At 43.6% G+C, this 56,741-nt stretch overlaps 1 protein-coding gene across 1 annotated transcript; it reads left to right on the top strand.

Annotated features, from left to right (window-relative positions):
• Window positions 1-2,082: 2,082 nt before the first annotated feature.
• On the top strand, window positions 2,083-56,359 carry tcea1 (transcription elongation factor A (SII), 1). The gene is made up of 10 exons (XM_067979991.1): window positions 2,083-2,277; window positions 24,679-24,741; window positions 30,102-30,207; window positions 43,311-43,398; window positions 44,116-44,261; window positions 48,698-48,754; window positions 50,546-50,700; window positions 52,179-52,325; window positions 53,521-53,592; window positions 56,050-56,359. The coding sequence occupies exons 1-10, from the start codon at window positions 2,125-2,127 to the stop codon at window positions 56,056-56,058; spliced, it is 996 nt and encodes a 331-aa protein (XP_067836092.1). The 5' UTR covers window positions 2,083-2,124; the 3' UTR covers window positions 56,059-56,359.
• Window positions 56,360-56,741: the final 382 nt, after the last annotated feature.

Below are 56,741 nucleotides of genomic sequence, written 5' to 3'. Positions count from 1 at the left end.
AAATGTCACACAAGTGCATGTTTACAAACATATGAAAATAATCGGAAAAAAACAGCTGGTCCATCATGCCAGCCCCATAGTGTGATGGTGAAACTTATGCACACCATGACTCCATCTACAATTCCCCTACAGCTCCCTCATGGGAGAGGCAAAAAAAATTAGGGAAAAGAAAATTGTCAAATTCCTCTCTGACCCCTAAAAGTAACCAAACAAATTCCAGAAGACCACAGTGACTTGAAGATGCATCTGACAATATCCCATCTACCTTTTATACACTATGATGTCAGCCACAGTTGGGAACTTGTCCAACTCCCTTTAGAACGTTTGCAGCAAATCTGCATTTTTCTGATAGAGGCTTAAACACACAATTAAAGCTGGGTAAGTGGACCTTTACCTTACATTTTATCTTGTGTAATTAGGAATGCCCAATGTTGATAATGTTAGCGTAAAATTTGGACTGTTGAATTAAAGGCAACGATGAAGTGACTATTGGGTACATGGCGGTGGTCTTTACCCTAAAACCACACTGAAATGCGCTTTGTGTAGATTAGACTAACCCTAATTAAAAGCTTAAGTATAACACTTGACTACTAACAAAATGGACACTACTAAACAAAATGGATTCTGTGACTGTGGGAAAGACAGTTAAAAGTGTTGAGTTTGTACATTCCAAAACTGGCTTACAGTCTGGGATTTGGTTCTAGGTTGTATGATCAGACAATACACATCGTAAATTAACTTATGCTTTAACTTATGCTCTAATCTCTGCGTTTGTTCGCCACTACAGAGTTTGGTACCGGATGGTTCTGGTTACTCGTGCTTCACAATTAGTCGATCAGCACAAGCAACCAGCTCTTAGTTATACCCAACAGTCCCATAAATTCTCTTAACTTACCCCGCCGTGTTAACTGCACTGTTGGCTTAGTCTGACTCCCACAGTTCAATGATCTCTACTCCAGTTCGCTGATCGAGGCCAACCGATCAGCTCACCAGTAGTGAGATCCTGCCGACTACGCCAATTTGTTGTGGGAAAAAATCATGTGTGTAATCAAGATTAATGATGTAAAAGCTACTGAAAATCTGTATTTCAAAAGGTATAAAAAAGCATGACAACCATTTTAAAGTTGAGAAGGTAGCTGCGTACACTACGGAGTGTCCAGTCCTTCTCCCAAAGCTTTGTCCAATAAACTGCATGTTGAATCTTTAAGTCTGACTCCGAGTGGTGATTTTTTCCCACAACAATAATGATTGTCAAAAATGGGAAAGCATCACATTCCCTAGTATTGGCATTCATGTCATTGTATAAGCAAACAAATTCTCCTCATACCCAAATGTTGCCTCTTTTCCAATAAGTGGTATTGAACTAGCAGGATAGGAACAATCCAGTGCACTCAGATTTGTCATGTTTCATTTATTTCCAATGGCAGATTTATTTTCCTCTGAGCAATACATTAGCCTATACCTGTGTCTTCCAATTCTCACATAATGCTGGGTATTTACTACTATTCTTAAAGAACACTAACGAAAGTTTTTAAGCGCAATTCACGAAGGCCTGACAGGTTTCAAGACGCCATTGTTTTTTTTAAATCACGACTCTTGCAAAGCTTTGCTTCACGCTACCCGTTATCCCAATATTCAACTTGCGATAAGCGAATTGTAAGTACTATATAAAAAAAAGTTCTATTAATAAGTTTACAGTTCGGCATGATTATCCCATAAGATCTCAGTTGTAACCTACATTCTGTGCATAAAAGGTTATTTTGTGTGGGCATGTTAGAACCATGACATTGCAGTGATGAATTCCTTTCCGTCTTGTTATATTACAGTAATCCGTCAAATGACATAAGGGAAGGCGTTAATGGAGTCCTTATTTACAAATAAATAAATATCTAGATAGTGTCTTGAAACTTACAACAGCTTTGTAAATTGCACTTTAAAAAAACGTTCGTTAACTGAGTTTTTTTTAAGGGGGAGGGAGTATTTGCAAATACCCAACATTAAACGAGCACAGGCGCTTGTGCATTGATTAGTTGGGTCTGTTCAGGCCGCTTCCTCTATTTACATGATGGCTTTTCCATTACTTTGGGCTTTCTCTATGCGAGTGGTTGGTGCCCGCGGCTGCGGATGAGAGAAGGTGGAGGGATTTTGTTACGTTTAAAAAAAAACACACTAAGTCTGGTTAGTTGCAAACGAATAAGCGTGATGAGCAAAAAGGAGGAAGAAGACATTGTCCGAATTGCGAAGAAGATGGATAAGATGGTGTCCAAGAAGAGCACGGTGAGCTGCTTGAGGCTGTTAACTGGTAACTGTCACAGAAAGCCGGGCCCCGCGCACGTCCCGCTCAACACACAAACCAGCCGAACGTCCCGGGTATCGCGCGCGCCTCCCTCACACAAACCAGCCGAACGTCCCGGGTATCGCGCGCGCCTCCCTCACACAATCAGCCGAACGTCCCGGGTATCGCGCGCGCCTCCCCTCACACAATCAGCCGAACGTCCCGGGTATCGCGCGCGCCTCCCTCACACAATCAGCCGAACGTCCCGGGTATCGCGCGCGCCTCCCCTCACACAATCAGCCGAACGTCCCGGGTATCGCGCGCGCCTCCCTCACACAAACCAGCCGAACGTCCCGGGTATCGCGCGCGCCTCCCTCACACAATCAGCCGAACGTCCCGGGTATCGCGCGCGCCTCCCCTCACACAATCAGCCGAACGTCCCGGGTATCGCGCGCGCCTCCCTCACACAATCAGCCGAACGTCCCGGGTATCGCGCGCGCCTCCCTCACACAATCAGCCGAACGTCCCGGGTATCGCGCGCGCCTCCCCTCACACAAACCAGCCGAACGTCCCGGGTATCGCGCGCGCCTCCCCTCACACAATCAGCCGAACGTCCCGGGTATCGCGCGCGCCTCCCCTCACACAAACCAGCCGAACGTCCCGGGTATCGCGCGCGCCTCCCCTCACACAATCAGCCGAACGTCCCGGGTATCGCGCGCGCCTCCCCTCACACAATCAGCCGAACGTCCCGGGTATCGCGCGCGCCTCCCCTCACACAATCAATCAGCCGAATGTTCAGGGCGCCACGCGACAATCGACCGAACATAAAGGGCCCGGTGCGCGGTTCATTCGTTGACTGGAGAAACTGAGCTGATTATTGGAGCTTTGTTTATTTTCCAACCCGACTGGCTCCCGCCTTATTTGCATCTCCTTACTGACTAAAGAATTGAATACAACCTGTTGAGGGGGGGGGGGGGGGGAGGTGTGGTGTGGCTTACAATCGCACGGGTTCCACGTGTCCCTCACATACGCAAAACCGATCAAAAACTAAAACAAAAGCAAAATACTGCGGATGCTGAAAATCTGAAATAAAAAAAATGCTGGAAATACTCAGCAGTTCAGGCAGTATCGGTGGAGAGAGAAACAGAGTTAACGTTTGAGGTCGGTGACCTAACTGGGCCCCAATCAGTTACAGTAAATCATAGCTACAAAAATATTAAACAGGGGTGGAGAGTCTCGCCGGTCTGCAATACTAATTCGGAAACATAGTGTACCTGGGGTGCACGGGCATTTCTATTAAAATGGTATGTATTTTCAAAAAAGTAAAACTAACCAGTAGTTGTGAACGTTTGCAGGACCATTAAATCAGACGCATTCCTTTTCTCGGTCCGTTGCAAAATTATAGGGTTCCTTCTCGCGTTAATTTCAACTCTTTGCTTTTGCATTGTCTCCTGTTTACCAAGCAGTTGGGGGAAGGATGGACAGCTACGTTAACAAATATAAAAAAAGCTGTCTGTGCACCCATAATCATACTAGTAAGCCTGGGGGGGTCAAGAAACGAATAAGAGAAATGACACTTTCTGTTGCTAGCAAGGTGCTAGAGGTAGGGTATCCTGTTTTGTAAGGGCTGGTGTAAGTGGGAATCCCACCAGTATATCTACTGGTCCCTTTATAAAGGAAGGCTCCAGTAGTGAACAGTAACAAGTGGTTCTGTCGGAACTAAATTCAGCATAGGTAATTCCAGATCATAATTTGTGTAATCGATAATACATTTAGTATCCTGCAGTACCCATTGGTCGTGGAAAGCTTCCAGCGAATCGCGAGCGCCATCATCACCTGGGTGCTTAACTTCGATAAGTGCCCTAATTTGTGCAGGCTGGTAAGTGGTCACAAATACCATCTGAAAAACTACAAGCAGCATCTTGAAAGAAGGGCACCATAAATAACGGACAGATTGTCCAAGTTAAAGGAGATGAAAGGACATAGAGACATAGAAATAGGAGCAGGAGTAGGCCATTTGGCCCTTCGAGCCTGCTCCGCCATTCAATATGATCATGGCTGATCTTCTATCTCAATACCATATTCCCGCTCTCTCCCCATACCCCTTGATGCCTTCTGTGTCTAGAAATCTGTCTATCTCCTTAAATATATTCATTAACTTGGCCTCCACAGCCTTCTGTGGTAGAAAATTCCACAGGTTCATCACCCTCTGAGTGAAGAAATTTCTCCTCATCTCAGTCCTAAACGTCCTACCCCGTATCCTGAGACTGTGACCCCTCGTTCTGGACCCCCCAGCCAGGGGAAACATCCTCCCTGCATCCAGACTGTCTAGCCCTGTCAGAATTTTATACGTTTCAGTGAGATCCCCTCTCATTCTTCTAAACTCGAGTGAATACAGGCCTAGTCGACCCAATCTCTCCTCATACGACAATCCTACCATCCCAGGAATCTGGTGAACCTTCGCTGCACTCCTTCCATGGCAAGTGTATCCTTTCTTAGGTAAGGAGACCAAAACTGCACACAATACTCCAGGTGTGGTCTCACCAAGGCCCTGTATAACTGCAGTAAGACATCCTTGCTCCCGTACTCAAATCCTCTTGCAATGAAGGCCAACATACCATTTGCCTTGCTGCACCTGCATGTTTGCTTTCAGTGACTGGTGTACAAGGTCACCCAGGTCCCTTTGTACATCAACATTTCCCCAATCTATCATCATTTAAATAATACTCTGCCTTTCTGTTTTTCCTTCCAAAGTGGATAACTTCACATTTATCCACGTTATACTGCATCTGCCATGTATTTGCCCACTCACTCAACTTGTCTAAATCGCCTTTAAACCTCTTTGCATCCTCCTCACAACTCACGATCCCACCTAGTTGTGTCGTCAGCAAACTTGGAAATATTACATTTAGTTCCCTCATCCAAATCATTGATATATATTGTGAATAGCTAGGGCCCAAGCACTGAACCCTGCGGTACCCCACTGGTCACTGCCTGCCACCCCGAAAAAGACCTATTTATTCCTACTCTGTTTCCTGTCTGTTAACCAATTTTCAATCCATGCCAGTATATTACCCCCAATCCCATGCGCTTTAATTTTGCACACTAACCTCTTATGTGGGACTTTACCAAAGGCCTTCTAAAAATCCAAATACATCACATCCACTGGTTCCCCCTTATCTATTCTACCAGTTACATCCTCAAAAATCTCCAGTAAGTTTGTCAAACATGATTTCCCTTTCATAAATCCATGTTGACTTTATCTAATCCCATTGATGTTTTCTGCGTGTCCTGTTATCACATCCTTTATAATGGACTCTAGCATTTTCCCTACTACTGATGTTAGGCTAACTGGTCTGTAGTTCCCTGTTTTCTCTCTCCCTCCTTTTTTAAATAGTGGGGTTACATTTGCCACCCTCCAATCTGCAGGAACTGTTCAATAATCTATAGAATTTTGGAAGATGACAACTAATGCATCCACTATTTCCATGGCTACCTCTTTTAGTACTCTGGGATGCAGATTATCAGGCCCTGGGGATTTATCGGCTTTCAGTCCCATTAATTTCTCCAGCACTTTTTTTTTACTAATACTAATTTCCTTTAATTCCTCCTTCTCACCAGACCCTTGGTTGCCTAGCATTTCTGGGAAGTTATTTGTGTCCTCTTCTGTGAAGACAGAACCAAAGTATTTGTTTAATTGCTCTGCTATTTCCCTGTTCCCCATTATAAATTCTCCTGTTTCTGACTGTAAGGGACCTACATTTGTCTTCACTAATCTTTTTCTTTTTACATACTTGTAGAAGCTTTTACAGTCCGCTTTTATGTTCCTTGCAAGTTTACTCTCATACTCTATTTTTCCCCTCTTAATCAATCTCTTGGTCCTTTTTTGCTGAATTCTAAACTGCTCCCAATCCTCAGACTTGCTACTTTTTCTGGCAACTTTATATGACTCCTCTTTGGATCTAATACTATCCTTAATTTCTTATGTTAGCCATGGTTGGGCTGCTTTTCCTTTTGTGTTTTTGCGCCAGAAAGGAATGTATAACTGTTGCAATTCATGCATTCATTCCTTAAATGTTAGCCATTGCCTATCCGCCGTCATGCCTTTTAATGAAGCTCCCCAATCTATCATAGCCAACTCACTCCTCATATCTTCGTAGTTTCCTTTGTTTAGATTTAGGATCCTAGTTTCAGATTGGACTACTTCACTTTCCATCTTAATGAAGAATTCTACCATGTATTGGTCACTCTTCCCTAAAAGAACTTACATTTATATAGTGCCTTTCATGACCTCAGGACGTCCCAAAGCCAATCAGTTATTTTTGAAATATTGAAACTGTTGTTATGTATGTAAATGCAGCAACCAATTTGCACACTGCAAGCTCCTATAAACAGCATTAAGATCAATGACCAGGTAATCTGTTTTAATGGTATTGGTTGAGGGGTAAATATTGGCCAGCATATTGGTAAAACTTGCCTGCTCTTCTGCGAATAGTGCCATGGGATCTTTTACATCCACCTGCATAAGCAGGCAGGGGGGTAAATTTTAACTTCGAGCCGGGTAGGTAGTAGTGGTGGTGGGGAGGGGGGTGCGGAGATGTTCGAGTGCGAAACCCGGAAGGTAAGTGAGCGAGTCGCGATCTGAGATCACGACTTAATGAGGCCAATCAATTTCATCTCTGGGTTTCGTGCCCAGCAGCCAGCCTGATTGACAGGCTGGCTGGCTGTCAGGCAGGAAGGCCTGCTGTAGCAGGCCGCAGTCAGTGATCGGAGGGACGGATCATGGGCTGGGGATAAGATCGGGGGGTCAGGGGAGGAGTTCTGAAGGCTAGGAAGAAGATCGGAGGTCAAGTGAAGAGTCGGAGGTAGGTGGGGGTCCACCATCGGTGGTGGGGGGGGGGGGTGGCGATCACGGGGTTCCTGTCGGCCAGGTGAGCTTGTTGATCCGGAAGAAACACTCCTGCTCCTCTGGTCCAGCAAGCAGTGCAATAAAGGCACTCACCTCATGGATCCGGCCCTTTCTGCCTGCTTTCACCTGACGTGAATCGGAAGCAATGGGAAACCTGAACAGGTAAGGATAAATTCATTTTAGTTATCCAATACACAAAATATTAAGTACCTCAAGTATCTCAATGAGGTACATTACCCTGACTTCCTGGTGTCTGCTGTCCGCACACATACAAACCTGTCTGGGTTAAACCCAGAATTGGGCGAGCCGGGATGTGGTCCTGCTTCAAAAAGCTGTTATTTTAACCTCCCACCTGCCCCCAACCCATCCATTCTTAGGAGTTAAAATTTACCCCAGGGAGTCTGTACCACGTCCCACCTGAGAGACGGCAAATCCAACAGTGCAGCACTCCCTCAGTTTTGCACTGAAGTGTCACCCCAGATTACGTGCTCAAAGCCTAGAGTGGGATTTGAATCAACGACCTTTTGACTCAGAAAGGTTGCTACCACTGAACCAAGCTGATAAAATCAGTAAAGGTAAATTATTAAAGGACATTTGTAAACTTAGGGTCAATAAGATATTCAGTAGCTTCCAATGAAACACTGGACATGGCAAGGTTGTATTTCTGGGTGTGTCATAAGCAGTCAAAGAGATCCTCCCCGGCAATCTTAAGCAATTGTTTATGGAGTCTTTCACCAGGCCCAGGTAAACCCACTAGGGGGTCCTCCAACTTGCTTGCCCTGTGACCTATGATAAATATTGTTGGAGAGAAGCCAAACATTGAGGAGCAGCTCTTCAGATAGCAAAAAGAGGCTGCAGCCTCTGGCAATACAAGTATATATGAAAAGTTGTCTCATCCTGGCTGCAAAAAGGACACATAGCCGAAACATCAATAAAGTGGCGCATGTGCATCATGTTCTTCAGCACGCTTCATTCCACGTCTCCAGATATAATGGGAAGGGTCAGAATCTACATAGTGATTAATTCCCTGTTCGGAAGCTAAGCAGCAACCAATTTACAGTAAATACTTTGGACAGATGATGAAGAAGTTTTTTCATTGTCTTACATAATGAGAAGACCATGTCAACAACTTCATCAAGGATTGACCATGTTAACTACCCACCAATTCTATCGAGAACAAGCTACCCTGTCAGTGTCTGGCTCCTTGTTTGGTTTGGGCTGGGCATAAGGTGGCAACCTTTGAAAATGGCAGCATATTGGTGCACCCAACACCTGTTGGCACAATGGTGGGACATAGATCACTGATCCACTGGCATCAGTAAATGTGGATACCAATGCAGAAATTCACTGGCAAAGGATGCTATGTATTTTTTCAAGTTTAGAAGAAGTAAACAGAGCAGTGAGGTGGTCTGTGGTTAAGTATTTATCAGTGATGTATCAAAGTAACTCAGTTATTACCACTGTTTATCTTTGAGTCAGAAGGTTGTGGGTTCAAGCCCTAATCCAGGAGTTGAGTGCATAATCTAGGCTGACAATGCGGAGGGAGTGCTGCATTGTCAAAGGAGCCATTTTTTGGATGAGATTTTAAACCGAGACCCCATTTTCTGGTTCGGGTGGACATTTTAAGATCCAATAACCTTAATCGAAGAAGAGTATGGTGTTGGGGCCAATGTTCCTCCCTCAACTAACATCGCTAAAAAGACTTTAACTGGGCATTTGTCTCATTTGCTGTTTGTGGGACATTGCTGTGTCCAAATTGACTGTCATGTTTTCCCTGTTTAACAACAGTGACTGCTTCAAAAAATAATTAATTTAGGATATCCTGAGGATGTGACAAGGCACTCTATAAATGCAAGTTTTCTCTTTGATGCTCTTAATTGCAGCGTTACCTTGGCTTTAACATCAGTTGAACAGAAAATAGTGTTAATTTGTTTTTCCACGTGTAGTGATTTGTTAATAAAGGGTTGGTTCAGTATCTATCGTTGAATGCATCTGTAATCACATAATTAACCACATCAGCGTCGGCTTGAATCCAGAACCACAGAAGTGTGAGGGGTTCCCCAAGCAGATGTAGTCCAAGAAATGTGTAGCAGCTATAAACTGGAAGTTGGACCACTCAGCCACACTAGGTCCCGGGTCCAGCCTCTCCCTATTTGCGATTCTGGCTATGTTCCACTTCCACCCGCTGTGTTCCACCTTGCCATGCTGCTTCTCAGCTCCAGCGATGCACATATGATCTGCTCAAGCTTCACCAACTTCCTGCCTTCTATAGATCTAAAGTTAATGTGGCACTCAACCAAGTACCTAATGTGAAGGTCTTACAGTCTGAATGTGGATCACTGTCCACTATTTGAGTAGCCCAGGCCAATGATAATGATGTGTATTGTAGCTTTTTGGGGAGAAGGGGAGTAGAGATTGTTGGAAATCTTCATTCTTACTCTGGGCTGGGGATTGTGTTTTAATTATATAAGTGAATTACCATGCTATGACTCTGTGATTATGAAGTGAGAGTACTGTTGGAGAAGACACAACCATCAGGGGCTTGGACAGGATGAGGTGGGGGAGGTGGGGTTGGCAAGCAAGAGTTCTGAATTTTTATTTGAAAGTGTGTCTGATGGCCCACTAGGTAAAGGCAGCAGTGTACCACTGAGACAGAATAGAAGGTTCCTCGTTCAACTCCTGCTTTGTGCTTAGTTAGCAGATCTTGGCTGGGATAGGCAGTCAATTGGCTTTGGTACTCCTGGGCTGGGAGATGAGGAAAAAATATGGATTCCTAGATAGCTAGTGATTCCTGCTGGAAAGTACATGAATGTGGATGTCAGTTAAGAATGGAGTAGGCTGCAATTGTGATACCCCCATACTTGAATAGCCTATTGACACTAAGCTTTCCTGTAAGATATAAACTTTGAGAAGGATTTGTGCTGAATTATTTTACAGTAATGATTCAATTTATATAGCACCTTATGTCCAAGCACTTCACAAAATAAGTCACCTTTGGAGTGGGCCGATGAATGGCAGATGGAGTTTAATTTAGATAAATGTGAGGTGATGCATTTTGGTAGATCGAATCGGGCCAGTACCTACTCCGTTAATTGTAAACAATTTTACAACACCAAGTTATAGTCCAGCAATTTTATTTTAAATTCACAAGCTTTCGGAGGCATCCTCCTTCCTCAGGTGAACGTTGTTGGAAATGAAATCCTCGAAATGAAATCGCATTTATAAATCACAGAACAATGCTTGGTGATTACAGACAGTTTTTTCAACTGCCCATTGCCAAGGCAATCAGTGTGCAGACAGACAGGTGTTACCTGCAAGGTCTCCGAATATACAAATCACCAAAAAAAAAACAGAGATAGAGAGGTAGAAACATAGAAAAGACAGCAACTGACCCGTTATATTAAAAACAGATAACATTTGTTCGCTGGTGGGGTAACGTGTAGCGTGACATGAACCCAAGATCCCGGTTGAGGCCGTCCTCATGGGTGCGGAACTTGGCTATCAATTTCTGCTCGACGATTTTGCGTTGTCGTGTGTCTCGAAGGCCGCCTTGGAGTACGCTTACCCGAAGGTCGGTGGCTGAATGTCCTTGACTGCTGAAGTGTTCCCCGACTGGGAGGGAACCCTCCTGTTTGGTGATTGTTGCGCGGTGTCCGTTCATCCGTTGTCGCAGCGTCTGCATGGTCTCGCCAATGTACCATGCTCTGGGGCATCCTTTCCTGCAACGTATGAGGTAGACAACGTTGGCCGAGTCACAGGAGTATGAACCATGCACCTGGTGGGTGGTGTCCTCTCGTGTGATGGTGGTATCTGTGTCGATGATCTGGCATGTCTTGCAGAGGTTACCGTGGCAGGGTTGTGTGGTGTCGTGGACGCTGTTCTCTTGAAAGCTAGGTAATTTGCTGCGAACGATGGTCTGTTTGAGGTTGGGTGGCTGTTTAAAGGCGAGTAGTGGAGGTGTGGGGATGGCCATAGCGAGGTGTTCGTCGTCATTGATGACATGTTGAAGGCTGCGGAGAACATGGCGTAGTTTCTCCGCTCCGGGGAAGTACTGGACGACAAAGGGTACTCTGTTGGTTGCGTCCCGTGTTAGTCTCCTGAGGAGGTCTATGCGATTTTTTGCTGTGGCCCGTCGGAACTGTCGATCGATGAGTCGAGCGTCATATCCCGTTCTTACTAGGGCGTCTTTCAGCGTCTGTAGGTGTCCATCGCGTTCCTCCTCGTCTGAGCAGACCCTGTGTATTCGTAGGGCCTGTCCATAGGGGATGGCCTCTTTGACGTGGTTAGGGTGGAAGCTGGAAAAGTGGAGCATCGTGAGGTTGTCCGTGGGCTTGCGGTAGAGTGAGGTGCTGAGGTGCCCGTCTTTGATGGAGATTCGGGTGTCCAAGAAAGAAACAACGCAAAATCTCCGGAAGCCATCCTACAACTCATCCGCTTCATCCTGGATCACAATGTCTTCACCTTCGATAACCAGTTCTTTACCCAAACACACGGAACAGCCATGGGGACTAAATTCGCACCCCAATACGCCAACATTTTCATGCACAAGTTCGAGCAGGACTTCTTCACTGCACAGGACCTCCAACCAACACTATACACCAGATACATCGACGACATTTTCTTTCTATGGACCCACGGTGAGGAATCACTAAAGAGACTACACGATAACATCAACAAGTTCCATCCCACCATCAAGCTCACCATGGACTACTCCTCAGAATCAGTTTCTTTCTTGGACACACGAATCTCCATCAAAGACGGGCACCTCAGCACCTCACTCTACCGCAAGCCCACGGACAACCTCACGATGCTCCACTTTTCCAGCTTCCACCCTAACCACGTCAAAGAGGCCATCCCCTATGGACAGGCCCTGCGAATACACAGGGTCTGCTCAGACGAGGAGGAACGCGATGGACACCTACAGATGCTGAAAGACGCCCTAGTAAGAACGGGATATGACGCTCGACTCATCGATCGACAGTTCCGACGGGCCACAGCAAAAAATCGCATAGACCTCCTCAGGAGACTAACACGGGACGCAACCAACAGAGTACCCTTTGTCGTCAAGTACTTCCCCGGAGCGGAGAAACTACGCCATGTTCTCCGCAGCCTTCAACATGTCATCAATGACGACGAACACCTCGCTATGGCCATCCCCACACCTCCACTACTCGCCTTTAAACAGCCACCCAACCTCAAACAGACCATCGTTCGCAGCAAATTACCTAGCTTTCAAGAGAACAGCGTCCACGACACCACACAACCCTGCCACGGTAACCTCTGCAAGACATGCCAGATCATCGACACAGATACCACCATCACACGAGAGGACACCACCCACCAGGTGCATGGTTCATACTCCTGTGACTCGGCCAACGTTGTCTACCTCATACGTTGCAGGAAAGGATGCCCCAGAGCATGGTACATTGGCGAGACCATGCAGACGCTGCGACAACGGATGAACGGACACCGCGCAACAATCACCAAACAGGAGGGTTCCCTCCCAGTCGGGGAACACTTCAGCAGTCAAGGACATTCAGCCACCGACCTTCGGGTAAGCGTACTCCAAGGCGGCCTTCGAGACACACGACAACGCAAAATCGTCGAGCAGAAATTGATAGCCAAGTTCCGCACCCATGAGGACGGCCTCAACCGGGATCTTGGGTTCATGTCACGCTACACGTTACCCCACCAGCGAACAAATGTTATCTGTTTTTAATATAACGGGTCAGTTGCTGTCTTTTCTATGTTTCTACCTCTCTATCTCTGTTTTTTTTTTGGTGATTTGTATATTCGGAGACCTTGCAGGTAACACCTGTCTGTCTGCACACTGATTGCCTTGGCAATGGGCAGTTGAAAAAACTGTCTGTAATCACCAAGCATTGTTCTGTGATTTATAAATGCGATTTCATTTCGAGGATTTCATTTCCAACAACGTTCACCTGAGGAAGGAGGATGCCTCCGAAAGCTTGTGAATTTAAAATAAAATTGCTGGACTATAACTTGGTGTTGTAAAATTGTTTACAATTGTCAACCCCAGTCCATCACCGGCATCTCCACATCATGGCTACTCCGTTAATGGTAGGGCGTTGGGGAGAGTTATAGAACAAAGAGATCTAGGAGTGCAGGTTCATAGCTCCTTGAAAGTGGAGTCACAGGTGGATAGGGTGGTGAAGAAGGCATTCGGCATGCTTGGTTTCATTGGTCAGAACATTGAATACAGGAGTTGGGATGTCTTGATGAAGTTGTACAAGACATTAGTAAGGCCACACTTGGAATACTGTGTACAGTTCTGGTCACCCTATTATAGAAAGGATATTATTAAACTAGAAAGAGTGCAGAAAAGATTTACTAGGATGCTACCGGGACTTGATGGTTTGACTTATAGGGAGAGGTTAGATAGACTGGGACTTTTTTCCCTGGAGAGTAGGAGGTTAAGGGGTGATCTTATAGAAGTCTATAAAATAATGAGGGGCATAGATAAGGTAGATAGTCAAAATCTTTTCCCAAAGGTAGGGGAGTCTATAACGAGGGGACATAGATTTAAGGTGAGAGGGGAGAGATACAAAAGGGTCCAGAGGGGCAATTTTTTCACTCAAAGGGTGGTGAGTGTCTGGAATGAGCTGCCAGAGGCAGTAGTAGAGGCGGGTGCAATTTTGTCTGTTAAAAAGCATTTGGACAGTTACATGGGTAAGATGGGTATAGAGGGATATGGGCCAAGTGCAGGCAATTGGGACTAGCTTAGTGGTATAAATTGGGCGACATGGACATGTTGGGCCGAAGGGCCTGTTTCCATGTTGTAACTTCTATGATTCTATAACAGCCATGATGCACAGCAGTGTCACACAAACTGTAACAATCATCCATTTCTTTGGTGACTTTGATTGAGGGACGAATGTTGGCCAAGATTACCTGCAGTTCTTTCAATAGTGCCATGGGATCTTCAGTGTTCACCTGAACGTAGAGACAGGGCCTCAGTTTAACTTCTCACAGAATGGCACCTACTACAGTGCAGCATTCCCTCAGTACTACTGTGGAATGTAATCTTCGAATATATAATGCTCAAGTCTTGGTTTGGTATTTGAACCCACAACCTTGACTCGGTGGAGAAGGTGCTACCACTGGAGATGATTAAATTCACTGGGGGCTAAACTGGGCCCCGTAGTGCCCGTACCGTAGGCGCTACACAGACACCTAAGCCCTGAAAATGGCGTCCAAGATGCGGGCGCATATTTCTAGCGTGACGTGTGCAGGATGCCATCTTGGTAAAGGTGGTTGCGCATGCGAACCTAATGAGCGCCTACAGCATGTGGGGTGAGGAGATTATGACGTAAATTAGTGTGCAACGCTGATTTAAAGGGACCGCTGCTATTTTGGAACTCCGTGCTCCAACCAACGCACGGTCTTAACCTCACACAGCTGAACAGGTCTTAAACAGAATAGTGGGTCCCCCACTAGCTCTATTTAATGGAATCATGCATGGCATATAGGTTAGTTGCTGGATTATTGCTTGTGGCTGCTGATGCATTTGTATCTGTTTTTGGAGGTCTCCTGTACTTGAATACTAGGACTATGGGACATAGCCTAAAAATTAGAGCCAGCACTTTCAGGAGTGAAGTTAGGAAATGCTTCTACACGCAAAGGGTGGTAGAAGTTTGGAACTCCCTTCCGCAAACGGCAGTTGATGCTAGCTCAGTTGTTAATTTTAAATCTGAGATTGATAGATTTTTGTTTGCCCCATATCCCATAATACAATTGGTTAAGGCGGGTATATGGAGTTAAGTCACAGATCAGCCATGATCTCACTGAATGGCAGAACAGGCTCAAGGTGCTAAATGGCCTACTCCTGTTCCTATGTTCCGAGAATAAAGTTTCAATACTCCAGAGAGTGGGCTGGCTAGCTGACAGGCAATGGCAGGGGCACTGGCGGAATGGCAGGGGTGGGACAGGAATGTTGTCATCCTGAGAGAGGACAGCAGGTTCATGTTCTGTGGAGCCACTACCACTTGCTGCCTCCTGTTATGCGCCACCTTCTGCAAGAAAGCAGGACGTGTGTCGGTGAGTGTCCTGCAAGATGTTTGGGGGATGTGGCTGTCATGGTTGAATTGCTGCCAGTGTGTGTGACCTGTGAGTTGTGGGTGTGCGCCTTACAAAAGTGGTAATGTGTGAGGGTGAGATGAAGCATCTGATTGGAGGAGTTGAATACTGATTGAAAGAGTTTGTTGGAGGTGTAGTGTGTGGAGCAGTGGATGCGGCTAGTGGTGCAGTTGGTAGGATATGCCACTTGACCTTGACGCACCTTGACCACTCATTTCAAACACTTCTTCCTGCACTGTATCCATGTTCGTGGTGCTATGCTCCTGGCATTGACCTCGCCCCCTACTGCCTCCCACTGCCTCGGGAGCATATGTCTAGAGGGCCTCTTGCTCCCTTGCAGATATAGGATCCCCCTCCTTCTGTCCACCTCTTGCACCAAGGTCTCTAGAGCATCATCAGAGAACCTTGGTGTACGCTGTTTCGCAGGCCCGGTATAAACTCAGATCGGCAGATTGGTGGGGTTGGACGTGCAGATTGGAGGATGTGGATCTAGTTTTGAGCAAGCTATATTCAATGTTTTAAAATAAAGCAACAGTTTTTAAACATAAAGACGAGACCTGCATCTGTGTTTTACGTGTGCGATTTATGACCTCCGTCCAGACCCGTATCTTATATTTTGAAAATATAAGAGTCCCACAAACTTTGAGCAGCCAAGTTGTTGCTCATTTAAAAATTCCAGAGTTCCCATCATCACCATGGTTTACTATATTGCAGCACAGATTCACTTCACCATTGACTTCCACCACTTCCTGCAGCCACAGTGCATCTCTCCTTTAAGGGGTGCAGGCTGCCTTTAAATGGTGCTAGCCGCTCCCGATATCGGGGCCCCCTGCTAGTGTGTGCAGCTACCCAAAAGCGCAGGTAACGCAGGCTGCACGCAGCAATCATTGAAATCACCAGGCAGCTCGAATGTTACGTGCTGTCTGCATCGCAAGGAACAGGCGCAGGTTAATCGCGATCCCAGCGCTCGTTTTCAGAGGTTAACCCCGTAGATTTTATCTATATAAAAAAACTCTTGTTTACACTCTGTCTTGTAGGAATAAACTTGGATCTATTTATTGTTTATAAACATTTCTGGTTTGGTAATGATTTAACTAAAGCTATGCAACCTGTCAGCAATACAAAACCTTGTGGTTGATTGGGAATGGTCACAGGTTCAGCCTAAGTTGCAACTCATTTACATATAAGTTGGCTTGATTAGCTCCTCTAGATGTTTATTGAAGATAGATGCATTTGTTTAAAAAACTTAATAGTAGATGATAGTGATATTTTGTAAATAAAAGTGCTTATAGTTCAGTGATTTTTAAAAAAACTATCTGGTCTAATTCTGGGAATAGGATAAGGAATTACAGTTGGACTTTGAAGTAAATAAATGTACGGTTGTATAGATTAGAACAAGGAATCTGTTTAAGATGAATGGATTTCCATTGAGAAAGATGAGAAGTTTTTTTAGTTTATACAGATGTTTGATGAGTTTACATTTAGAATATTGTTGGCAGTCTTGGGCACCCTAATTTCAAAAGACATTGGTGCATTGGGTTCAAAAAAAGGTGACAAAGGCTATTCTAGGCCTTGGAGTTTCAAGTTACAAAGAAACTTAAAATCTTGTAAAAGCTTGTTTTGTTGAAGACAAAGGAGATGCGATCCAGATTTTTTAAACGTTGAGACCATTGGATGATGTAGATTCAAGTTGTTTGCTAACTTTAATTGTGAATGCAGAGCTAGAGAACATGTGTAGAAACTTAACGAGGCTCAAGCAGAACTAGAAATTAGAAAGAATCCCTGCTGTCCCCCTTCCACAGAGCTGCAGAAAGGTAGAAAAGACTCGCAAAGAAAGCAGTTAATGCTTTCCACAGATGTGCCACGTTTGTGGGACGTCGGGAGCATTGAAACATTGTGTCAAAGAATGCAATTAAACTGTGATGTACAGTAAAGTTACATAATTCTAGAGTTTTGCTTCATTTACTTTCGGGAAGAAAGAAGAAACCTTGCTGAATCTTCAGGAGATGAAACAGGGTGAATTATACATGCTCTGCAGAAGGGACAGACTTGACGGGCCAAACTCTTTTTTTCTCGTTCCATGTTTTGTTACATGCTTTTACCAAGTATTGTCTACCTGTTCAAGATTTCGTGCTTTAGTTCTGCAATGCTCTAATGGATCATTGTTTCCCACCCTTCAGTATTTCTGCTGCTATGCTATAATCCATTTGTTTGTGATTGTAAAAATGAGTACGGTTGTTTGCTGCAGGTATCGGGGGCGATTTCCAACAGCAGGCCGCCTTACGTGCAAGACAGGCAGCCAGCAGTTGGAAGTGGGGGGGGATCATGGCTGTTGTTTGGATGCCCAAGGACCGCCCGTTTTTGGAAATCTGTGTAAAGCCTATATAAAAGAGCATTTACTTCCAAATAGTTTTTTTTTGTTATGTGTAATAATTCTTGAGATCATTCCTAATTATCATTGGATCCCATATGTTCCATGCATCCATTATCCAGAGCTCCTTCCAGAGTTGGCAATTCCTTATGACATCCATTGGTGAAGATGTGTATCCCATTGGTCATCCAACTATTCCACTTTATCCGCAGAGCATCCTTCATTGATTTGTTCCCAACTACATTCAACAGCACCATTGTCCTCTGACTCATCACTAAGTGAGTTCTGTTTTTGTAGCTCTTTCTTGACCAAAGAATTCAGTGGCATCTGAATGAATCCAGGATAAGTAGAACATATGGGGCTCGATTTTAGGATCGTGTTTCCGGCGGGTTCCCAGCGGGGTGGCCCCGAAAATCCCGATATCCGGTCACGTGACCGGATCGCGACAAAATCCCGGCCACTTCCGGGTACCGCGCTGACGTGCGGGGCTGCGCGCGCAAGCCCCGCTGGTGGGAATCCCGCAAGCAATTAAAGCCAGCGGGGTTCCACTTGAGTGTACTTACCTTGCTCGTTGTGGTCAGTTAATGAGCTGAAGCAGCTGTCAAAAGAGGAAGTGTGGGATTTTCAGTTCAAGGCAGTGAGTTTCCCACACTGGGGGAAACAGTCTCCCTCCAACCAGGCGTGTTGCAGCCAGCAGCCTGTGGCAGGTGCCAAGGTGCGCTCCACGGGGGAGAGCCCTCACCCACGCAGGAGGCCACCGCGTCACATAGGGCAACCCCTGCCCTCCACCACCCCCCGCCAAGCCAGAGGACAGACCGACACGAAACCGCAGCCCCAGTCCGAGGAACCACACACCTACCCTGCACAACCCCTCAGACCAACACCTGCCAGTTGGGTGGTGTGTGGAGACCCTCGGAGGACGAAGAGCATGACCAGCACCAGCAGCCTCGCAGTCCACGCCGTCCGCCGCAGAGACGTGGATCCCCCCAACACGGTGTTGTTGCACGCCCACCTGCACAGCAGGAGGGAGGGCTACCGCAAAGAGAGACGCGTCGCAGAGGGCACTACCCTCGCCACAGGGTCCACAGACCGAGGCGCAGCTCCCCGGACCTCTCCGAGCAGCAGTGCACAGGGAGGCGCAGATTCGCTCGACATGTAGTCGTGGAGATCTGCAGCCTCTTTCATGCCGAGCTGCTCCTGGCTGGCCCCAGCACCAACTGCTTACCTGTCGCTGGCAAAGTCACCACTGCCCACCACACCTTCTCCTCCGCATCCTTCCAGGGTGCAGCCGGCTACACCGCCGATGTCTCTCAGTCGTCTGCGCGGACGAGCCCTGCAAATACACCTGCACCTACTCTGCAGTAACACGATGGGTGGCATCAGTGGTGGGTCCTCATAGTGATACCCAGGAGCGGGCATTATTGGACACAACGGACAGGATTCGCGGAGACATGGCAGTGGTGGTGTCAATATAATGTGTGCTGTTTGTTGCTCTGAAATTCAATATAGGTAACACCCATGACAAACCCTCAGACACCCTTGTGCACCCCCTTCATGCTGATGAGACGTTTGCCTTACGCTGCCTACTGCACATATGTGATGCATGCCCTGTGGCTGCAGCACATGTGGTGGCAGGTTGAGTGAGGCTGGCCGTGAGGGAGATGCACGAGAGGGTGAGAATGGGATGGAGCAATGAGATTGTATGAGGATTGGGTTGCGTGTTAGTGGCAGGGTGAGTACTGGCGAGGTGAGCAGGTGGAGGTAAGATGAGGATGGGGTTTGAGTGGGTATGAAGGGTGATGTGACAGAATAGTGTTGGCGGTGCCGAAGGAGATGTGGGGTGGGGGCAGTGTTGTGGCAGACGGAGTGTAGGGGAAAGACTTCGTGTTCTCACTGCGGCTGACCTACTGCGGTCATTGCAGCGCCTCCTGCACTGTATGCAGGTGGGCGATATGTTGGTGGCGCAGGTGACCCCCTCTGCCACCTCGAGCCAGGCCTTCCTGGTGGCAGAGGCTGACCGCTTCCTCCCGCCCGCCGGGGGGAAGATCTGTGTCCTCCCCCTCCTCCTCACCCCATCTGATGATACCTGGGGTGAGGCATCATTAAACTGGGAGCAGCCTTCCCCCTGGGCTGCTCCATGCTGCAATTTGTCCCATTGGTTGCAGCATCTGTCAGTGGAGGACTGCCCCTTTAACTAGAGAGCCTCCAGCTGACAGATCGTACTGCGCATGCGCAGCCCGCCCGACGCGCAGGCCAGCGCCGTGGACCCCGGAGGAGCAGGTAATTGATTCCTATTAGTGGGTTGCCTGCTACGATCGCGTGGGCAACCCACTAATTTCGCCGAGCGTGTTGACCACGCTCCCGGAGGACCACCCGCTGGGAACCCGCAGGCCTGCTAAATTTGAGCCCGTAGTGTTAAATAGAGCATCAGGTCTAAAAGGTCACACAATCCTGATCCAGCCCACCCATTCCTTCTTCCCACCTTTAGGATGCACTCTGACATGAGCTTCCCATAGAAATTTTAATGTAAAATCAGATTTCTGCCTTTTGCACTTGTGGTTTGTTCATACAGCATATTGAACGTGACTCATGCTTCCAGTCGAGGCCAATTTGAAATTATGTTTTTTTTTGCACCACTTCAATATGAAATATTGAAGCTGGGTTAATTTATTTTCAAAGTCAGTAATGAGTTTCTGTGCAATGCTATTGCTCCATCTAATAGATAGGCCATGCCACTTCAGGAATCTTTTACCCTCAACCCTCGGATGCCTTAAACAATATACTCTTTGTTTTAGCCAGAGACATAGGTCCTGATTTTAACTTACCCCGGCCTGGTGGAAAACGGGTGGGGAGGCCAGTCACTTACCCCCTCCGATTCGGCTACCTTCTCGCCGTGTCCCGATCTTAACCTGTTCTTTTGAGCAGGCGAGCGGGGAACCTGGAGGAAGGAAGCGGGGTCCTTCTTCAAATATGCAGATCGGGTCCCAGAATAATAATGTGTGTAATTGCTCTAAATATATTGTTTCTACTGAATGCTGTTCGTTTGTCTGTTGGTTTATAGCTTGAGCCACAGTTTGACAGAGTGTGTATATTCTTCTGCCTACAGAAGACAAGGAAATCATGTGGCGGCATTCCAGTAAGACAGAGTAATGGCAAGGTTTCTCTGTTTGACCCTAGGTCTCACTGCATTAACCTAGATATTGGGCAGGTAAAGCAAGTACTGATTTGTGGAGCACTCAAGATCCAGTCACACGAGTGACCGGTGACACTGAACCCAAAGAGAATATCTCACACAAAAACCCCTAAAACATTAGTGTTTAAAACTGTATCAAATCTGTGGAGCTTGAGGCAATTGATTTGTGCTGGTTGTACACCTTTGGGAATTGATAGATGGGGCACGATTTCAGCTTGGAGCTGGGAACCCAGTGCGTCCGTAGATATTTGCGTGGAAAACCCAGAAGCCAAATGAGTGTGTCGCAATCTGCGATCACAGTTCAATTGAAGGTGTGTATTTGGGCTTCCGGGTTTCCCGTGCGCCAAGCAGTCAGATTGACTGGCTGGCTGCCTGTCGGGAGGGAATGGAGCCACGAATCAGAGAGGTGGGAGGGAGGAAGGGAGAGATCATGGGCCGTGGAAGAAATCGGATGGGTAAGGGGAGGTGGACGACATCGGGTGGGCCTTGGAGAAAATTGGGGGGTGGGGAGGGGAGATCCAGCATCGGTGGGAGGTGGGGGGGGGGGGGGCGTTGCGGTCGGCCGATCGCGGAGGTCCAATCATACTAGTTGAGCTTGTTGGGGTCCTCCAGGCCTATAAGCAGTGAAATAAAGGCACTCACCTCATGGATCTGGCCCTTCTCACCTGCTTTCACCGAACGTGAATCAGAAGCTTGAGGCAATTGATTTGTGCTGGTTGTACACCTTTGGGAATTGATAGATGGGAAACCCGAACAGGTAAGGTTTGACATTTGTAATACACAAAAAATTAAGTACTTCAGCTGTTGCAATGAGGTACATTGCCTCTTTAAATATTAGCCCACCAGCTTTAAGTGGGGGGCGGGACTTCCGAGTTTCTGCTGCGTGCGTGCATCCAGTTTAAACCCATGTTAAACCCAGAAGTGGGCGCGTTGAAGCCGGGATGCTGTCCCGCTCCAAAAATCAACAATTTTTACTGCCCGCTCACCCTCAACCCACTTGTTCTTGGGGGTTAAAATTACCCCCATGATGTCCCCGAACACCCAAATAATGAGAATTCCCTTTTACTTCCTGTGTACAGATGTCATTTAAGACTTCCATTTCAGTTATTGCAATACACCTAGAGAAACCATCAAAGATCTGCATAGCTCCACAAATGTGGCTAATAAATTTGACTAATGCATATTCAGATTCAATTAAGCCCATTATGTCTCATTTGTACAGCTGTCAGCAAGCTAGTGAAATTTGGAGTAATGCTATTTTTTTCTTATATTGTTGTATGTACATTCACCCTTCAGTCATTCCAGTGTGAATCTGCAGATATTACTTAAGTGTTTGTTGAAGCATGTGATGGAGAGTTTTATTTGAAGATCTTTGATCTCTAGTTTTCTTTATACTTCTCAATGTTGAATCAAACTGCTACAGATCCAGTACAGTAAAGTAGGGGCTACTTCCTGCGGCTTTCCAGTTGTGGATTTTGCAAAAGAGTTTGTGTGAATTGGCAGCGGTTAATTTTATTTGATATGGATTTGAACCTGTAGTGTAAACAAGCTAGTTCTGAATTTGAAAAAGTAAGAGCATGTGACCTTTTTTTGGCTGATACAGTTTAAGGGCAAAGCTTTCCTAAAATAAATATTTGGAATCAATTTGTGTACCTTAACCAGTAACTTACCAGTTACATAATACAGTGAAAACATACGTCTAGGTTTTCCGATTGCAATGCAGGTTACCATTAGCATTAAAATTAGAAAATCTAGACTATAATGTACTAGTTGATCTGTGGCATTACTCACACATACACTATTTGAAGGGGCTGCTGCTCAGGTTCTGGCTGCACTTCAGTCCCACGTGCCTGATCTTTGGTCACCCTGTGAGGAGGGGTGGGGGCGGGCTAGTCGGAGGATCTCCTTGTGCTCCTAGGCCTGGCCAAGAAGAGCATCTACAGGTCCAGGCTAGACGCAGCCCATGGGGGCGGTCGCTCGACTATCTGCTTCTCTTCCGTGGCTTTCTCTGTGCCTGGGTGGCCCTGGAGAAGGAGCATGCGGTGTCTGCTGGTGTGTTTGAAGCTTTCTGCAACCGGTGGGCACCGCAGGCTCTGAAGTGCATAATCGACACTAATAATAAAATTATTATTTATTTGGCTTTTTATAATTGATCTATCAAGATGACTGGTTGCCCTAGTGTCATCAATAGAGGATCACATTTCTAATTCCCCCCCCCCCCAACCACCTTTTAAGAGGCATAACTTTTTTTTTAAATTACTCTCACGTACTTTTGATTTTGAACATGTGTGTTGTTTAGTTGCTAATCTGGGCTATCTATTTAAGGCAGTTCAGGTAATACTTTTGGGGAAATGGTCTGACTATGTCCATGGATCAATTAGTGACCATTATTGTTCAAAGTTTCTCTAGATTGGCAGCAGCCTGGCTTCTCTCCTTGGCCAGTTGTCTCAAGGTCAGGAGAACCAGCAGGAATTGACTGGGTTTTGCTCTCTATACTTCAAGATTGTTCAGTTACGATCTGCTGGTGTTTATATAAAGTTTGATGTTGGGAGTCTGTTGGACACTTGACACTTTTATGCAAAATATGTACCCATTAAATTAAAAAAAAACTCAAAGTAATGCCTTGGATTTGCATTTTTCCAGGTAACAACCCTGAATCAAAAATGACAATGCTTGTTTCAGACAGCGTTGCACTAACCAGTGGTCAGCAGCATCAGCTGCCAATCCAGTGGGTGCTGAATGTGAAGCTGCTCCACAAATTTGTGTTTGGTGATTCATACGATCCAATGTGCAACACAAAGAGATGGTAAAAATGGTACAGGAGTACAGAAGTTTACAGCCAACATAAGTATGCCTCCTATGCAGTCCTGGCATGTTTGGTGTCCCACAGTTTTGTTTTCCACTTACGTTGATTATACATCAATTAAGTACAAATTATTCAGAACCATATTCCATCTAAGAGACATCTGAAATGAAAGCTGAACGATTACACCTTTTTGTTTCACAGATTATTTCAATAAAATCTAAAATCTGCACTTAAAAATCCTCTAAAATGGGACAAAAATATTTTATGACACCAGTAGCTGACGGTTCAAACTGTATTGTATGCTATCTTTAATCCTATCATGTTCATGTGATAGATGAGACTTGAGCAACTTGTCAATTTATCTGTATCCCTAATCATCCTGGTAATTTAGCTAATCTTCTAGAAATTTTTCCTCACCTCCAATCCTAACTCTGATTTACTGCAGTGTATTGTGAAGGAGGTATAAGACAATGGAAAAAAGAGCCCAGTACCAAGAGGACAGGCAGTGTAAGAGTTAATATTGGAGATGAGGAGATATGTCTGGGAGATTAGCTGAATTACTGGGACTATCAAAGATATATGGACAGCAAAGGACTCTTTTAGTGCTGGCCTGATGAGAAGAAGAGCCATTTGAAGTCACCTGGAATTGTGATCCTGGTCAATTCTTCCAGTTGTCCTGATTTGGGCAATCATGACATAGCAAAGCACAACCAGCACTCTTAACGAGTACTGGAAAACAATCTCTTGTTTGTTTGGTTCAAATTCATCCTAAAATAAGTCTCATGCAGAAATAAGTAGAAGAATTTCACAGTATGACAAACTGGAGCCTTAATTCATAGTGGAACCCAACAGTGTGAAAATACTTGTTAATGTTTCTTTCTGTAGTCATTTATCAACTAAGATCATTCCACAAACTTTGATTTGCACTGTCAGTATACTTATTACCTGACTTGGGACAGCAAAATGGGTGGCTATTCAGTCCCTCTGTATTTTTAAATTTTAAAAAGTGCCCTCTGTTGTTTTGCAGGTTGGAGCTTTGGACTTGCTGAAGGAGCTAAAGAACATTCCTATGACTTTGGAGCTATTGCAGGTATGCTGACTTGGGAACAAAGTTTCAACTAAAACATTAAATGTGGGAAGGCAATAACAACAGATTCCAGTAACTGGATAAGAGTGCCAGTGCCTGCTGTGCACAGTAATGGATCTAACCTTTGCATCCCATCTCCTGCTCAATCTGTGGTGCTGTATCCTTTAGCTGCATACCCTGGAACTTTCTCCCTGAATCCCTCTGCCTTGTTCTCTTACTCCCAGTCATAAAATTCTCTGCTTAACCTACCTCTTTTTCTATGCCTACGCTCACCTCCCTTAACTCCGCTACTATCAATCAACATTTTTGCCTCTGTGACTACCTTTAAAGGGGATAATTTTGACTTTGTGCAATAGTGTAAAATGGGTGATAGCAAATCGGCAGCCAGTTTTGCACCTCTCCCGATTTTTTTTAAATTTTAATTGAAGTGAATAGGAATAAAAATCGGGAGAAATGTAAAACGGGCTGTTGTTTCGCTATCACTCGTTTTATACTATCGTATAAAGTAAAAATCTACCCCATGATGCTTAACAAGTGCAAGTTGTTATTGAGTGCAACCTACATTTACTATCGGTCTAATTTTTTTTAATTAGTTGGTTCATAATTGGAGTTGCCATTTTACCAAGGACCACTATATACATAAGAAATGCATCAAAGTCTTTATGATATTGTCCCACCAGAATCTACTGAATTCTACTGTGAGGGCATTAAGAGTCAACCATGTAGCGTGGGACTGGAGTCACTTGTAGGCCAGACCAGGTAGGGATGGCAGGCTCTGCTTTGTGAGCCAGTTGGGTTTTTATGACAACCTGGAAACTTGCATGATTATATTCCTGGTGCTAGCCCACAATTGACCAGATTTATCGAATTCAATTTTACAACTTGCGCTGGTGCGATTTGAACGCACGACCTCTAGGTTGTTAGTTCAGGACCATAACCACTAGGCTGCTGTACTTGTTTATCAAAATGGCCCTTTCTTGATTTATGACTATTGGAATGCTGATGTTGGTCATTGTTTTTTCTTTAAATGAGTCTTCGTAGATTGTTATGATATACCAAACTGTTTTGTACATACTGTGATAACTAGTAAAATAATTGTACATTTTCCCTTTTCAATGCGAAAAATGCAATGTGAAACCGATAGTTGGTTAATATATAAGGAGTCAATAAATACTTGAATGATAAAAATGTTACTTTTCTTTATTCAGGGCTGCCTGATGTTTAGTTAGGATTATGTGCGTCTGAGATTATAACTGGGTATCTTGAAAACTTTAAAGTTGTCGTCTTACCCCCTTATAGCTTGTTTATATTCGATAAAAGTTGTTTATGAAAAGCCTCACATTTACTTGTATGTCTTACTTAAAAAAAAATCTCCATTTTAACTTCATTTGTGCGACTTACCATTGTATGAATGAGGCAGCATTCAGGTAATCTGCTAGAAGATATGCAAGAACAGGTTGAAGGGCAGAAGGGGTTAAGGTGAAAAACTTTCCCTCTCCTGACACCATTGCCAAGAACCATTGGTGTTTACAGCACAGACGGAGGTGATTTAGCCCATCGTGTCTGCCTGCTAGAGAAATCCAAAACTAATTCCACTTCCCTGCTCTCTCCCCCTGTTTCTTCCACTGCTTCAAATACTTATCCAATTTGCCATTAAAAGATATAATGGTCTCTGTCTCAACCACTCCCTGTGACAAAGCATTCCGTGCTCCAGCAACCCATGAGCAATGCCTTGGGAAATCTTCTAGTACACCAAATCTGATTTTGCTTCAGTGATGCAGGATACTGGCGAATTATTATGATCCTTGCAAGTGTTAATGACATGTTAAAAGTGACATTGTCCTGCATTTAACAATGACGGCAGTTATCTTGGGTCATTATGGAATGGAGTAAAACCCAAATGTAGAAAATAATACCTAATAAATGACAAAAAAGGCAACATTTTGCCATAGCATAATGACATAGTTGAATGTCACAGTGGGAAATTGCTTTTTTGGTATCTGAATTCTGTTGGGTATTTTGTGATGGTGTGAATTTGATCCACTATATCCTCTTTTTAGGTGGAACTTTGAACTTTCTAAGTTCAGTTTGTTAGATTGTGGTAATGAAACTCATCATTCTGTTTTGCACAAATTCCTCTGTAATTGTTTTCATATAATTTGTGATTCTATTCAATCGCCCTTGGTGTGATAGTAGAGGATGTTCTACTGAATGGTAAATTATAACTTTTCTCACAATTTAACACTGGATTCAGAAGTTAAAATGATGAAAACATTTTTGTTCTCATTAAAGCATTGTGAAATGTTTTCTGAACTCACTTTTATTTAAGGTTACAGGTCCTTAGTTACATGCATTATTATTTAGGGTTAGGGCCTTTAATAAAACATTCAGTTCATTCCATCCAATTCCTTTAAAACAGTTGAAGCTGATTTTTAACAACTGAAAGGCAAATCATTTAAAAAAATAAGAATTATTTGATATTTTGGCAGTGAGAAAATTTAATTGTAAAAGTACTGTAAGATTGTTGTGTAAAGTGTGTGGGTAAGTTTTATGTACTTTATCCTGATCATGATAGATCACTATAAATAAATGTAATTAACAGAAAGGTCATCTTAAAAATGAAGGGCAATTTTCCACATTTTAGTGTAATCAGACTTTACAGATTTTGATCTGTGTTAAATATGATCAGTTTAAATTAAAGCAACAGTTAATTTTAATTGCAGTATATTACTGCAAATAGAAATTTCCACCATTAATACTCAGCAGGCGGTACAACGTCAGTGTTGACATGGAAGGCACGTATTTAGACTACTTCTTAAAAAAAAACAAAGATCAATGTTGATTCAGAATTTTGGTTAGTTGCAACTCAAGTCTGCCTGCTGGATAGCCTTTCATTTGTACAGCATTTAGTTTAGTTCTAAACTTGAACAGAAGATGGCAGAACACTGATTCTGTATAAACTGATGCATATTTTCTGTTTGAGGCTGGGAGAGGGAGGGTGTGAAACACAATGTTGCCTTTCTAATACTCAATCCTTCAGATAATTCTGACACTTTATTTTTTCCTCTGGTAGTACAATAATACAACTACCAAGACTGTAAACACTTGTATCAGACAGTCCCATTGAGAAATAAATAGTATTCTAATTACTACACTCAACCATATGTTGACAGAACAGTTTTTACGGTTACTAAGTTTTAATATAGTTAATACATTATTTTTAATCTTAAATAAATATTTTAACTAGTAGAAATTGGGTATCTATTTTCTTAATTACTCTTTCGACCCCATTCCCACTAAATTGCTTAACACCCAACTTCCCTTCCTGGCCCCCAATGCTAGCTGATATTGTAAATGGTTCCCTCTCATCAGGCACTGTTTTCCTCCCTTTCAAAACCACCGTCATTGCCCCTTTCCTCAAAAAAAACACACTATTGACCCCTCTGTCCTTGCAAATTACCACCCTATGTCCAACCTTGCTTCTTCTGCAAAGTCTTTGAATGTGTTGTAGCCTCCCAAATCTTTAGTGCCACTCCATATTTAAGTCTCTCCAATCAGATATCCATCCTGCCACAGCACTGAAACAGCCCTAATCAAAGTCACAAATGACATCCACTGTGACTGACCACAGCGTACTTTTCCCCCTCATCCTTTCTGACCTTTCTGTAGCCTTTAACATAGTTGACCACACGGTTCTTCTTCTCTGTTGTCTAGCTGAGTGGGACTGCCGTCACTTGGTTCTACTCTTACCTGTCCAATCATAGCTAGACCATCTCCAGCAATGGCATCTCTTTCTGCCTCCGCACCGTTACTTCTGAAGTCCGCCAAGGATCTATTTTTTGCCCCCTCCTATTCCTCATCTACATGCTGCCCCTCGGCGACATCATCCGAAAACACAATGTCAGGTTCCACATGTATGCTGACGACCCCATATCCTTTTCATCACAAAGACCGCTTACATCCACCTCCGTAACATCGTTCATCTCCGCCCCTACCTGAGTCCATCTGCTGCTAAAGCCCTCATCTATTCCAATGCTCTCCTGGCTGGCGTCTCATCGACCAACACCTCCAATTTAAAATTCTTGTCCTCATGTTCAAATACTTCATGGCCTCGCCCTCCCTATCTCTGTAACCTCCACCAGCCCTACAGCCCTCTAAGAAACTGTGTGTGCCTCCAACTTTGGTCTCTTGTCCTTCTCCCACCATTGGCAGCCAGGCCTTCAGTTGACCAGGCCCTGAGCTCTGGAATTCCTTCCTAAATCTCTGCCTCTCCACCTTTCTTTTCTTAAAGAACCTCCTTAAAACCTACATCCTTGACCAAGCTTTTAGTCACCTCTCCTAATATCTCTTTCTTTGGCTCGGTGTCAATTTTTGTCTGATTAAGCTTTATATAAGGTGCCCTAGAATGTTTTTCTACGTTAAATGTGCTATATAAATACAAGTTGTTGTTTGCCAACTATAAATGGATATCAGCCTGATTGCTCCTTCGAGATACAAAATGAGGGATGTAAGTTGCAAATAAGCATATGTAATTCTTGTAGTCTTGTGTCTGCTTTGGATAAAGGTGTGCAAAAGACACAGGAGGATAATGGGTACTGTGAGCCTTACCTGGTTGGGAATCTGATTTTTTTTTTGTGGTCCATACTAAAGATAATATGATGGGAAACAGAAAATGCTGGCAGTGTACAACAAGTTGATGTTTTGGGTGTGACCCTTCAGAGTATTTGCATTTTTTCTTTTTAAACAATGCAGTGCGCCACAGTTTATCCAAGCACCTGTATTTGAACTGAACTCCCCAATCTTCCAGCACACCCTGTCTTTTCATATATGTTAATATAAGCTCTGAAAAGTTATTTCATTTTATGACTTTTTATGCTGATGTAAAGCAGTATGACATTTGCGACAGGTTAACCAAACTCCTAATTTGCTGAACAGCTGTGTTCCCCCAGCTGTTTAAGATAAACCTTTTTCTACTCTACATACATGTTCAATGTCCACAGAAATTAGGATTTGAAAACTAGCATACAAACAGAAGTAAACCGCAATAAATTGGAGGATGGTACCTCCAATATTGGAGGATAGAGTTGCTAGAAATTGCTTTTTTTCTTTAAAACTACATCATGTGGGTCAATGTAAAGACACAACTCACATTAATCAGTTCCTACAAAACTGAATGTTTCTCATCTCTAGGCATCCAATTTGTTTTACAATGTTCAGTTTCATTGTTGGTTTGCTTATTCTTTGTAATAGGCAAATAGCATTTACAGTTAAACTTGTTGTTGTAAAACTTTGGACTTATTTTATGTTTGCCACATTGGAAAACTAATCATTTGGTAAGTAATGTATCTTCGTTTGTTTTGTAGTCTACCAGAATTGGGATGTCTGTAAATGCCATCAGGAAGCAGAGTAAAGAAGAAGACGTCATATCTTTGGCAAAATCCCTCATTAAATCCTGGAAGAAACTCTTGGGTAAGGGACTATACACTAGAGTCCTGTTGTTGCCCCATTTCATTTCCTAGTTACAAAGCACACTCATTTATGGGCCTTCATTATAATCCAGATACCACTCACATAAGATGGATATTCTAAAAAAGTCTTTGCCAAACAATATAACTGAAACAAAGGTAAAGAATCATTTATTTCTCCTTTCCACACACTGTAGGGGCTGTTGGAAATGTTTTTTTATATGTTTCTTAAATGGAAAATATGTGACGGGAGTAGTGAAGATCCAACGTCACAAGTGGGTTGCATATTTTGTGCTTCCCTGCAACTTATTCTATTTATGCTTTAAAAATGTTTAGAACCTGGAGGTAATGAGGGTGTGAATTGGACCATGTAGTGCTTGATGTGCAGGTGCTACACGGACTCCTAAGGACCCAAAATGGCGTGTGCAATGCGAGTGCGTGCTTCTGGCATGAAGTGCACCGGACTTCATATTGGTAAAGGCGTTTGCGCATGTGCACTTAACGAACCCCCACCAGGGCTATTTAAAGGGATCATGCATGAGTTACAGGTTAGCTGCTGGATTATTGCTTCTAGCTGCTGATGCATTTGTACCTGTTTTTGGATGGCTTTTGTACTTAATCACTAGGACTAGGGGGACATAGCCTAAAAATTATAGGAACATAGGAACAGGAGTAGGCCGTTCAGCCCCTCGTGCCTGCTCCGCCATTTGATAAGATCATGGCTGATCTGTGATTAGAGCCAGGACTTGCAGGAGTGAAGTTAGGAAACACTTCCACACGTAAAGGGTGGTAGAAGTTTGGAACTCTCTTCCGCAAAAGGCAGTTGATGCTAGCTCAATTTTTAATTTTAAATCTGAGATTGATAGATTTTTGTTAACCAAAGATATTAAGGGCTGTGGGGCTAAGGCGGGTATATGGAGTTAGGTCACAGATCAGCCATGATCTCATTGCATGGCGGAACAGACTCTTGGGGCTAAATGGCCAACTCCTGTTCCTATGTTCCTATAATAAGGTTTCAGTACTCTATAGGGAGTGGGCTGGCAAGCTGACAGGCAACGGCAATGGCACTGGCAGAGTGGTAGGGATGGGACAGGAATGCTGGCATCCTGAGAGAGGACAGCAGATTCATGTTCCATGGAGCGACTGCCACTTGCTGCCTCCTGTTATGCACCACCTTCTCCTGCAAGAAAGAGGGACGTGTGTCGGTGAGTGTCCTGCAAGATGTTTGGGGATGTAGCTATCATGGTTGAATAGCTGCCAGTTTGTGTGACCTGTGAGTTGTGGGTGTGCGGCTTGCAGAAGTGGTAATGTGTGAGGGTGAGAGGAAGCATCTGATTGGAAGAGTTGAGTACTGATTGAAAGAGTTTATTGGTATGTGGGTGATGGGGGTGGGGGCCGGGGAGTATAGTGCTGAGCAATCTTTATTCAATGTTTTGAAGGAACTCAAAGTTTGTAAACATAAGGACGAGACTTGCTACTGTGTTTTACTTGAGTGATTTCTGATCTCCGTTCAGACCCGTATCTTATATTTTGAAAATATAAGAGTCCCACATACTTTGAGCGGTTAAGTTGTTGCTCATTAAAAATTCCAGAGTTCCCATCATCACCATGGTTCACTACATTGCAGCACAGATTCACTTCACCATTAACTTCCACCACTTCCTGCAGCCACAGCCTACCTTCCCTTTAAGAGGTGCATTCTGCCTTTGTGGTGCTAGCCACTCAAGATGTCTGGTGCCCTGCTGGTGAGCAGCCACTGAACAGCACAGGTAGGCCTGGCTGCACACAGCAATCATTGGAATTACCAGGCAGCACGAATATTACATGCTGCCTGTATCGCAGCGACCGGGTGCCGGTTAATCGTGCACCGCGATCCCAGTGGCGGTTTTCGGGGGTTAACTAATTCAACCCCCATGTTGTTTTGAAATCTCCTACATTCTTCATCTATTATTCCTTTTGTCGAAGATAGGTTATTATCCAAGTTTCTGTGTGATATGATCATACACTGTGCTGCGTCATTAAAACCCAAATATGTTATGTTTAGTGGTTCAGGTAGTCACCTTCAAGGCAACAACATAAAATGCATGGTCATTATGAACAAATTTACAGGTGTCCTCAGTTGGTTTGGAATTTTTAAAAAATTCTTTCATGGGATGTGGGTGTCGCTGGCGAGGCCAGCAAATATTGCCTATCCCTAATTGCCCTTGAGAAGGTGGTGGTGAGCCACCTTCTTGAACCGCTGCAGTGCATGTAGTGAAGGTTCTCCCACAGTGCTGTTAGGTAGGGAGTTCCAGGATTTTGACCCAGCGACGATGAAGGAACGGCAATATATTTCCAAGTCGGGATGGTGTGTGACTTTGGGGGGGATCATGCAGGTGGTGTTGTTCCCATGTGCCTGCTGCTCTTGTCCTTCTAGGTGGTAGAGGGCGTGGGTTTGGGAGGTGCTGTCGAGGAAGCCTTGGCGAGTTGCTGCAGTACATCCTGTGGATGGTACACACTGCAGCCACAGTGCGCCGGTGGTGAAGGGAGTGAATGTTTAGGATGCTGGATGGGGTGCCAATCAAGCGGGCTGCTTTGTCCTGGATGATGTCGAGCTTCTTGAGTGTTGATGGAGCTGCACTCATCCAGGCAAGTGGAGAGTATTCCATCACACTCCTGACTTGTGCCTTGTAGCTGGTGGAAAGGCTTTGGGGAGTCAGGAGGTGAGTCACTCGCCGCAGAATACCCAGCCTCTGACCTCTTGTAGCCACAGGATTTTGTATGGCTGGTCCAGTTAAGTTTCTGGTCAATGGTGACCCCCAGGATGTTGATGGTGGGGGATTCGGCGAAGGTAATGCCGTTGAATGTCAAGGGGAGGTGGTTAGACTCTCTCTTGTTGGAGATGGCACTTGTCTGGCGTGTGGCATTACCTCACCTATATATAGTCCACACCTCAAATCAACTGCGGACTGCATACTTGAAATAATTCCCTGACTGTTATTTTGTGTAATACTGTATGTGTAAGTTTCTTATTTTTCTTGAGGCTTGTTCCATAGTTAGCTCATGCTGGAGATTTGCTGGCTGCATCTGTCAAGAGGGCAAGGATAATAAAGTTTCATCATTACAATCCATTTCAAATGTAGGAGTGCAAAGTTACAAGAAAATCTTGTATATTCTGAAGCAAAACATGTAAATAACAAAGATAATGTGTAGGTGATATGAAACTTTGAATATATAAGCCAGGATTTTCCAAAGTTCTGCTGCCTGTGCGAAGCCTCGTTGATGGTGGGCACAGATTAGAAAATTGTGCTAATTTGCAGCTCACTCAACTTTCCGGTGGGCGATATCTGGTGCAATAAATTGATCTCATTGCATGGTCAACCAATATTATTCAATGGTCATTATAGAAATCAGGTTCCATGCCAAATTTACCAACTTCAGGGAAGACAGCGCACACATTGTCCACGTACAATGAGCAGATCTAGGATCTTGTGGCCTGCCCTATTCAGGTAGTCTTCTTAAAGAAAGGTTAATGTGCAATTTTGAAGAAGTTTTTTGTGTTTTCTGTTAAATTTTGTTACATTTTGCTCCATAGATGAGTTGGTTTGTGTCCACCATTTTTGAAAGTTTCTTTTGATTTCTGTTGCCAATTAAAAAACAGCATACAAAGTAGTGATGATGGGAATTTCTTTATATTTTCAATAGTGCTGCATGATTCAGATGATGAAGCTGAATTCATGAAGGGCAAACAAATTCAGGTGCAGCAGCACCCGAGGCAATTTGTCTGCCCCTGTTACTACTTGGAATCCATATTTATAAAACCAGCCACACACATACATGTCAGAGGAGACCAGTCTTTGCTACCTCCACTTAACAAGCATGTCTGCCATGGAGTTGATCCATCTGCAGCAGGATAATGTGCAGACATTATATGGAATGGGGATGGCTCCTCCCATAGAAGAGACAATTACCACAGTATGAAGCTATCATGCTACCAGATTCTTCCAGTCCACCATGGGACATCAGGCAATCTGGAGTGCACAGCTGTATCAAGGAAAGAAAGCATGAGCTGGACAAGGTGCAGAACTTTCACCGTGACAGTTCTTTCAAGTGTGGGGCTTTGTAGATGACACACATATGGGCTCTTAAACATATGGGCTCTTAATATCAAACCTGTTGGCCTACATGAACATAAAAGATTGGCACTCATTTACTGATCAGGTGGTACCTGACCACAGAAGCATCATTCTGCATGTTTGTGGTCATCATCCAGGGAGCAACCAAGATGCCTTTATTGTATGGCAGTCCACAGCGTCTGCATTTTTGGTTGGATGGCTCTTAAGAGAACAGGACTATCTTCTGCATCCATGACTGCTGACTGGAGTGAGAATCCGTTTTAAAAACAGTGGAGAATTTCAGCTTGGACTTCTCAACATCTGTGTGCTGTTCTTCAGCTGCTACCTCCATCTTTAAGAAAAGTGTGCTGTACAGCTTTGGCACAATGCAAGAGTGTGAAAGGGCAGTGGTTCTGTACAGTAATTCAAATGGTACACGTCACAGAGGGTGCAGCAGTTTTCGATTTAGGATAGTGCCATGGTTGATAGGTTCCACAAGTCAGGTGAACAAAATGGAGAATTACAGTTACCTTTGCCTTTCTCGTGATACCAACAAACATCTTACTCATTTGCTGCCAGGTACGAGGGACCTGGGTGAGTGCATTGATTCCATTGGCGATCTCCCTCAATTCATTTGGCGCTTGTGCTTTTGCTGAGAGTGGCCTTCAGCTCCAAATAAAGACATCTTTTGGTGTACCTCCTGCAGCAGGAACTCTTAACTCTTCAGCATCAAAAGTAGCAAAGCTGCCCACGTGTCTCCGCTGTACCATTGTGAACAATTAGTTAACTTCTTTCTATCACTACCTCAACTTCCCCTTTATTGGTGAGTTGCAGCCCTGGCCATATTTTACACTCTCCAGACAAATGAGCTAGAGACCAAGTTCTGTGGGAAAGCTTTACATATGCCAGTAGCCTATTCAAATAAGAGGGAGAGACTCCTGTGAAAATTTGGCACAGCCCACCTTTTGATTGCAGACACAAACAAGCTTATGCCATGGCCCAGCTCAACTTCATTTACAGTATATAACTTTAATAGAAACTAAGAGCAACAGTGTAAGTGGGGCCTAAGTTCCTGATCTCAACTGTGCTGCTGTGGGGAACAAATGTTTATATACTGAAAGACTAATGTGCTAAAGTGTCAGACTGCATAGAAAGTCTTTTCTGTTTTACATCTTTTTTTGGGGAATATTGGAATTGGATGCAGATTTTTTTCAGATGTTTGATTGCCTTGGAGATGTGGAAATTATATTGACCAGAAAAAATCAAAACTTGTTTTTCAAATAGCCAAGTGAATTTGAAGTTGTGAAAACTACTTATAATAAATTGTAGCAGTGGAGTTGTTCACTTGGGATTAATCAGATAAAATCATCATCTGTATTTATAAGGGTACAAAACTCCGAGCACACGATTGTTCCAATACATTTTAATGCCCAGCAGTGGATTTATCAAATTGAAGGTGCCAATCCTGAAGTTACCTGATCTGGAAATGCTCAATTATGTTTTTTAATGCATATATTTCCATATGAGGAATCGTAGTTCTGTATTTTTCTTAAATAATATCATTATATTAGAACTTCACAGAATAATTGTTGGAGATGTAATAGAAAATATGCCTAGAAAATTGCAAACGCTAAAGGGGTTCTTAAAAGATTACAAACTGAATACACAGTGTCAGATGTGGTATTTCAGCATGCAGCTGTGTTTTTTTATTCACTATTTCTGAATGCTGGATATTAGTTATTTTGTAAAAATACAAATTTTGAGGATCTGATTGAAAAACAATGTACCTATTGGGCTCGATGTTACCAGGGCTGCGGGTTCGCGGCGGGGGGGCTATCGGGCGCGTGGGTAACGCGCCCGGTGAAATTAGTCAGTCCCCCGCGCAATCGCAGCCCAATTGGATCCACTTACCTGGTCTTCCGGGTTCCCCACTGCTGATCTGCGCGTCGGGCGGGCTGCGCATGTGCAGTAAGATCTGTCAGCTGGAGGAGATCTATTTAAAGGGGCAGTCCTCCACTGACAGATGCTGCAACAAATAGAAAAAATTACAGCATGGAGCAGCCCAGGGGGAAGGCTGCTCCCAGTTTAATGATGCCTCACTCCAAGTATCAATACATGGGGTGAGGAGGAGTGGGAGGACAGAGATCTTCCCCCGCCCCCCGGCGGGCAGGAGGAAGCGGTCTGCCTCTGCCACCAGGAAGGCCTGGCTCGAGGTGGCAGAGGAGGTCACCTGCACCACCAACATATCGCCCACCTGAATACAATGCAGGAGGCGCTCCAATGACCTCAGTAGGTCAGCCAAAGTGAGTACACTTACTCATTCCCCTACACTCCATCTGCCACATCACCGCCCCCACCCCACATCTCCTTCTGCACTGCCAACACTACTCTGTCACATCACCCCTCACACCCACTCAAACCTCATCCTCATCTTACCTGCACTTACTCACCTCGCCAGCACTCATCCCGCCACTACCACTCAACCCAATCCTCATACAATCCCATGGCTCTATCTCAGACTCACCCTCTTGTGCATCTCTTTCATAGTCAGCCTCACTCAACCTGCCACTACCTGTGCTGCAGCCACAGGGCATGCATCAGATATGTGCAGTAGGCAGCGTAAGGCAAACGTGTCGTGAGCATGAAGGGGATGCACAAGGGTGTTTGAGGGTTTGTCATGGTTGTTACTTATATTGAATTTCTGACCAACTCACATTACATATTATATTGGCACCACTACTGCCATGTCTTTGCGAATCTTGTCTGATTTGTGCAATAATGCCCTTTCCTGAGGATCACTATGAAGACTCACAACTGATGCCACCCATTGTGTCACTGCAGAGTGGGTGTAGGTGTATTTGCAGGGCTCTTTTGTGCAGACGGCTGAGAGACGTCGGCGATGTCCCCGGTGGCACCCTGGAAGGATGCAGAGGAGAAGTTGTTGAGGGCAGTGGTGACTTTGACAGCGACAGGTAAGAAGATGGTGCTCGGGCCAGCCGGGAGCAGCTCGGCATGAAAGAGGCTGCAGATGTCCACGGCTACATGTCGAGTGACTCTGAGCCTCCGTGTGCACTGCTGCTCAGAGAGGTCCAGGAAGCTGAGCCTCGGTCTGTGGACCCTGTGGCGAGGGTAGTGCCCTCTGCGACGCATCTCTCTCTGGATGTGTCACAGCACTCTATTGTGGAGCTCCATGTGTCAGAGGTGGATGGCAAGGCTGGTGATGCTGTTCGCCCTCCGAGGAGGTCATGACTGCAGCTACGGCGGCCCCCATCCGGAAGATGTACATCTGAGGGGGTCCACAAGGTAGGTACAAGTCTCTGGACCCCGGGGTAAGTGTGCAAGTTGATGACTTTGATTGTCAGGGGGAGGGTGGTGGAGGCCAAACTTTGTCCCAAGTGACAGAGTGGCCTCCTGCAATGAGTGAGGGTCCCCCCCCCCCTGTCAAATGGACCTTTGCAGCTGCCACAGGCTGACAGCTGCAACAGCTCCATTTGAACTGGGAGTGTTTCCCCCAGTATGGGAAACAGTCCCAGTTTGCTATAAAATCCCACCCCTCCTCACATAATCCCTTAATCAGGTCAGTTAATGACCTGAACAAGCAAAATAAATACCTTCAAGTGGAACCCCGCTGGCTTTAATTGCCTGCGGGATTCCCACCAGCGGGGGCTCCGTGCGCACGCCGGTGGGTCAGTGGGGAACCCGGAAGTGGGCAGGTTGGAGCCGGGCTCCCGACCCGCTCTGGGATTCTCCGATTTTCGGAGCCCCCCCCCTGCCAGGAACGCACCCGTTAGCGGGTGCTAAAATGATGCCCATGGTGTCAGTAAAAGATGGAAGGGTAAATTCAACAATATCACGGTTTCAGTGGGGAGCTGAGGTTGAGGGGAGCATGGTCTGGAGATAGGACTAGAACATTGTATGGAACATCTTTGAGGATGGCTCCCTGCTGGAAGGGGTGGATTGCTGAATTTACCCTGTATTATTGGCCATTTTATTTTTAGCATTTTGGTTTTCTTCTTGGACCAATAAATCAGGTTGAGACTAAGATGAGATTGGAAGCTATTTTCGAAGGACTGATGGAAGAAATTCCTTTTAGAACCGTTGATCTGCTTGTATAGGGGAAATAAGGCATGCTTTACTTGGAGGACTTAAGGGAGCTAACTGAGTTAACAACTTGAAAAGAAATCCTATTCTCAATGATTTTAATGAATATGGAACAGGAAAAGGCCATTTGGCTCATCAAGCCTGTGCCTTCCACAGGTCATGTACTATTTGCTCTCTGTCATGGACTCAACAAAAATTATTTAGTGTCCAGAAGGAGGTGACTAATTTCTATATGACCCCCAGAAGTAATCTAACAGAATGCTAGAATATTGATCCTACAATATTCAGTCCCACCAGTTCCAAAATCACAGTGATGTTTCTGTGGTTCCTACAGTGCAGGAATTATCATATTCTCAAGTGTTCAGCATCTTTGTCTTATTTATCCATGTAACCTTCAGTCCCATCGTTAACCAGGTATTAATCCAGCTTTGTTTCATTTTTAAAAGGAGCTAATTGGCAAAGCTTTAACTACCCTTGTTGGAGGAATGAAAAACCTTCTGCTCCCACTTGATACTTGTTAATTTTGTACTTGTTTTCTCTGGCTTTAGGGTCGTAGTCAAAGTTAAATAGCCTGATTAATCTGCATTATCTATGTCTCTGTGTTCTAAAGATTTTCTTATATTCAGTTCTTCGCGTTTGTCTTTGTAACTCAAAACTGGCCTTCCATGAATCATCTTTAATGCACTGTTGTCTTTTTGGAACTGTGAAGACCAAAACTGCACATGATATTTTAAATGTGGCTGTATCAATAAGTTGTACAGGGTTTACATAGGAACAGGAGTAGGCCATTCAGCCCCTCGAGCTCATTTGATAAGACCATGGCTGATCTATGATCTAACTCCATATACCTGCCTTTGGCCCATAATCCCTTAATACCTTTGGTTGCCAAAAAGCTATCTATCTCAGATTTAAAATTGGCAATTGAGCTAGTATCAATTGCTGTTTGCGGAAGAGAGTTCCAAACTTCTATCACCCTTTGTGTGTAGAAGTGTTTTCTAATGTCACTCCTCAAAGGTCTGGCTCTAATTTTTAGACTGTGCCCCCTTGTCCTAGAATCCCCAACCAGCGGAAATAGTTTCTCTCTATCCACCCTATCTTTTCCCCTTAATATCTTTTAAACTTCGATCAGATCACCCCTTAACCTTCGAAACTCCAGAGAATACAACCCCAATTTGTCTAATCTCTCCTCATAACTTAACCCTTGAAGTCCAGGTATCATTCTAGTAAACCTACGCTGCACTCCCTCCAAGGCCATTATGTCCTTCCGAAGGTGCGATGCCCAGAACTGCTCACAGTACTCCAGGTGGGGTATAACCAGGGTTTTGTATAGCTGCAGCATAACTTCTGCCCCCTTCTACTCTAGTCCTCTAGACATAAAGGCCAGCATTCCATTAGCCTTGTTGATTATTTTCTGCACCTGTTCATGACAATTCAATGACTGTGTACCTGAACCCCTAAGTCCCTTTGGACATCCAATGTTTTTAACTTTTTACCATTTAGAAAGTAACCTGTTCTATCCTTTTTTGATCCAAAGTGGATGACCTCACATTTGTCTACATTGAATTCCATTTGCCACAGTTTTGCCCATTCACCTAATCTATCAATATCCCTTTGTAATTTTATGTTTTCATCTACACTGCTTACAATGCCACTAATCTTTGTGTCTTCGGCAAACTTAGATATGAGACTTTCTATGCCTTCATCCAAGTTGTTAATAAATATTGTGAATAATTGAGGCCCCAAGACAGATCCCTGCGGGACTCCACTAGTCACATCCTGCCAATGTGAGTACCTACCCATTATCCCTACTCTCTGTCGCCTTTCGCTCAGCCAACTTCCGAACCAAATCCGTACTTTTCCCTCGATTCCATGGGCTTCTATCTTAGCTAACTGTCTCTGATGTGGGACTTTATCAAATGCCTTCTGGAAGTCCATATAAATAACATCCATTGACATTCCCCTGTCCACTACTTTAGTCACCTCTTCAAAAAATTCAATCAGGTTTGTCAGGCACGACCTACCTTTCACAAATCCATGCTGGCTCTCTCTGATTAACTGAAAATTTTCGAGGTATTCAGTCACCCTATCCTTAATTATAGACTCCAGCATTTTCTCCACAACAGATGTTAGGCTAACTGGTCTATAATTCCCTGGTTTCCCTCTCTCTGCTTTCTTAAAAAGCGGAGTGACGTGCAATTTTCCAATCTGGAGGGACAGTTCCTGAATCTAGAGAACTTTGAAAGATTATAGTTAGGGCATCCGCAATGTGCTCACCTACTTCCTTTTTAAAACCCTGAGATGGAAACCAACTGGTCCTGGGGATTTGTCACTCTTTAGTGCTATTATTTTCTTCATTACTGTTGTTTTATTTATGTTAATTTTATTGAGTCTCTGTCCCCGATTCAATATTAGTTTTCTTGGGATTTCCGGCATGCTATCCTCTTTTTCTACTGTAAATACTGACACAAAGTAATTATTCAACATGTCCGCCATTTCCCCATTGTCAATGACAATATCCCCACTTTCAGTTTTTAAGGGGCCAACACTGCTCCTGACCACCCTCTTTTTCCCAATATAACTATAAAAGTTCTTCATATTGGTTTTGATATCCCTTGCAAGTTTCTTTTCATACTCTCTTTTTGTAGCTCTTACTATATGTTTAGTGACCTTTTGTTGATCTTTGTATCTTTCCCATTCGCCAGGATCTGTGCCATGTTTTGCCTTTTTGTATGCCCTTTCCTTATGTCTTATACTGTCCCTTACCTCTTTAGTTGTCCATGGCTGTTTTTTTGGCAAGTAGAGTTCTTGCCCCTCAGGGGTATAAACCAGTTCTGTATCACGTTAAATGTTTCTTTAAACATTTCCCACTGATCATCAGTCGTTTTACCCATTAATAGATTTTCCCAGTTTACTGTTCCTGGTTCAACATATAATCACATGCCCTCAAGTTAAATCCCACTATTTATGAATTGGTTTATTGAGCACTGTTTGAAATTATCCTAGCTGCCTAGGCCCTACTTTCTGGAATTCCCTACCTAAGCCTTTCCGCTTCTCTACCTCTCTCTCCTCCTTTAAGATGCTCCTTAAAACCTACCTCTTCCTATCTTAATATCTCTTTATGTAGCTTGATGTTTGTTTGATTATGCTCCTGTGAAGTCCCTTTGGACGTTTTACTACGTTAAAGGCGCTATTTAAATGCAAGTTGTTGTTACATGACCTTGAGATTCTGCAATCTGGCCTCTGCTTCCCACAATTCTCTCTCCTGGCTTTCTGAATTCAGCTGCCATTTTTTTTTGCTTAAGTAATTAAAACTTTGTAATGTCCAAAATAAGGAATTAAACAATAAAGAATTAAAAAGTGAGATATTTTGAAAAAACATGATTAAATTACCTAACTAACTCCATCATTCAAGCACCATCACCACAAGGACTTCAGTGGTTGAAGGAGTAGGCCCACCACCACCTTCTCATAACAACTAGGGATGGGCAATAAATGTGGCCTTGCCAATGTCACCCATATCTAAAGAACAAAAGAGTTGGGAATCTTTAAAGATGGCAGTGGGAATGAAAATGAGGATGAGCAGAGAACAGTTAATATACTCAGCGATTACTTCTTTCAAGTATTCATTACAGAAGATTATAATACATACTCTCTATTATTTGGGCTAATTCAAGCATCAACAAGGTGGTATTCTAGGCAGCCTCAAAACAAATGTCAGGATGGATAGTATCTATTCCAGGGCATCAAGAGATGGGTTGAATACTGACAATTATCATGAGGGAATCACTGAATGCTAAATAATGACCCATATTCAAGAATGGGGAGAAATCTACTCTACCGAGGTCCCTTAAATTTGCATTTGAAATATGTTAAATTATTATGGAACAAATAGGTATTTTGATAGGCTTCCTTCTCCTCTTGGTTGTTGACGGGCGTAAGTGCATGACACAAACTACCTACAATTCAGCATTTTGGGGTAAAAAAAATTCCACTGTGCCAGTCCTGGTGTGCACAGGGAGCATGTATGGCAAAATCGCACTCTCCCACAAGTATGGATGGCATGGAAACCAAAAGGTTGACACCTGTATGGTAGGAAATGCATTTCTGAGGTGGGGGTGGGTTGAGTAGCAGCTCTGCTTTACCCTACATTTTAACATGGTTTCTATCTAACTGGAATATTTAATTGTAAACAATTTTACAACACCAAGTTATAGTCCAGCAATTTTATTTTAAATTCACAAGCTTTCGGAGGCTTCCTCCTTCCTCAGGTAAATTCACAAGCTTTCGGAGGCTTCCTCCTTCCTCATTTACCTGAGGAAGGAGGAAGCCTCCGAAAGCTTGTGAATTTAAAATAAAATTGCTGGACTATAACTTGGTGTTGTAAAATTGTTTACAATTGTCAACCCCAGTCCATCACCGGCATCTCCACATCTGGAATATTTAAGGTTGACACCAGGTGCAAATAGTGGAATACAGTCCTGATAGGCCCCTCCTTAATAAAAATCTTTTCCAATAAGTTCATCATTAAAATAGTAATTGAATTCATTAGGGAAATTCAGGAGCTTTCTCTGTTGTTTGCTGTCAGTGTCAAGAAAGCAACCCCACTGTACATCTAGAACATGGTCTGGTGAACTAATAATTCTTTTTCAAGCAATTTGTACCTATAAAGCTTTTCAATGTAACTGCAAGGGAGAAGAAGTCTTTGTAGTTTCCTTTGAACAATGCGTCACAGTGCTCTCACCACAGTTTACACTTTGCTCTCTATTTGGATAGAACTATTATTTATTGTCTTGTTCATTTTGGTAAGAAATTTATTATTGAAGTGCCCTTATTTTTTTAAAAGGTTTTGAAATGGTGTCTGATTCAAGTACAAGTGTTCTGAGTGTAAAACAAAAAAATACTATTTTTGTAGATGGGCCATCGGCTGAGAAATCCTCAGAAGAGAAGAAAAGGGATTCTGTTTCCTTGGCACAAAACAGTCCAGAAGCAAAAGAGGAAAGGTGTGATAATTTCTTGAAATGAGATTAAGAACATTTCTGCATTAGTGCTTCCATTGACTTCTAACAGCCACCCTCAGCTGGGTGAGATATGCTTTTGGGCTTGCCAGAGAAGAGTACAAGCTTCATCATTCTTGGCTGGGTAGCCTGTAGGGGTGGGAGACCCTTTTTCCTCCCCCGACCCTCTCGGTGGTGTCTTGATTTTACTTTTCACAGTGTTTGTTCATAAGCCTGTCTTTAAGTTTGCACTGGTTCTAACCTAAGGCTTGGAGTAGATTTGAAAAAAAATGACAAAACCCACCCCCCAACTGATCCCTACTGGACAGGATCTGTGGAGCAGGCACACTGAAGGGAGTTTTCTCTGGCCAATATCTCCACACAGTTGGCTGAAAATGGATATTTATTAAAACTTGGGGGACAGAATCAGATAAGGGAGGGATTCTATGTAGCCACCCATCAATGATGGAACTTCCCTTCATTTTAATGTGACTGGTTAAAGAATCTCTGAAATTAGGCATCATTGTAACTTGGGTATTCAACAAGCCAATTGACTTTAATAGTCCTAAAATTGATGTTTGCAAGTATTTTGCTTCATTTCAAGCATGTTTGTAGTATAGATGTACTTTGGAGAATAGTGTTCTTGTAGAAGTCATTATAGATTACAGTAAACATATTTAGCTCCCAACAAAACACTGACTTTTGGTTTCCTCCTCTTTGTAGTTCAGGAAGCAATTCCAGTAACCCCCATGAAGCATTCTATACTCCATCACCTTTTCAACTAAAAAGTTATCCTCAGGCTCCTTTCACCACGGACTCGGTGCGGATCAAGTGTAGAGAAATGTTAGCTGCTGCACTGAAAACTGATGGTAAGTCACGTGCCAACTAGCTATAAAAACAAGAAAAAAATGCAAAACTTAGTACATTTATTCAAAGTGATTGGAAAATGGAGTGAGCCTTGGCTTAGTGGTAGCATTCCTACCTCTAAGCTGGATGCTAATGGGTTCAAGCCCCACTCCAAACAACCCTGGTGAGCAGAGACTAGCGATCCGGTCTCTGAATACTAGGTTGCCATCTAGTGGGATACTCATGCCCAATGGGAGGGCAGTGCCCCCCACCCCACTTCATTGTAGCTCCTGCGAGCAGATCAGAGCTCTGGGCTCTGAATACTGGGTTGATATCCAGCGGGGTACTCTCATCCGATAGGAGTGGAGTGGCGACCCATCATCGTAATCAGCTGGTTCTCCTGGTAGGGGAATTGTGAGTCATGCTAACGACTTGTTCACATTGAAAGAAAGGTCTTTGTTATGGAAATAACACAGAGCACGATCTGCTGGATGTAGAAGGAACAGAACAGGCTCGGGCTGAATGGCCTACTCCTGTTCCTATATTCCTAGAAACAGTGGGAGAAATGGGTTGCTTCATGTGCCACCAGGCACGGAAGAGAAAGAAGATGAAGTTGGAAAATATTTTGAACAATAACGGTCTCTTTTTTTCAATTTTTAATTTTTTTCTATTATTTTGTGTATTTTTCACATTTTTAGAAACTGATTAATGCCCCCAATCCCTTAAAGATGCTTTATTAAATTTTTATCAGACTGTTTAAATGACTTTTCTAAACTAGACAATAGATCAATTTTTTGAAAACCGATATTCGATGATGTTTACATTTTGTTCTTTCATCCTTCTCCAAATACTTCAGCATAATTTGAAATTTTTGGGTTGTCTGTCCACCAAACTTTCTATTTAATTCCATTTCATTAAGAGTTTTGTTTCCTTAAAAATAGAAAGACATCCCTTTTCTCTTCAGGTATGACTGCAATCTGAAGTTGGCATGGGACCTCTGTCAAACTACTCCACAACTACTCCACAAGCTTCTGCACTGCAGAAGCTTGTGGAGTAGTTGTGGGCTCCATGGTGGACAGTTCCAATATTCTGTCTTGCATCACTGCACAGATGTGGGCAGTGGGCTCCCAATACAGTTGTAGCCAGGCCTCAGAGTTTTTTTGGAGACTCTCAAAAGACTACATACGATAGTAGCCTTCTTTTATAGGCAGGCCTGTGAGGTTTGAATCCCTGGGCTGTGCATCTGAGGAAGGATGTGAGCTGGCTCTGTGGCCAGAAAGTTTTTGCTCCTCACTGCTACCTTCACTTGTTCTTCCTCAATCATGCTCAGCACTTCACCCGGTGCTCCTTCCTTCGGCTCGCTACCTAGGTTGGAAATATACCGTGTGATGATCCTGCACTTATTGTCAAAATCAGCTACTAGACAAGGGTAACAAACATTTTAAAGTATTATAAGTTTAAATTTATTAAGTTCATTTTAAACATTCATTGACACAGGTATAATTAAAACATTCACATTATCTTGTTTATTATGACATGTCATGCATTCATTGGTTTGGGACAAGGGTTAATAAAATGAAATAACTGTCCTTATCATTCAGGAATGGAGATTAAGTCTGTGCATTAAATATAGAATAACACAGGCTGATGTACATTATAAGGCAGTAACAGCTTGCAAACTGAGACCGAAACTTGAGAAGTTTATTGACATTGCATAAACATTAACATATCCTAGAAACACAATGGGCTCTATTTCAGCACCCGCGATCGGGTGCGTTCCTGGCAGGGGGGCTCCGAAAATCGAGGATTCCCGGTGCGGGTCGGGAGCCCGGCTCCAACCCGCCCACTTCCAGTTTTCCCAAAGACACGCTGACATGTGCGCACAGCCCCTGCATGTGGGACTCCCGCCGGCAATTAAAGCCGGCGGGGTGCCACTTAAGGTATTTATTTTGGTATTTCAGGTCGTTTACAGACCTGATTGACGAGATATTTTAGGAGGGTTGGGATTTTACAAACAACCGGGACTGTTTCCCGTACTGGGGGAAACACTCCCAGTTGAAATGGACGTGTTGCAGCCATCAGCCTGTGGCAGCTGCAAAGGTCCATTTGACAGGTGGGGAGGTGGAGACCCTCACTCTTTGCAGGAGGCCACTCTGTCACTTTGGACAAAGTTTGGCCTCCACCACCCTCCTCCTAACAATAAAATTCACCAACTTGCACACTTACCCTGGTATGCAGACACATGTACCTACCTTGCGGACCCCCTCAAATGTACATCTTCCGGATGGGGGCCGCCGTAGCTGCAGTCATGACCTCCTTGGAGGGCGAACAGCATCACCAGCCTCGCCGGCCACGCTGTCTACCTCTGACACATGGAGCTCCACAACACAGTGCTGTGACACATCCACCTGCTCAGCAGGAGGGAGGGCAATGGCAGAGAGAGATGCGTCACAGAGGGCACTACCCTCGCCACAGGGTCCACAGACCGAGGCTCAGCTTCCTGGACCTCTCTGAGCAGCAGTGCACACGGAGGCTCAGAGTCACTCAACATGTAGTCGTGGACATCTGCAGCCTCTTTCATGCCGAGTTGTTCCCGGCTGGCCCGAGCACCATCTTCTTACCTGTCGCTGTCAAAGTCACCACTGCCCTCAACAACTTCTCCTCCGCATCCTTCCAGGGTGCCACCGGGGACATCGCCGACGTCTCTCGGTTGTCTGCACAAAAGAGCCCTGCAAATACACCTACACCCACTCTGCAGTGACACAATGGTTGGCATCAGTTGTGGGTCTTCATTGTGATCCTCAGGAAAGGGCATTATTGCACAAACCAGACAAGATTCGCAAAGACGTGGCACAGTAATGGTGCCAATATAATATGTAATGTGAGTTGGTCAGAAATTCAGTATAAGTAACAACCATGACAAACCCTCAAAGACCCTTGTGCATCCCCTTCATGCTCACGACACGTTTGCCTTACGCTGCCTACTGTATATATGTGATGCATGCCCTGTGGCTGCAGCACAGGTAGTGGCAGGTTGAGTGAGGCTGACCGTGAAAGAGATGCACGAGAGGGTGAGTATGAGATAGAGCCATGAGATTGTATGAGGATTGGGTTGAGTGGTAGTGGCGGGATGAGTATTGGCGAGGTGAGTAAGTGCAGGTAAGATGAGGATGAGGTTTGAGTGGGTGTGAGGGGTGATGTGACAGAGTAGTGTTGGCAGTGCAGAAGGAGATGTGGGGTGGGGGCGGTGATGTGGCAGATGGAGTGTAGGGGAATGAGTAAGTGTACTCACTTTGGCTGACCTACTTAGGTGATTGAAGCGCCTCCTGCACTGTATGCAGGTGGGCGATATGTTGGTGGTGCAGGTGACCTCCTCTGCCACCTCGAGCCAGGCCTTCTTGGTGGCAGAGGCAGGCCGCTTCCTCCCGCCCGCCGGGGGGAAGATCTCTGTCCTCTCCCTCCTCCTCACCCCATCCAATAAGAGCTGGAGTGAGGCATCATTAAACCTGGGAGCAGCCTTCCCCCTGGGCTGCTCCATGCTGTAATTTTTCCTATTTCTTGCAGCATCAGTCAGTGGAGGACTGCCCCTTTAAATAGAACTCCTCTAGCTGACAGACCTTACTGTGCATGCGCAGTCCGCCCGCCGCGCAGCTCAGCAGTGGGGAACCCGGAACAAGAGGTAAGTGGATCCAATCAGCCTGCGATTGAGTTCGGGGCAGACTGATTTCACCGGGCACGTTACCCACGCGCCCATTCGCCCCCCCCCGCTGCGAACCTGCCGCCCTGGTAATATCGGGCCCAATCTTTTCAGGCAGTGTTTTCAATATAAATGTGAGGGAAGAAGGGAATTTCTTCTTTGTGCTAGGTGTGGCAAAATTATAAATATGTTTGTTGTAAGTATAGTTACAATTCTGCCATACTGAGAAAATTTTCCTCTATTAAGTGTATGGGATGGTTTTATTCTGAGCCATATTTTTTTGCCCCTTAACTGAGGTGGTGGTTAGAAATGGCTAACAAGCTTCTCTGTTTTAATTATGTAGTTTAAACTGAAATGCTGTTGTACGCTGTGATTGGTATTCAAAGAGTGTACTCTGTGTATGTTACAGAGAATATAATATTTGGTAATGATTATAAGGCAGTAAGGGTAATTAAAGGGTTCAGATGATTTCCTGCGCTGTGTGATTAAAGCCAGAATGGTTTGTAAAAGTCACTGGAAACCCGAGATTAGATTACGGTATATATGGTTCTGCACTGATGACCAACTGTTGGTTTCTTCCAAGTCCTTGTTATGTGGAAAAATATTAGACTCAGACAAAAGTATTAACTACTGTCATCTCACTACAGGAAGTTTATCTGGAAATACATTGTCTCGATGGTGTGTGTGTGTTTTTTGGAGGGGGACGTTAGTAGTTAGTATTGGTGTTATTTCTCATTACTATTTTCCATCTCTTCTGTTCAGGAGATTACATAGCCATTGGCTCAGACTGTGAAGAGCTTGGAGCTCAAATTGAGGAAAATATCCTTCTCAAGAAGTATTCTGAAGCTTTGACCATTTTAGCTGGTCAGAATTTGAGCTTGTATCAGAGCAACATCATGCTGTATTAAACATAGAGAAACAGACCTCTAAAACAGAGAATCAGCAGTGATACACAGTAATGAGAGGGGGAAGGGTTTAAAGGAGTACACTAGAGGGTTTAGATAATTGTGTCACTGCTGTGAACTTGTTCTTTGTTACATTTGTTGATCTGTTGTATGTTCGGCTCTTCAGCTCCCTTCACCTGGTGCTGCTCCCAAGATCGTGAACTTGGTTTACAGAGAACACACTGCAAACCCTTGTCCTAAAATACCTTTCATTGATGATTAAAATTTACTTTTCATAGTAGTGAGCATTTGATGACTGAAAAGAGATGATTGTCTTGTCTAACAGGCAGATTGCATTGAGAGAGCACTTGCTAGACTTGACCAGTCCCACTGCCCAACTTATTTCCTATTCAGTATCCTCACGCAAGTGAATGAGCCCTTGTTAATCACGACTGTAAATCTCACTGTACTTGCTTAATCTACTGCTTTCCAAAGATCTCAAAATCTTGGGGCTGAGCACTGACTTAAGGCGGGTGACTGCTAGTGGAGGCACCTGAGTAAAGAGGAATTCTGAAAATGGCTCATAGCTTTTGAATCTAAAGATGTGCACGGTGCTGCGGTGATACTTAAGTCTCATTATTATTGTTCATATATATATAGGTATTGAGCCTTGAGAACCCTTTTTCTGTGACCCCTTACAAGGGTTGAACCTATAAATATTACGCAGTCTGGCCCCACTCTAGAAGATCCTGGTGTGAAGTTAAAGGTTTTTGCTTACTCTACTTTATAGTGTGCTAAGAGCAAAATCAAGAGAGAAAATCCTAACTTATTATTGGGGATGAAGTTCACATATTTTCAAAACATGACTTTCTTTAATTTTAAACTTTGCTATTATTAGTTATCGGCCATCGTTAAATGGCCCAAATTGATCCTTCTGGTGGTGTTTATTCTATCACTGTTACATATAAAAAGCTTCCATAGCACCTTGACCAGCCTTAGACTCAAGGGCCTAGCATACTGTTTGCTGGCCTGAGCTCCCCTTGCAGCACGTAGGCTAAGACAACTTTCACCACTGCGAAAAGATGCACCCTTCTTACTGTGGTGTGAAATTCATCCCTCCATAAAATAAATGTGTTTGAAGCATCTGTGGGACGTATCCCAACGCAAACAATGTTTGGCCGTTGCCTGGAAATGGATAAATGCCAAGAGGCCTGAAGTCTGCTTTGGAGGCTGCTTGGCATAAACGATCCCTCAATCCCCAAAAACTCAAACCATCTCCCAGGAGAAAGCTTCCCAGCAACAGTGGTTCTCCCATTAGCAGATAAGGACAGCAAACCTTGCCTGTGAATACCTAGCAGGCAGAACCTGTTCATCCCCATCTCAGCTGAACCCAAGAAGAATCAAATTGCGCCCTGTGTAATGTATATAGATTATAGACAAGACTTAATTTAAGTCTTGTCTATAATTTAATCCCTTAAATTTAGTCACAGATAGTTTTTGTTAAGTTCATAAAAATGTTCAAAAATTTGTAACATTTAATTAGAATAGCAGTAATATTTGGACAGTTGTAATGTGAAATTGGCTAAATGACATCTTCATTAATGTATTACAAAAACTTTTTAATGCTCAATTTGTCCTAACTTTACGAAAAGGAGACAGTGACAAATAATGTTTTTAACAAAACAAAAACTACAAAGTTGTCTGAGCTTCCTTAACCATTTTTAACGTGTGTACCAAGAATTTAAAAACACAGATATGAAATATAAAAACAGAGTGAGAAGCAGAATTGCAAATCTGAAAGATTCAAAGAATCCTAATCTAAGGAAGAATGTCCTATGTGGAAACATTGCACCAGACAGATTGTCAAAAATGACTGCAGAGGTAAGCACACCTCATTTGTTTGCTATTTGTTTGATTTCAGCTTATCATAATATCAAAACAATATTAAACTTTGGCAATCCTGTATGTTATACAAGAGTTGAGTAACAAAAAAAATCCAGCAACAGTGCTGACTGAGAATCCTTGCCCTGAATCTACAGAACTCAGTCCCATAGAACAATCTTACTCAAAGCTTCTCACAGACCACAGAACACCAATTATCTGAAGAACCACCCAGCCTACTACCAGAGGTAGGACAGAGGTGTTTGCGTGGTGAGAGGGAACGAGAAGTCACCATTGTCTTTCACTTTCCCCAGCCTGTGCTGCAAGAAAGTTACTCACAGATTGTCTCTCTTTTCCTTTGCTCTCATCAAAAATCTGCAGCCTTTCAAATTTTTACCTTCATTGGCTGTAATTCTGAAAAACAAGTTGTTTAAATTAATTAATTTGAACATGTCTGCTAGCCATTCTGAAAACGTGCTGATAGAGGAGTAATTATGTCTGATTGGTTAAATCTTGGCTGGTGGTCTTCAAAATGATAACCGCTGTCTCTACTGCTGAAAGTAAATCACATTTTTACATTGGCTTTTGATGGTGGCCATGGAGCCAGATGTTTTATCAAGTTTCATATTACAACCTTCACCACTGTCTCTAATGTTGATGATGCATGGATCTTTGATGGACGGGGCGGGGTGCAAAGCAGGGACATATAAGTATATGTGAGTTAAAACTCGCTGCACTGAAGTGACATCTAAATAATGCATGGGCAACTTCAAATTTTAAATGATGACAATTACATCAATGGTTTTTCACACACTGTTGCATTTTTGAACAAGAACAAAGTACTTGCATTTACGTAGCACTATATGATGTTTCAGAAATGTCCCAACACACTCTACATACGTTGAATTGCTTTGAAGTGCAGTCACAGTTGCAAGTGACTGTGGCAGCCATTCTCCACAAAGTAATATCCCACAAACAGCGATGATATGAATGCCCAAATAATTTGTTTGAATTAGCGGTTTTGGTTGAGGAAAGAATGTTGGTCAGGACACTAGAATAGTACCGTGGAATCTTTACTAACTACATGAACCACCAGAACAGGCAGACAGGGCCTTGCTTTAACTTTTCAACTGAAGGACAGCACCTCTGACAATGAAGTACTGCAAGTGTCAGCCTAGATTATGTGATCATGCCCCAGGATGGGGCTGAACCCACAACCTTCTGACTCAGAGGCGAGTGTGTTACCAACTAAGCCAAGCTGACACTTGCCTATTTATTTATAAGTAGCTAAGAACTTACTTTTGACCCCCTTATCAGGGCATCATACTTCTAAGTACTTTGCTTAGTTTGATTCATATTTAATTTACAGATTCTTTGTCCAACACCATAGCTCAACCTTTAAGTAATTCACCAGCTGACTTGTAATCGCTCATGCAAATCTTGGTCTAACCCGAGTGCTTTGTTGTAAACCTTCTCAGGAAATGGCCAGTGATGAGCTTAAAGAAATGCGAAAAGCCTTGACCAAAGAAGCCATCCGAGAACATCAAATGGCTAAGACTGGTGGTACTGAGACTGACCTGTTCAAGTGTGGCAAATGTAAGAAGAAGAATTGCACCTATACACAGGTAGGAGTTTTAGATAAGCACTGCAAGGTGGTGAAGTGTTTGAATGAGATGGGGGAAGCCTATTCACTTATTCATGATCCATTACCCATAATGGGTAATCTATTAGTAAGAAGCATTTGTCTTCTTCCAGTTAAACACATTCCTCACAACTTTGCAGGCATGCTGTAAGAACATACTGTTTAATTGACTTTCTTGAAAGTAGCCCTGCAGAGTTATACCTGTAACTTTATGAAAAGTTTCTCTTTTGAGATCTTCATCAAATCCACAATTTACAATCTGAGTCCTACAAGCAGATGTTCTATTTTCCTGAAGACCCATCTATCACTGCAGGGTCAATACAATGTAAAATTCTATTTTACAATGAGACAGGGTGTCACATTGGAGTAAGAACATTGTATGTTCACCTCCTGGATGTGGGATTGAATTCACCCTAGATTGATGGGATGATGGTCTTTTCTCCTGGTTAAGAGTTTGGGCATAGTTGAGAAATCATTGAATGAGAGAAAGTCATTTGTCCCATCAAACTTGCTTTTTCCATAGATCATATCTGCTCCATAATGGATTTTACCGTATTCAATTTCCTGAAGGGAAAGTTCTTAACATTTTCCCTGACCTCCAAAGAAAATGTCCACAACATTAGTATGTACTTGTGTCGTTATTATTCAAGCCTGGCCACAGTTGCCACTTCTATGATTTCTATGTTGATGGGACCATTGGGCTCCATGCAGTGTTTGATCATTTCTGTCTGCATTTATTCTATAACCTCCAATCCCATTTCTGATCAGTTATTTATCCTGCTGTCTTTGATGCAATTATCAACAAAGCTTCAGTTGCATTTTCTAGGAGTCTGTTTCACATATCCACTACTCTGTTGGGAGTTAGGGAGGAGAAATTTCTTCTATACTTTAGTCTCGCTTGAGTCTTATTAATTCTGTACGTCATCCTTTAGTTCTGCACTGAGCCCAAGTTAATAGTCTGTTTAAATGTACATTGACCTTGTCTCATAATCTTAGAAGGCTGTATCATATCCCTTGTCAACAAAATCAAGTTCAGTTCTGTAAACTCTCTTCATAACTTAAAACCCAAGTGCAGGAATTGCCCTTCCTTTTTGTTACTCCATTGTATCAATTTAAAACTTGAAAATGTTTCAAAGAAGGAATGGCTAAGTACTCTTTCTTTTCATGAACTCTCTTAGGTTCAGACTCGTAGTGCTGATGAACCGATGACCACGTTTGTTGTATGCAATAGCTGCGGAAATAGATGGAAGGTGAGAATTTTTTTCTGGTTAGGTTTGAAGTAGATGGCTTAGAAAAATAACACCATACATTGTTGTATTTTTCTATAGGACAGTAGATGCATCTTAAATGAGGAAGTACTGTATAGTTTGAAAAAGTGCAGCTACAGTAAGTTTTTAAGTGCTGAGGAGACACTTTCTTCTACAGATTTCTTTTGCACAACTTCCTTATGAATGTGAAATTTCTACCTAGAGGAGCATTTTGATTTGTTAAGAATTCATGTGCATAATACAAGATTTTACTCGAAAGCAGACTTCAGTTTGTATTTTAACAAGGGGCAGAAAACACTGGTGGGAGTAGTTTATAGGGATTAGTTTACAGTAGTTATATGTTGGACTGAGTATTAATCAAGAAATAAGAGGAGCTTGTAACAAAGGTAATACAATAATCATGAGGGGCTTTAATCTTCATATAGACTGGGCAAATCAAATTGGCAAAAGTAGTTTGGAGGACGAGTTCATGGAATGCATTCGAGGCAGTTTTCTAGAACTATACGTCGTGGAACCAACCAGGGAATAGGCTATTTTAGATCTTGTCTTGTGTAATGAGACAGGGTTAATTGGTAATCTCATAGTAAGGGTCCAACCCGCATCCTAATGTTCAAGTATAGGAGACCTCCAAAAACAGTTACAAATGCATCAGCAGCCAGAAGCAATAATCCAGCCACTAACCTGTAAATCCTGCATGGTCCCTTTAAATAGCATTGGTGGAGGGTTCTCCAGGCACTCTAAGACACGTTCAGATGGTTGTGGTTAAAATTGTTCATTGAGTGGAGCATTTAATCCCTTGAATAATAGGACGCGGGTTGTAGCCTAACATTTAGAGCCAGGACGTGTGGGAGTGAAGTTAAGAAATGCTTCCACACGCAAAGGGTGGGAGAAGTTTGGAACACTCTTCTGCAAACGGCAGTTGACGCCAGCTCAATTGGTAATTCTAAATCTGAGATTGATAGATTTCTGTGAACCAAGGGTATTAAGTGATATGGGGCTAAGACGAGTATATGGAGTTAGGTCACAGGTCCACCATGATCTCATTGAATGGCGGAACAGGCTTGAGGGGCTAAATGCCACTGCTACTTGCTGCCTCCTGTTATGCACCACCTTCTCCTGAAAGAAAGCAGGACGTATGTCTGGGTGATGTGTCTATCATTTTAAATCAGTGTTGCACACTGATTGTATTCATTTTCTCCTTACTTTACACGCAGCCAGCGTTTGATATTTGCACCTGCGCTAATACCTATACCAAGATGGCGTCTGGCGCACGTCTCGCTGAAAATGTGCTTGCGCAGCCAAGTCACCATCTTGGCACTTCAGGAGCCCACGTAGCGCCGAAACAACGGGCGCTATATGGCCCAATTTCTAGCCCAAGGGGTCTGCAGAGGGATATAGATATAGTTAAGTGAGTGGGCAAGAAGGTGGCAGATGGAGTATAATGTGGGAAATGTAAGGTTTGGTAGGAACAGTAGAAAAACAGAATATTTTTTAAATGGTGAGAAACTATTAAATGTTAGTGTTCAGAGGGATTTGGATGTCCTTGTACACGAATCACAGAAAGTTAACATGCAGGTATAGCAAGCAATTAGGCAGGGAAATGATACGTTGGCTTTTATTGCAAAGGGGATGGAGTACAAGAGTAAGGAAGTCTTGCTGCAATTGTACAAGGCTTTGGTGAGACCACACCTGGAGTACGGTGTACAGTTTCGGTCTCCTTACCTAAGGAAGGATATACTTGCCTTAGAGGCGGTGCAACGAAAGTTCACTAGATTAATTCCTGGAATAAGAGGGTTGTCCATTGAGGAGAGATTGCGTAGAATGGGCCAATACTCTCAAGTTTAGAAGAATGAGAGGTGATCTCGTTGAAACATGTAAGATTCTGAGGGGGCTTGACAGGGTAGATGCTGAGAGGATGTTTCCCCTGGCTGGAGAGTCTAGAATTAGGGGGCATAATCTCTGGATAATGGGCCGGCCATTTAGGACTGAGATGAGGAGAAATTTCTTCACTCAGCGGGTTGTGAATCTTTGGAATTCTCTACTCCAGAGAGCTGTGGTTGCTCAGTCGTTGAGTATATTCAAGATTGAGATCGATAGATTTTTGGACTCTAGGTGAATCAAGGGACCTGGCAATTGGGTGGAAAAGTGTGGTTGAGGTCGAAGATCAGCAGTCATCTTATTGAATGGCGGAGCAGGCTCGAATGGCTGGATGACCTACTCCTGCTCTTATTTCTTATGTTCTTATTAATATTGGATTTGGGACTGCTGGTTTATGCAGGTATGGAATGTTTCAATGTAAGTTCTAGAAAATGGTTACAGTTTATTTCATATGAAGATGGTGGCATTTAGCATTCATTGTTTCATATAGTTGAAATCATGACTGGCTAGTTTGGTTCATTTTTTTAACGTTATAACAGTTTACATTTTTACTTTTCACAGTTCTGTTGAGACCCTGAAGAAACTCCACAAGAGAATCCATTGGACCAGAGCTTGATGAACTTCAATTTCTAATTAGTTGTGTAAATGAGAAGTTAAATCTTCAACAAAGATATTTGTAGAACAATACATCCCTGTGGCAGATTTTTTTTTGTATAAATCTAGTTTCCTTAACAACATTCTACTGTGTTTTTCCCTGCAGAATAGTTCATGGAAACAAAAAACTTCCGCTTGTACAACCAGGCAGCATTTATATGTATGAAAAATTTCTTTTTATATGTAGTTTGACATTAAAGTTTTAAAACTCTCTCAATGCTTTCTCTGTTACTTGGTTTGATTAGAAAGCTGAAACATTTACTCTTTTTGGGAACTGCAAATGTTATCACCTCGATTTATAGCATTTCTGTTGAATGTGTCTGAGCAATAATATAAACTTGTTCACAAGTACAGACCCCAGTATGCTGCACTGTTAAACCTATTATGTTCTTTGATGTCACCGGACAGTTTTGAATTGGATCTATTTCATCCTTTATGTTTGTCCATCAATGTTGCTTTAGGTGCCTTCCCTGAAGACATTGGCCTAAACTTTAACCCGGAAGAACAGTTGGGTTGTGGCGGGAGGGGCCAGTAAAAAATTTTAAAAATCTAAAACCTGATCCCGTCCCGGTTTTAAGAGGCGGGACGAGGGGTGGGAG

The sequence above is a fragment of the Heptranchias perlo genome, chromosome 3 (genome assembly GCF_035084215.1).
Source record: "Heptranchias perlo isolate sHepPer1 chromosome 3, sHepPer1.hap1, whole genome shotgun sequence".
Classification (NCBI taxonomy): Eukaryota; Metazoa; Chordata; class Chondrichthyes; order Hexanchiformes; family Hexanchidae; genus Heptranchias; species Heptranchias perlo.
This window is presented reverse-complemented; position numbering and strand designations above follow the sequence as displayed.

Bases quoted from the DNA above. Each gene is read 5' to 3' on its own strand.
- tcea1 (XM_067979991.1), top strand. From the start codon at position 2,125: ATGAGAGAAGGTGGAGGGATTTTGTTACGTTTAAAAAAAAACACACTA. The intron at 24,742-30,101 runs GTATGCTGACTT...TTTGTTTTGTAG, and splicing joins TGACTTTGGAGCTATTGCAG to TCTACCAGAATTGGGATGTC. The intron at 43,399-44,115 runs GTGTGATAATTT...TCCTCTTTGTAG, and splicing joins CCAGAAGCAAAAGAGGAAAG to TTCAGGAAGCAATTCCAGTA.